Source organism: Spinacia oleracea, chromosome 2 (assembly GCF_020520425.1).
Source record: "Spinacia oleracea cultivar Varoflay chromosome 2, BTI_SOV_V1, whole genome shotgun sequence".
NCBI lineage: Eukaryota > Viridiplantae > Streptophyta > Magnoliopsida > Caryophyllales > Amaranthaceae > Spinacia > Spinacia oleracea.
Window position 1 is genome coordinate 41528243 of NC_079488.1, and position 72089 is coordinate 41600331.

The 72089-nt window shown below is 35.7% G+C and overlaps 5 protein-coding genes across 6 annotated transcripts; 3 read left to right on the forward strand and 2 right to left on the reverse strand.

Annotated features, from left to right (window-relative positions):
* The first annotated feature begins 2223 nt into the window (after positions 1–2223).
* LOC130467375 (uncharacterized) lies at positions 2224–5289 on the forward strand. Its single transcript, XM_056835876.1, has 4 exons — positions 2224–3439; positions 3764–3833; positions 4026–4882; positions 4958–5289. The coding sequence occupies exons 1-4, from the start codon at positions 2224–2226 to the stop codon at positions 5287–5289; spliced, it is 2475 nt and encodes an 824-aa protein (XP_056691854.1).
* A 6856-nt stretch (positions 5290–12145) lies between these two features.
* On the forward strand, positions 12146–21919 carry LOC110779486 (uncharacterized). Of its 2 annotated transcripts, none has more exons than XM_021984000.2 (15): positions 12146–12379; positions 13816–13895; positions 14086–14203; positions 14322–14500; positions 16462–16544; positions 16626–16810; positions 17571–17632; positions 17778–17886; positions 17963–18082; positions 18222–18341; positions 18434–18554; positions 18645–18801; positions 20549–20621; positions 20909–21036; positions 21419–21919. In XM_021984000.2, exons 1-15 carry the CDS (start codon positions 12301–12303, stop codon positions 21539–21541), a joined length of 1737 nt encoding a protein of 578 aa, XP_021839692.1. In that variant the 5' UTR covers positions 12146–12300; the 3' UTR covers positions 21542–21919. The 2 variants fall into 2 exon arrangements, with proteins under 2 accessions (XP_021839692.1, XP_056692716.1); XM_056836738.1 differs by having other exon boundaries at positions 12346–12379; positions 14123–14203.
* Positions 21920–23664: 1745 nt separating this feature from the next.
* On the forward strand, positions 23665–28530 carry LOC130466897 (uncharacterized). Its single transcript, XM_056835464.1, has 6 exons — positions 23665–23839; positions 23922–23956; positions 24045–24092; positions 24392–24472; positions 27924–28040; positions 28341–28530. Exons 2-6 carry the CDS (start codon positions 23922–23924, stop codon positions 28501–28503), a joined length of 444 nt encoding a protein of 147 aa, XP_056691442.1. The 5' UTR covers positions 23665–23839; the 3' UTR covers positions 28504–28530.
* Positions 28531–35716: 7186 nt separating this feature from the next.
* Positions 35717–43864, reverse strand: LOC130467833 (protein FAR1-RELATED SEQUENCE 5-like). Its single transcript, XM_056836739.1, has 7 exons — positions 43469–43864; positions 43193–43246; positions 42516–42670; positions 39272–39359; positions 38817–38884; positions 37538–38420; positions 35717–37312 (listed from the first exon to the last, which is right to left on the reverse strand). Exons 5-7 carry the CDS (start codon positions 38863–38865, stop codon positions 35848–35850), a joined length of 2397 nt encoding a protein of 798 aa, XP_056692717.1. The 5' UTR covers positions 38866–38884; positions 39272–39359; positions 42516–42670; positions 43193–43246; positions 43469–43864; the 3' UTR covers positions 35717–35847.
* A 1383-nt stretch (positions 43865–45247) lies between these two features.
* Positions 45248–57308, reverse strand: LOC110800229 (26S proteasome regulatory subunit 4 homolog B). Its single transcript, XM_022005530.2, has 6 exons — positions 56684–57308; positions 55137–55382; positions 48139–48308; positions 47821–48037; positions 47579–47719; positions 45248–45585 (listed from the first exon to the last, which is right to left on the reverse strand). Exons 1-6 carry the CDS (start codon positions 57158–57160, stop codon positions 45502–45504), a joined length of 1335 nt encoding a protein of 444 aa, XP_021861222.1. The 5' UTR covers positions 57161–57308; the 3' UTR covers positions 45248–45501.
* Positions 57309–72089: the final 14781 nt, after the last annotated feature.

A 72089-nucleotide genomic window follows, 5' to 3' on the forward strand; every position in this document is an offset into this window, starting at 1 on the left:
TAGCTGTTCCTTTAATTTCTAAATTCCGCAAAGGAACAACCTAAGTTCACGAAAACAATTCACCCCCCCCCTCTTGTCAAGTGTTCCTACTAGAATATCAGTTGGTATCAGAGCAGGTTCTCACAAAAACACAGGAAACCCTGTCGAGAAAAAGCTCCTGGCAAACATGAACACTTACGAGAAACTCGAAGAAGGTTATTCAACTCAGAGACCTCCAATGTTCAACGGGAAATTCTATACTTATTGGAAGAACAGGATGGAGATCTACATCAAAGCTGAGAACTATCAAGTCTGGAGAGTCATAGAAGTCGGTAACTTCGAGGTAACAAAAACCAATGCTGAAAATGAGGTAGTTCCTAAACCTATTTCTGAATTTACGAAAGAAGATTTTGAGAAATACGAAATCAATGCTATGGCAGTTAAGATTTTGCATTGCGGCCTTGGACCTCATGAACACAATAGAGTCATGGGGTGCAAGACTGCAAAGCAAATCTGGGATCTCCTTCAAATAACTCATGAAGGAACAAATGAGGTCAAACGTTCCAAAATTGACTTACTGATGTCTAAATATGAACGCTTTGAAATGCAACCAAAAGAAACAATTCAAGAAATGTTCACTCGTTTCACTAACATCACAAATGAACTTGTCTCTCTTGGTAGAATTATTCCCTCTGATGAACAGGTTATGAAAATTCTGAGAAGCATGCCTCAAGATGATCGATGGAGGACCAAAGTCACTGCATTGTTCGAAACCAAGGATTTCACAAAATTTAACATTGAGCAGTGGGCAGGATCCCTAATGACCCATGAATTGCATCTGGGAGCAGCTGTTCCCGAGAATTCCAAAAACCGGGGCCTGGCTCTTAAGGCTGAGGATGAAGAGGATTCGGAACCTGATGAAGAAGAAGCTGCCATGCTAGTCAGAAGGATGAGACGATTCTACAGGAACTTCAAACCTGGAAATCAGAAAGGCAGAAATTCTGGAAGAAAAATAAATGGTTCCAAATCTGATCAAGGATGCTTCAAGTGTGGTGATCCTAACCATCTAATCCGGGAATGCCCCCAGTGGGAAAATAAAAAGGGAAAAGGCAAAGGGAAGGAACAGCCTAAGGAAAGATTCAACAGATCTACCTTTTCAAAACCAAACCTCAAGAAGGCGATGATTGCAGCTTGGGGAGAAGTCTCAGACTCGGAGGATGAAGAGGAACAACCAGAGGAGGAAACTGCCAACCTGTGCCTCATGGCAAAGATCGAAGGAACAGGGAAAGATCCTTCAAATGAGGTAACCTCCAAAACTCTTCAAACTCTGTCCAAGAATAGGTTGATTGAATTACTAATAGAAACTCTAGATGATTTTAAGAAGCTTAGTATAATAAAAGAACAAAGTGATAAAGCTTTAGAACTCAGTAAAGGACATATGACCTACCTAACTAATGTCAGATCAGATATACAGGGCAAGTTCTTTGAGTTGCTTGATAGGAACACCTCGCTTAAAGACTCTTATGAAAGAGTAAAAAATGAGAATATTCTTCTTAATGTAGAACTCAGTCAATACAAGTTGTTCAATTTAAGTCTAGACCCTACTAGATCCACTGAAATAAATATGGGTGTGTTTAATGTTGATCTAGAAAGATTAAACAGTGAGCTAATCACTGTGAAAGAACAAAAGGAGAAATTGATAAAGGAACTAGCTCTAGTCAACGCTTGGAAACAATCCCCTAAAATAACACCTAAGTGGATTGAGACTGCCAAATCCAAAAGAACTGAAGGTCTGGGCTTTTACTCTAAAAACAACAGTAAGAAGAAAAACTATGTTGATCTACCCAGTGTAAAGGCTTGTTCCTTTTGCGGCAATGGTGATCACGTTGTAACTGAATGTACCAAGAAAGAGGAACAAGCTCGAAAAAATGAAAACTATGTCAAGAAAATATGGGTTAGAAAGGCTGATCTTGTAGTTGAAAAGGAACTCGAGGAAACCCGAGTTCCTGTAACTAATCATTAGTTTTCTTGCAGGTCCTAGTGAGGGGGAACAACTCGTGGTATCTGGATAGCGGGTGTTCCAAACACATGACAGGAGACAAATCTAAATTTCTCTCACTAGAGGCCTATGATGGAGGAACTGTGACTTTCGGGGATAACAAGAAGGGCGAAATCATTGCCATTGGAAAAGTCGGAAGGTCAAGTTCCCATTCAATTGACAACGTGTTCCTTGTAGAAGGATTGATGCATAGTCTGTTAAGCATCTCACAATTTTGTGATAAAGGAAACTCGGTAAGCTTTACTTCAGAAAATTGTCGAATTATAAACAATGACAGCAAGAAAGTTATTTTGGAAGGAACTCGAAAAGGGAACACATATACTGTGGATCTAAACAAAGTTCCAAGGAACAACTTAACTTGTCTAAGTGTCATTGAAGAAGATCCCCTTTTGTGGCATAAAAGATTCGGACATGCCAGCTTTTCACTACTTGACAAACTAAGATCAAAGGAGCTAGTAAGAGGGCTACCTTCTATCAAGTTCCTTAAAGATAAAGTTTGTGAAGCCTGTGCCAAAGGAAAACATGTCAGAAGCTCTTTTAAGCCTAAAAACATAGTAAGCACAACAAAACCATTGGAACTCATCCATATGGACTTGTGCGGACCTATGAGAATACAAGGCAGAAGTGGGAAAAGATATGTCTTAGTTATAGTTGATGATTACTCACGTTTCACTTGGGTTATTTTTCTAACAAGCAAGGATGAAACCTTTGACGAGTTTGTTGCCTTTGCAAAGAAAATTCAAAGAACCACAGGTTATCAACTCATACATATAAGGTCAGATCATGGAACTGAATTTGAAAATCACAAGTTCACTGAATACTGCAAGGAACAAGGTATGGATCATAACTTCTCTGCTCCTAGGACTCCACAACAAAATGGAGTCGTTGAAAGGAAAAACAGAACCTTGGAAGACATGGCTAGAACCATGTTAATTGCTAGTTCCTTACCTAGGAACTTTTGGGCAGAAGCAGTAAATACAGCTTGTTATATTGTCAATAGAGTCATGATTAGAACCTTATTAAACAAGACTCCCTATGAGCTACTAAAAGGAACAACACCTAATATCTCTTACTTTAGAGCCTTTGGATGTAAATGCTTTGTCCATAACAATGGTAAAAGAAACCTAGGGAAATTCGATGATAGAAGTGATGAGGCTGTGTTCCTAGGATACGCCTCAAATAGTAAAGCTTACAGAGTCTATAATAAGCGGTCAATGAGTGTTGAAGAGAGTGTGCACATTATTTTTGATGAAACTAACAATGTTAATGAAGTTCAAGAGCAGGAGAATTTCGATATTGGTTTAATTCGCCTTACAGATAATGATGAGGAAGATTCTCCAGCTGAACCACATAAGAAAGATCAAGGAATTCCTGTGCAAGGGGAACAAGCAGAAAATCAGGGTGTTCCCATGCAAGAGGAACAAGCAGAAAATCAAGGTGCTCCCATGCAAGAGGAACAAGTAGAAGAAAATCAGGGTGTTCCCATGCAAGAGGAACAAGTAGAGAATCAAGGTGTTCCTATGCAAGAGGAACAAGCAGATAATCAAGGCGTTCAAAGGACGGAAGCAACCTTGGATGTTCCCGTGGCTCAATTTCAACCTAAGCCATGGAAACATCAAAGCTCCCATCCAATGAAACTAATTGTCAGCGACATTAGAAAGGGAATTCAAACAAGGTCTCAACTCAGAAACTTTTGTGCCTTTCATGCGTTCCTTTCCACAATAGAGCCAAGAAATCACACCGAAGCTCTGGAAGATGCTGATTGGATAACAGCCATGCAAGAAGAGCTAAATGAGTTCGAAAGGAACAAGGTGTGGCACCTGGAACCCAAACCTAAGCACCAGAAAGTGATAGGACTGAAATGGGTGTTCCGGAACAAGAAAGATGAACATGCAACAATCATAAGGAACAAGGCAAGGTTAGTGGTCAAAGGCTACAATCAACAGGAAGGTATTGATTTCGAAGAAACTTTTGCTCCTGTTGCTAGATTAGAAGCTATAAGAATCTTGATTGCCTTTGCTGCTTTTATGGGTTTTAAACTGTACCAAATGGACGTCAAATGTGCTTTTTTAAATGGTTTTCTAGAAGAAGATGTCTATGTGGAACAACCTCCTGGTTTCGAAAATCCTGAATTTCCCAACCACATCTATAAGCTTGATAAAGCTCTTTATGGATTGAAGCAAGCGCCTAGATCGTGGTATGATAGATTATCTAAATTCCTTTTGCAAAATGATTTTAAACGAGGCAGAATTGACAAAACTTTATTTCTAAAATCAAAACGAGCAGACTTGTTAGTTGTACAAATTTACGTTGATGATATATTATTTGGTGCAACTAACGAAATTTTATGCAAGGAATTTGCAAATTTAATGAGCAGCGAATTTGAAATGAGTATGATGGGGGAACTAAATTTCTTCCTCGGTTTGCAAATCAAACAAACCAAAGAAGGAATCATGATCCACCAACAGAAATACGTGAAAGAACTCCTCAAAAAGTACGAAATGGAAACTGCCAAAGTGAATCACACACCAATGGGAACAACCACAAGATTAGACGAAGATCCCAGAGGAACAAGTGTGAATCAAACAAGATACAGAGGGATGATTGGATCCCTGCTCTACCTAACTGCAAGTAGACCTGACATCTCATTCAGTGTAGGCTTGTGCGCAAGGTTCCAGTCAAACCCAAAGGAGTCTCACATGACTGCTGTAAAGAGGATTCTCAGATACCTCAAAGGAACAGATGATCTATGTTTGTTCTATCCAAGAAGTGGAACATTCGACTTAAGAGGATATGCTGATGCTGACTATGCTGGTGATCTGGTAAATCGTAAAAGCACATCAGGTATGGTTCAATTCTTAGGTCCCTGCATGGTTTCTTGGGGTTCCAAGAAACAAAACACTGTTGCTTTATCCACAGCTGAAGCTGAGTACGTAGCTGCTGCTGCATGTTGCTCTCAAATCCTTTGGATAAAGCAACAGCTAAGGGATTTTGGTATCATATATGACTGTGTTCCGATTTATTGTGATAATACTAGTGCAATATGTATTTCTAAAGATCCAGTTCACCATTCCAGGGTCAAGCACATACACATTAGACACCACTTTCTTAAGGATAATGTAGAAAAAGGTTTAATTAAGTTGGATTTTTGTCAAACAGAAAATCAAATTGCAGATATCTTGACTAAACCTTTAAGCAGAGAGAAGCACGAGAAAATGAGACTGGAACTGGGAATGATCAAGCTAAGATAAGGAAGCAGGAAGATCCTCTAAAGGTATAAACTTTAATATTAAATGCCTGGCTTTAATAGATATTCATAATTTTACGTGCGAAAGCATAGCTGAAGTTTACCATCGTTAGAGATCAACCTACATAATGAAAGTGCATAATACATGATGAAATGAATGAATCAATAATACGAGATGCAAAATTAAGTTGTTCCACAACTAGATTCACCGTTATGATATTTCCTGTATTCTCTCCTATTTTTCAGTTATCAATTTTTTTTCCTTTTTTTCTCTTTATTTTTTCTTTCGAAATTTTTTTTCCCTTTCTCCGAATTTTTTTTTTTTTTTCGAATTTTTTCTTTTTCCGATTTTTTTTAACCACATACATAAACCTCATAAATTTTCTTAATCCTCAAATTCTTCCTGTTCCCAATATCTAAGAAAACAATGGAAACAATCCCAATGGATCTCAACTACTCATCCCCCACACCAACAAATACACGATTATTCCCACCTCCCGGTAATTCAATAATAATTTATTCTCCACCCATCCATACCCCTTCACAAACAATGGTGAAAACCAGTAACAATACCAATCTGTCAACCAAAAGAAAAGGAAACCCCAATTCTCCAATTCCCATGGAAACCTCTCCTCTCCAAACCCCTGAGAAATCACACTCACCACCAAACAGCAACCCGTTCGGAAACCTAACCACCCATATACCGACGAGGAGTCGGTTAACTCCGGCCACAAACCGGCCGATCTCCTCGCCGGCGACAACCCTCGAACACCCTAACACTAACCCCTTTGCATTGAAATCAACCCACGAAAAACCCAGCCACAATCCTTTCGCGGTGGTCGCACCACGCCCAAAGAAACGGCGAATCTCAAAACCCGCGACCCGCGTCGCTACCTCCGGGTTCGACACCGGGTGTGCCGGAAAACGGTCGGGGATAGGGGAGAAAACCGGTGCTGTGCACGGTGGTTCCAGATCTGAGGGAACCGGTGCTGTGCGTGGACAAACAACAACCACTCGCCGCAAACCACGGACTCTAAACACCGACAAAGCCTTGTTCGAGGACGGCGCTGAGGGAACCACCAGATCTGGTTCGCACGGTTCAGATGAGGATTCCGAATCGGACCTCGGTCGGCGGCAGCAACAGCTTACCCGCGGCGCTGCTGCGACCACTCGGGTTGGGAGGCGGCGTTCAACCTCCGGCTTGGTGGTTGAGGATGATGAGGGCAGTGTCTCGACTCAGGGGGAAGACACCGGCGGTCGGTCGCCGAAAGTGGTGTCCGGTGGCCGAAATCTTAGGGGGAAAATAATTTCAGTAAAGGAAGCAGATTTGGTTGAGGGATTTGCGATTAACAAGGTATGGTGTGACTCACAGTTTACTGATTTAATTAATTTATTAGAGCACCAAGATTGGATGAATTTATTCTGTGTTGTTGCAAAAAATCCTATTTTTCCTATGGCGATGTGTGAATTTAGAAATAATTTTGGGTTTGAGGACGGAGTTTGCAAAAGTGTTGTGAATGGAACAACCATATCTTTTAATGCTGAATACCTTGCAAAATTATTTCTTGCTCCTAATGAAGGATATGACCAGTATGTGAAAGGAAAATCGGATACAATTCAAATTGGGGTGATTACTAATGATATATTTGTTGAATTGATTGGAGGTGATTATAAGATAAGTTCTATTACTCATCAAGACTTGTTCCTTTCCCCAACCCAAAAACTCCTGTTTAATATTGTTAGGAGAGGCATTGTTCCTAGACTACACAAAAGAACCTTAGCCAGTTTGTATGATGCCTCCCTAATGTATTGTCTAGCCCACAAAATTCCAATCAACTTCCCTGCCCTAATGATTAAACACATGACCCACAGTATTGAAACTAACTGTAAGCTGGGTTATGGATCTTTAATGACTGAGGTGTTTAAAAGCTTTTCTGTTGACCTCAGTGAATATGTTGAAGTAAAAGTAAAGTCAGAACAAATTTTACAGCATGATTTGTTATTTTACTTAAAATTGGAGGTTGCGGACGGTAAATTAAACTGGAGAATGTCGGATAGTGATGAGGAAGAAGAAGAGTCAGGGGTAGTTAAAAAGATGAGAAAGGTGGTGAGGCAGGTAAAAGAGAAGAAGGTAGTCAAGGGTGCTTCAAAACCGCCTCCGAGTGTGAGAAAGAGTCCAAGAATTGCTACCAAAGTACCAACTTTAATTCGTCCTCCTGCTTATGTTGAAATTTCTGGTGATGATGAGGATGATGAGGGGGAACAAGGTGAGAAGGATATTATAAAGGAAAAGGAACAGGCATCCAAACCCATGGATGTTGTTCCTACGCCTAATGTAGCACTTGTTCCTCCACCCACAGCCGTTCCTCTTGGTTTTTCTGGTTTTGGTGGTTTTAATTCATTTGTTAGCTCCTCTAGTTCTTTGGGATCACAGAAGGATCCCTCCATTTCGGAACTCAAGGAGCAGGTCAGTCAGCTTAAGGAGGGGATGGCTAGAATGATGGTTGTACAGGAAGGTTCGGATGCCAGGATCAGTGCGTTACAGACACAAGTGGGTGCCTTAGTCTCAGTAATTAAGGAGTTGGGATCCGGTCTGCATCAGCTCAACGCTCAAGTGACTACGAGCTCCTCCACAATTCTTCAGAAGCTTGAAAACTAAACCCTTCACCCTTAAACCTGATCCGCTAACTTGATTGTTACCTTGGTTTTTTATTTGTTTGGAACAATTTTTTTTCTCTATTTTATTTTTTATGTAACCCTCAGTTTGGGTGACATCATCATTATTTTATTTTTAGAACATGTGGAACCTAAAGCTTGCATCTCTAAAACTTGGTTGATTTCTTTTGTTATATATTATGCTTACAATTAATTATGCATGTTGAGACTTGACTTTGAGGCTAACTTAGTTTGCCAAACGTTGATCGTGGGGCGCTATGAATATTATATTATTGCCTTGTATTTTCTCTTTTTGTTAATGCCAACAGGGGGAAAAGAATGCAAACTTTGTTTTAACTTGATCTTACCTATCTCCATGTCCCTCATTACCTCACTTCTCGCTGCTGTAAGTTTTTGTCTTAAGGTTTCAATTTGTTTTTCTTTTTTTTTTTTTTCCGTAAATTTTTTCATTTCCATTTTTTAAAAACTTGTTTAGGATTGCAAATAAGTTCGATTTTTTTTGGTAAAAGTTTGCTTATGTTGTCATCACCAAAAAGGGGGAATATTGTTGATTCTGAGTTTTGATGATGACAACGCAAACTTCCTAATCGTTGTTTAAGTGTGTTTTTGGAATGCTAAGTTAGGGAGTGCCTGAGTAGGACAAACTAAGCATGTGGAACAAACACTAAGCAATGCATGGAATTCCTAAAGAATCGATCAAGTCTGCATATGAAGGTTGTTCCCAAGACAGTTGTTCCCGAGACAGCAGGAACAGCTGTTCCCAAGACAGCGGGAACAGCTGTTCCCAAGACAGCGGGAACAGCTGTTCCTAAGACGGCTGTTCCCACGACGGCTGTTCCCACGACGGCTGTTCCCACGACCGCTGTTCCCACGACGGCTGTTCCTAAGATGGTTGTTCCCAAGACGGCTGTTCCCAAAGACGGTTGCTCCTAAAGCAGGCTGATCCTCAACGACTGATCCTAGGCAAGTTATTAAGGGTGCTCCTCATATAATATGAAGATCATCAAAGTTCCGGAGAAGGAACAATGCATGAAGCATTCAAGTGATGCTTCAAAAGGTGCCAACATAGAAGCTACAACATATGAGTTTATGTTTAGATTTTATGTAAGTATTTTAATAACGTTTATGCATAATATGGAACAAAAGGAACACGTGTGTTTTAATATGTTTGAGAAAATAGTTTTTGTAAATAAAATAAAGTTTTATAAAGGAAAATCTTTTGGAAAATAAATAAAACGATTTTGAGAAAATCAACATTGGATTCTGATTTAGAATTCCTTGTTTTCCAAGAAAAGGTTTCTACCTGTTCCTAAAACTACTCCCACTATTTTCTCTAAAATTGAACGTGTTAAAAGTGGTTTGAAGAAGTCTCCCTGTTTCTCTCAATCAACGTGCACGTTACTGCTCCCAGTAACTGTTAGTGGCCGTTGAGGGGAACATGGGAAACTGACCAAGAAAAGTTCTTCTATAAAAGGAAAAGGTTTTTCATTTCTCAAATTACAACTGACAACGCACAATATTTCTAAAGAGCTTAAGAGTTTTATCAAAAGTCAGTTTACAAAAGAGCGTGTTCCTAGAGTTTCTGTATTATTCATAAGCTTTATTGATTACTAGAAGTTTCAAATACATCGAGTTGTAATTTGGGGTACAAGGGTTGAGTGATCCTAAAGTGACTTAGAGTCAAGTCAGTAAAAGAGTGTGAAAGGAACAAGGCACTGTAATCAAAGGGGATTGCAGTGGGGAACTCGTGTTCAAGTGGAACTCGAGTTATTGAGTGTGTTGTATTCGAGCGATTACAATATATAAAAGAGTTTGAGGTTTTTGCTTCTTGATAAGGATCAAGAAGTTTCCTCAGTTTTCACAATCTTCGTATTAATTTGATAGCTGTTCCTTTAATTTCTAAATTCCGCAAAGGAACAACCTAAGTTCACGAAAACAATTCACCCCCCCCTCTTGTCAAGTGTTCCTACTAGAATATCACTTTCATTTTTCTCAATTACAACCTAAAACTTAATCTTACATTTTAAATTACAACCCTAGGCCAAATTATGGCAAAAACAATTGAAAAGTGATGTCATCATTATATTTTCATCCCCATTATATGATTTTCAAATAAAAAAAGGTCCACTGGATGAAACGTAACCCTTCATTTTCAAGTTCTTCGCCAGCGAAGAGGTCGGATCTGAGGCTTCTGTTTGGTGTCAATTGGGTGCTGCTTACTCATAACTTTTTTGGGTTCATCAAAACTGAGTCCAGCAAATCTAACAAATCAATTTGCAAAACCGGAGTAACCACTAAGAGTCTCCCCTAAAATCACAACAAATACAATCAAATGCAACAAAAACACTCAATTATCAACGAAATCAGGTAAAACTTATCAATCAAACCCACAATCTTCCCCTAAATGATATAAATTTCCTCCATCCCCACACAAAACACCAGTCATTTCATTTCTAAATCCTAACACTTATAAAGCTTCATACTTTGATTACTATTCACCTAATAGTGCATTTACGTGCATGCCCCTCATTTCCTTCTTTGTTTTATTTTGTCTTATTCTTAACAATAGAGCATTTACGGTTTCACCCTTCCATTGCTATACAAAATATATTGTTTTCTTTGGGTATAATTTCCTATATATTGTACCTTCGAACTATCAATTAAACGCATATAGTTTCTATTTCCTATTACATGTAAATCCAACATCTAACTTTAACATATCATTTCTAGCATTTACCATAAATTGTAAGTTTCTAGCTTTTAAGTAACATTTTTACAAAAATAATTTTGTATACCTTGGAGGATCAAAAACGAGTTAATTGACAAAAAGAAAATGGAACTTTATATTTCTTGGAAAGATGGAGTTACTGATGATGGATAATCGAGGGAGGGAGTTGAAAAATGGTAATTTAAAGTTTCTGGTTTTTATTTTTGATTAAAGTTTTTTGTTTTCTCGGAAACCATTTAATTAGAATGAAAATATAATAATGACATCACATCACGATTGTTTTCGCCGGAATCCGACTCGTGGTTGTAATTTAAAGTGTGAAATTAAGTTTGAGGTTGTAATTAAGAAAAAATAAAAGTTTGAGATTGTAACACGCAAAGCATAAAGTTTTTAGGGTTGTATTTGGCAAATTTTTTTTTTTATTTCCTGAAAATAATATTTATTTGTTAAAAAATAATTAAAATAATAACATTTCTAAAAGTCGAGCGATTTCCTTCAATATTGCATAAAGATCAAATAATTCCCAAAATACGTTACTTTTTAAGTTAATTCCCCCATACCGTCCACGTCATCAAGGAAGAAAGAAAAGTATTTTTTTTTCCGGTTGAGCGTTGAACTGCCATCTCAGATGGCGGTTATGTTTTAAAGAAAACCGTCATCTGAGATGGCGGTTTATTGGTATAAACCGCCATCTGAGATGGCGGTTTAACAAAGCATGATAAAAAAAAACAGCCGTCATCACCTACACGGAGGAGCGACGGCGGAAGAACGACGGAAGACAGGGAAGAAGCACAGACACATAAGAGCAGTGAATATATTAATTCAAAAAAAATTAAAAGTAAGGGTTTACCTGAGGAAGAAGAACCGACATGGAGGAACGACGGCGGAAGCTCGATGCAAAGGAAGGGCGGAAGACGGGGAGCCGACGGTGGTTGTGGGCCGCGGAGAGGGAGGAGGCAGGAACGAAGGAGATCGAGGAAGAAACAGAACTTACCTGAGGAAGAAACACCGACACGGAGGAGCAACGGCAGAATAACGGTGGAAGATCGACGCAGAAGAACGACGGAAGACGAAGAGCCAGCCGGTGGTTGCGGCGACGCCGATGGTTGTGGGCCGAGGAGAGGGAGGAGGCAAGAGCGAAGAGAGGAAGACAAAGAGCGAGGGTTTTCTTTTTTTTTTGTTTGATTTTGATATGTTAACAAACCGCTAAATGAGATAGCGGTTAACCCTATAAACCGCTATTTCATTTAGCGATTTTGGGCTGATTATTAAAAAAAAAAAAATAGACCGATTTACCATGCTGACGTGGACGGTATGGTGGGAATTAACTTAAAAAGTAACGTATTTTGGGAATTATTTAATCTTTATGCAATATTGAAGGAAATCGCTCCTAAAAGTCATTATCCATCCCCATCAATAAATAAGTAGATAGAGTAATTAAAATAAAAGATAATTAAAGAAAAAGACAAAAATAGGAATGTATGGCATTTTGGAAAGCCAAAACCAAGAAAAACAACAGAAACAACCCCGTTAATTGGACAACGCCACCCTCCTCAACGCTTCTTCCTTCCTTCCCGTTCTTCCTCCGCCCCTCCCGCCGTCGCCTCTAGAATGGATTCCGCCGTAGAAGACGCCCCTCTCCGCTCCGTCTACCTCGGGGTCGACGTTGGCACTGGCAGCGCTCGCGCAGGTCCTTTCCCTCCTCCTTTTCCCTCTCCTCTCTACGACGTCGTTTCCTTTCATATGCAATTACTTCGTTCGTTGTTTTCGTATTGATTTTGAGTAATTTTATTTCTTTTTTGTGTTATAATTTTCTAATTGACTTTTTGTAATTCAATGTGATCACTGTTTTATTGCAAATTGTAAAATGCCTTTTATTGAAATTTTTTGCAGTTTTTTTTGTTTATTGTATTGCATTTGCTGCTTATTGTCATTACCATTGCGTTTAAATGAACTAGAGGATATAATCAAGTGTAGAGTTGGTGTAAACTATTGGGTGTAATAAAGTTTAGAGTTGGTTTGTTGAAATGCAAGATTATAGGAAAGGAGAATGTCAAATTGTCAATAAAGTGTACACAGTAATATGCTCGAGTATCGATTAGTGATTGCTCGGCCCGTGCTTTAGGCGATTGATTGTGTTTTTTGGTGCCTGTTCTGCTAGTGTTGTGAGTTAGTTTAGGCGGATAACTTAATGAAGAGACATTGCTTTTTTAAAGCCTTAATAGGCTAATTGCAAGCTATACTCTCCTTTGACTAACTTTTTATGTTAGTTTAGTGAGTCGAGGCCAATATAGTATGCGGAATCGTGCAAGTATTGACAAATCTCCACCCAAAATGTCTAAAAATGCCGCTTATAAGCCTACTGGTCAAGGAAAATTATGACACCCCCTATATGAGTGTAAGTAAGTGAAGTTTTATAACACTCTCGAGAAGTGCAAATAATTCAAAGCTGTTTGGTTAGTTATTCATTCCTAGTTAATTAAGCGTTTTTTTCTAGGTGTTTCTGAGGAATGTAGCTCACATAAGATTTCGTTTTGCTTGTTAATGTTTAAGAACTTATGCTTAGCTTCTGGACGTGAAAGTTGAAGAATCATAACGTGTTTGTTTGTTGTATTCGTTAGAAAATTGATGCCAGTTCGTTGTAATTTATTTGGAGAACACTTTACTCTCTCATTCCATGCATTCATATGCCTCGTTAGTCGTTCTCTGTAACAAAGTTTGCTTGTTTTATGGATATATAGAGGGAAAGCTTGCAACACAACACTCTGATATCTAATGGCTTATCTAGATATCCTTGCTGGAAAGTTCAAGTGGAAATTGTTTTTAATTACTTACTTTTTCCATTGATCTAGAAAATGGCATGAGTTAAACGATATTAGCTTGAAAATAAAAGCTGCATGTATGTATCATTAAATTGATGTTATTGATGAGACAGATAGAAAGATCATAAACAGGGATAAGAAAATTCACAATGCTATCCATAATGCGATTAACAGTTTTACATTATTTGTTATACCTATTAGATGCTATAAGGAAGTATAGTAAAGTTTCATTTTTAGTCATCATGTCATTATGTAGTCTGGCTCCATATGCTAGGCTGTTTCTGACAGATTTGCGCGGATACAGGTTTGTTTGATATAGAAGGAAAGCTTCTAGGTTTTGGAAGTTGTCCTGTACAAATCTGGAAGGAAGCTGATTGTATTGAGGTGAGATAGTCATTCAGGAATTTTTAATAAACCAACACCACCATTTTTTCTTCTTTTTTTCATGCATGGCAGGCTGTAACCTGCTGCGTTACAAAGACGTTGGATAAGATACAGAGTACTTTTTTATTATTTTAGGTTTTCTTCCTTCCATTTATTATTTTTTGGGCTTTTTATTTCTGCTTTCAACCAGCAATCTTCAACCGATATCTGGCTTGCTGTCTGTTCAGCCGTGAAATCAGCGTGCTCTCTTGCAAATGTAGATGGAAAAGAAGTAGTGGGTATCGGTTTTGCAGCAACATGTTCCCTTGGTGCGTAAACGTTTTGTTCTTATATTTTGTCAGTTTTTCCTAGAAAATTAAGGACAGGCTCTACTTCTTTCTAGAGTTACTTTCTGATATTATGACTAACGTGGCTTCTTTTCTCCAGTGGCTGTAGATGCTGATGGGTCACCAGTCACAGTGTCCTGGAGTGGTGATTCTAGAAGAAATGTCATAGTTTGGATGGACCACAGAGCTGTAAAGCAAGCTGAACGGATCAATGCTTCCAACTCACCTGTATTGCAATACTGCGGGGGATCTCTTTCTCCTGAGATGGAGCCACCTAAGGTACCTGCTTTTCAATACATTCTTCTTCTGCTGCATAACCCTTTCTTGGGGAACAAATTTTTGGAATGCTTGTGATCCTTAAATCTTTCACTGTAGCTGGTTTTGAGAAGTAACATTTCGTTATCTATGGAAACAGGTAAAATTGTAAATAGCACCCACGTCGTAAACATGCATGGTTCATTCCCACGAGTCCCACCATTCCAATTCTTGTGCAAAAGGTTTCATTTTTCAAAATTAAAAAGAAGAGAGAACTAACTCTCTCTGCATTTATATGGATGAGTAAGAACAACACTATGTTAAGAGTCCTCAAGGTTCAGTTTTGTGTCCAACTGCTGTATGAGAATTGAAAGACAAAAGCAAACAAGCCAGAATTTTAGTTGTCTCATTAGCTATTTCCCTATTTAGAGAGAAACTTTAACCCTCTCCTTGAAGATTTAGTAAGTATTAGAGTAGGCCTCTGGTTCTTTTAGTTGTTAATGTTCTGCTACTTCTAGATCCAGTACAAGCTTCTTTTGCAGCCTTGTAGCAACTTCGTGGCAATAAAAGATGTGTTTCTTATAGCTATACTGCTGTACCATTACGTAGGATAGTAAGAGGTTACTCCCTTCGTCCCGGAATACTCGACCCGGTTTGACCGGCACAGAGTTTAAGGAACTTGAATTGACTTATTTAATTTAATAGGTAGTAGTTGATAGTGGGGTATTATTTTAATGTAGTTAGTGGTAGGTGGGTTAAGAGGTGGGGTTGGGGGAGAGTAGGGGTTGAATTTTTAATTATTTTTTGTATGGAGTTGGGGGTAGGTGGGTTAATAGGGGTGGAGTGAGAAATAATATAATATTGTTAGAATATTTTCATTTTTAGAAACAGGTCAAGTATTAAGGGACGGCCCGATAAGGAAAACATGTCAAGTATTCCGGGACGGAGGGAGTATAAAATAAGCTGACATCTTCAATTCCCCCCTCCCCAGTTTTTAACTGGGGTAAACCACTTGTACAACTGTACAAGTTTAGGATATTTTTTTTCACAACCCACAGAAGTCTGTTGGAATCCCAAGTATATGCTACACAATTAAGGAACAGACAGATTAGTAGGACGATATTCCTTTTTTCTAATACCTAACTGTAGAGTATTTCTGCAGTATTACTGAAAACCTTAGGTAAGTTTGTACTGCTTATTACTACCCCAAAAAATATATATCTGGATTCTGCTTCTTCGTGTCGGTCGTTCATCATATATTTGGATGTATATGTCATCTTTTATCTCTCAGAGTCAATAGAAGTGGGCCAAAGTGTTTGAAATGTTAAAGCAAACTGAAAAATTAAATGCTGGCGAAGGTTGATGAACTTTCAGGCACATACAGTAATTCCTCTGACAGACCCTTGCTCCTTAAGAATCTTTTATCGAGGGAGTGGATCAAGGCAGACGTGTATAGCTGAAGAATAAACTCAATCAACTAGCTTCTACAGCTAATTGAGGGCGCTGGCCTCTGGCTGAGCAATGATCAAGCTGCTGAGGAGATCAAGCTTTAGTTGTAAAGCCATAGCCCTAACAAAAAACCAGAAATCATGTGGTGAAGAAATTTGAGATGCTTGGGAGACCGGAGAGATAGAATAGACAATGTATTCCTAGCATATTAATTTTGTTGAGATCATAATTAGCAATTAGGTTTGCAAGAGGTGGAACTAACGGGAGTTCTGGAGATCAAGTTAAAATTGCATTGAGATAAATAATGTATATCCTTATTCTCTTGTCAAGGTCAGCGCTGAAGAGCATGCCTTGATGGATGTAGCCACTACAAAACATCTGAATTGTTATTGTTATTATCTTCCTAGCCCAATGCAAGCTTTAAAGGCAGATTTTAGCAAAAATAATCAGCTTCTGGAACTGTTTCCTCCTCAGATGCATTTACAGCGGAGTTGTGAATTGTGTGGAACATAATCTATAAGAGTATTTTTCTGCAGCTTTTGTGGGTTAAGGAAAACCTCAAGGAGTCTTGGTCGATGGCTTTTCGGTGGATGGATTTAAGTGACTGGCTGTCCTATAGGTACTTGGTTGCCTTGTTCAGTTGTTCTTGTATTGATTTGTTTTAACTTTTGGTTTGCTCTTAATTTGAATATTTTTCTAGGGCAACTGGTGACGATACGAGGAGCCTATGCACCACTGTTTGCAAGTGGACATATCTGGGTCACGCACACCTAGAGCAATTGGATGAGAAAAATTCTCGTGATATGGAAGCTTGTGGTTGGGATGATGGCTTTTGGGAGGAGATTGGCTTAGGTGATTTGATCGACGGACATCATGCCAAGATTGGTATACTTCATGCTTTTGTTTTTTGTATGCTTAACGCTGATACTTGAGTCTGGTTTATGAATTTTCAACACCGTTTTAGACGAACTTATCAACTGAATATTCTTTACACCTAGATGCCTTATGATGATTTAAATATATGTGAATTAATAAATTTACATTGTCGTTTGATAGATAATTGAAGCAATATGTGTAGCCTATTATTAATCTCCAACGGTTTTTGAGACTGTGTCCAGATTTTTTAGTTTAAAAAATTATCTTCAAAAAATCAGGTGCTATCTAAAAGGCACTGCCTTCTTCCGTGGTGCAATTAATATATTCTCTGTGCCAGAATCTATTTGGCATTCTTGTTTTTGCCTTTTTTTCCCTCTTTAAAGATTGTGGTGTACTTAGTATTCAGGATACTTGCACCTTGCAAACATATTCTAAATGGTCAAAGAAAGGCTAGCTTCCTGTCTGAATATTCCTGTTTGTTCTGTATTGTCAACTGTCAATAACAAAGTTTAGGTGATAGTTTACCGAGTCAATCAAAAACTTCAATTCTCTAGACATTTGCATCATGTTCTTCTTCAGTCATTCACCTATGTTCTAGGCATGTTTGTCATCTCTAAACTTCTATTGATGCATTTGATAACGTAGGTATATGCTTATATGCTGATATGGTTTAACTTTTTTTTATTTATACACACTACTTTTAAGATTTTTGTTCCTTTTTCCTGTTTATAATTCTTTGGTGCCTTTTTCTCTCTAAATTTGCCAACAGGCCGAAGTGTAGCTTTCCCTGGGCATTCTTTGGGCTCTGGTCTAACACCAGCTGCTGCAAAGGCAAGAAATTTTGTACTGAAGAGTTCAAATTGATATTAAGTGGTGCTTCCTTGAGATCCATTCAACATAGTACATAGCTATATCATTTTGGTGGGCTAGGTCTACGTGCATAATGTAGATAAATGTTGTTGCTTCATCATTTCAGGAACTGGGTTTGGAAGCAGGCACTCCAGTAGGAACATCTTTGATTGATGCCCATGCTGGTGGGGTTGGGGTCATGGAAAGCCTGACAGCATCTGAACTGAATTGTGAAGGTATAACTTGCTCTTCTGACAATCATGTTAGCTCATCGACTTCACTTCGTCTGACAGGGGAGTTTCATTTGTTCAGTTGATGAGAAGGAAGGAATCTGCCATCGTATGGTCTTGGTTTGTGGAACATCTACTTGCCATATGGCTGTATCTCGCAGCAAGTTGTTTATTCCAGGGGTCTGGGGGCCATTTTGGTCTGGTACACTTTTCACCATGTTTTCTCAGTTTTTTCCCCTGCTGGCTGCTGTTGTACACTTGTACCCTTCCATTAGTAGGTTTCTTTTATCCTATCCAAAAATTTAAGAGGTGATTCTGCATTTTCTTTTTCACATGTTCAGCAATGGTACCCCAATTCTGGCTTACAGAGGGCGGCCAAAGTGTCACTGGGGCACTCTTGGATCACATAATTGAAAACCATGTAGCTTCTCCTCACCTAGCCAATTGTGCTGCATCTCAGGGTAATGTTTATTATTCTTTTTTGGTTTAATCATCATCATCAGCCTTTTCAAATACATCTTCAATGATTGGCTTGTTTCCTTTAACCTTTCAGGAACTACAGTGTTTGCACTTCTAAACAAGATGTTAGAATCGATGAGTCAGGAGCTAAATGCCCCGTTTCTTTCTGCTCTGTCGAAGGATATTCATGTCCTTCCCGACTTTCATGGGAATAGGTACACCGGACCGCGATTTTCGTGTTGTTGATTTCCAATTTCTGTAGTGCACTTCAGAATATAAACCATTAAATTTGGCAATTGGCTCAGGTCTCCTGTCGCAGATCCTAATGCAAAAGGGGTGGTCAGTGGTCTTACACTTGACACAAGTGAAAAGCAACTTGCTCTTTTTTATCTTGCCACTGTACAAGGTATTGCATATGGTACACGCCACATCATTGAGCAATGCAATGCCAATGGCCACAAAGTAAGTATGCATAATTCGTCATTGTTAAACATTGCAAAATGCAAAATAAGGGGACTTTTCATTACTTTGTCAGACTGCTATCATGAAGCTAAAAACTCACGTTCTTCTTTGAACTTCACATTACTACTCTATAACCCTTTTCTACTCAGGTCAATCTTTTAAGTTGCATTTTTGATAGATCTATAGCTGAATATCTACACCCAGAAGAGCAAAAGCAGTTTGCTACCCGTATTCCACAGTGGTATATTGGGAAGATTTCCTGTAAACAAGTCATGCTGTCAAAACTCTTTCTATACACGAAGTAGTTGTTAAATAAAAGTTGAACACTTAGATAGTTAGATGACGTATAACTTAAATAAATAAATAAAGACTTAGACTTAAACTAATTGATAGATCTATAACACATTTTTTTTATTGTTGGGATGGGCATATTTTTATAAAAGTATACTGTATTTCTTTAGTTGGGTATGTATTTGTTTGACCACCGTAAAGTCGCAACTCTTGGTCTTTGGACATTGGACTTTGGAGTATCAATGCACATAAAATTCCTTTTTTGCCAATTTTCGTCATTCCCAGTTTCCCACAATCGAAGCCTTAGACAACTTTGCAGATATTCATGGAATAATGTGCACATGACTATACCTAGATAAGTTGTTGATTATATAAAGTAGTGAATACGGGAAATTATCAGTGAGGATATATTATTTGAAAGGAGGAATCTTCTTAAGATATGCCAACTGACATAACATGCCATGTTACTTGAGGAGTTTACTAGTCGAGGGCTTGTTGCTTGAGTTCTCAGACTCAGAAAACCTTAGTATAAGGATTAAATAGGTTCCATAGGGACTTCTGTTGGAACCACTTTCTAGTGTGCATACTGCTGTTGACTGTAAATATACCAGATAAATATTGTAAATGTTTTGGTCTTTTCTAAAGGATTTGAAATGAGGTAAATCTTGATTCTTGAACTTTGTGAGATAAAAATAGGTGACAAATAGTAAGTGACTAGTGGATTGAAGTGGTGCATATTTTTTTTTAAAAAATATGTCTAAATTTATGCAAGTAGATTGTACTATTGTAGTGGTGAACTGATTAGTTGGCTATGGTATGACTAGTGACTGTGGACTCTATCAAAAAAATTGAATTTATAGATCTTTAATACTTCTATGTCACCTTCTTTGCTTTCTAATGCTTCTTTAGCAATTGGAATTAACTTCATGGTGTTATATATCTTCACTCGGTTTCACAAAATGATTATATTACTACCTACTACCTATATACGGATATACCTTCCCTAATTTGAGAAGATATTGTATTCAATTTATTGATAGCTTCAACAGAGCTACCCTGTAAGCACGTTTTGTTAGGCGTGCAGCGCATGCTGACAACTTGGGATATAAATGTTACTTTCTTCATGTGTAAGGATCATATAAACATTGTGCCATTGGTATCCTCCTTCTTCCGATCCCAGTATCCTATGAACTATGCACATTACGTTGTTGTTGTGCATTCTCAACCATGCCCTTTTGGGATATTTTGAATCCAGTACCTATTTGTTAGCCCATCATTAATCCAATAGTAAATAACAAATTTGTTGAAGCTTTCTTGTGTAAATTGAAGCACGGTTATTATTTTTCAAAGAAACCATTTGGAAGACTCTGACTTGTGAAGAAAAGCTTTCTTTGGTTTGTTATGATCGTTCCCAGGACGCGCTACGCTCCTAATTCTGACTTTTTCATTGTTACAGATAGACACCCTTCTTGCATGTGGTGGACTAGCAAAGAATCCTTTGTACATACAAGAGCATGCAGATATTACAGGTTTGTTCCTGAGTATCTTTCTTTATCACCCCCCAACCCCCCAATACTTTTTTGCTATAAACTGTTCTGTGCAATTCTGGAATTCCCTACACACCTTTCAAAAGAGGAAGTTAGAAATGAATAGTAATATCTCTAACTTCATCATTTTTATGTGTATTTTCTTTTGCTTAATGTTTTGCCTTGATAATATTAAAGAATGAAGTGTTATTGATAATCTCTACTACTATAAATCAACTCATTGATACACTGGGACCTGGCACTCCATTAATAGTCTGTTTTTTGCACAGGATACCCAGTCATTCTCCCACGGGAAAATGAGTCTGTTCTATTGGGTGCTGCTATTCTTGGTGCTGTTGCAGCGAAGGAATATCCCAGCCTCCATGAGGCAATGAAAGCACTGAATGCAGCGGGCCAGGTAGGAAGTTTTGTATCTTGCTTTGGAAATTTCCAGAGAGATAAGGAGATGATGAAGCTGTTTAAGTTTATAAGTTTATTAAAGTATGTTTCTATCTTGTTAGTTAAGAACATGATTCGTGAACCAAATAATAGTGCCGCAAAATCGTAGAGTGAAGTTGGGATGGTTGGGACTTGGGAGAGGTGTGTGTATATGTGACTGTGTGAGTATGAGGAACTGCTAAAACCATGGCTGCCCAGTGACCACCATTTAAAGGATAAGAATGTAATGTAGTTATATCCATGTACGAAAAGTGATTCATTCTATGTTTGAACATAACATTCCGTACCGTGTATAATTTCTATTCTGCCGATGCTAACCCATGAGTGTACTTCTGTTATAGGTCATTCATCCATCTAAAGATCTCAATGTCAAGAAGTACCACGATGGCAAGTATAAGATTTTCCGCGACCTTTATGAAAAACAAGTCTCATATAGGTCCATCATGGCTGAAGCTTTGGCTTAGGTGACATGGTAGCATCCTTCTGCTATAAGATGAGGTTTCCATAGAGTTTATATGTTTTGTCACTTCATTTCTCTCGTACAAACTTCATGTTTGAGAGGAATCGCTACTTGTTGTAAATTTCATCTTTTTTCTTTCCCCTTTATACCTCTCCCCTTGCTTGTCTATTGGTTGCTTCATTTCTAGAACAACATTTCTTGTACAGTTGTTTGTTTTGTAATTCGTTGTTTATGTCTTGTTGACTTATTGGTTACGGTTTTAACAACGAAACCGGTTTTTGTAAAAGGCGCATTGAGGAGGAGTGCCTGATTTTTGCGTAGCTAGATTTACGAACTCTTGCTTTACGATTTCAAGTATCAAGGAATTGCTGATTAGCTGCTACTTGTCGTCTTATTCTGGATGGCGCTTGGATTGCTAACTTCCATTTATTTCGCATGAAGGTTACATTGTTTTTCCCACTTGAATGAGAATGACGTTATTATACCTCCTCTTTTTTCAAGAATTGTACCTCCTCGTTCCATAATAATTTGCCCCATGCTCCATTACGTGATTTATTATTAAGAGTTAGATGAGTGGAATTGTGAAGGGATAAAAATGGTAGGACTAAAATTACCAAATGTATTTCATCTGAGTAAAGTCATTCCGTGAACATTTTTAGTAATGGAGTAATTTTTTGGGGACATGACAAATGAGGCCAAAAAAACGGGACGCAACTTGTAACATGCATGCATCCAATATGTTTAAAAATATATACTCCCTTTGTCCCTTTGTATTCTTTAGGTTTGGTATCATACACACGATTTAACAAATAATTAATATGAACAAAGATTTATTACTCACTTTGGGGAGTGGGGTAGGGGCAAAGCCATACTTGATAGTAGAGGAGGGCTGGAATAATTCCCAATAATTAAAAAAAGACAATTTAATTACTCTCTCCCTCTGTCCCAGATTAGTTGTTACACTTTCCTTTTTCGTCCGTCCCAGATTGGTTGTTACACTTCTAAATTAGGAATGATCCACAATTATTATATCGTCTCTCTCTTCCCACTAACTTTTTTTTTGTCCCCACACTCTCTCTCATTCAATTAAAAACATACCACACTACTCCTATCACATCTACTTTTTCAGTAAAATAACAATTGATAATCAAACAACCACTTATCACCTAAAACTTTGTGCAAATGTTAGTGTAACAACTAAATGGAACGGAGGGACTAGTACTTATATATATATATATATATATATATATATATATATATATATATATATATATATATATATATATATATATATATATATATATATATATATATAGGCGCGCGTTGCGCGCGGTTTGCTCCGGAATAACTAAATTGATATGTAACTTTATTCTAATGCTCTATATATATTTGTACTAATGATACGTAGAGTGATAAGTTGTACCGACTTTGATTTAATGCTTACTTCACAATATCATAGCTTAGGAATAACTAATTTGATATCAACTTTGTTCTAATGCTCTACATTTATTGTACTAATGATATGTAGAAGGACAAGTTGTACCGGCTTTGATTTAATTCTTACATCACAATATATGCTATGTCGTTTGTCTGCTATGTTATTAATTTTTTTACCTCTCGAAGTCGATGACAGTTTCGTGGATATGCCGAACAACTTCTTGTTGATATGTTTAATCCTATTTCAGATGTCCGGTAATGGGAGAAATTTAATAATAATAAGAATAAAATTTTAATTTTAATGGGTATCATTGAATTAAAAAGTAAAATGAAATTTAGTGTTGAGTTACTGTTCATAAGACTCCCACTTTTTAAGGGTTAAAGATATATATATATAATATATATATATATATATATATATATATATATATATATATATATATATATATATATATATATATATATATATATATTTATATATATATATATATATATATATATATATATATATGTATATATATATATTTTTATATATATATATATGGAAGAGATCCTGTGAAAATAGGTCCCTATGTGAGTATACTACTTTATATGATAATGAATCTAATCCGTAGGATTAGATTCAATCTAATGGCTAGGATTAAATGTGAGCAAACCCATCCACCTTCCCCATTAAAAGCCACGTCTCTATCACTAAACCCCACCCACTTTCTCTCTCTAAAACCTTTCCTCTTCTTTCTCTCTCCCATTCGAGACTCTCTCTGTTCTCCCTCACGATTTTCTCTCTCCTCTCGCGAAAACCGCCATCGCAGCTCCAAAAACGGCCGATCAACGTCCTTCGCCGCCGGTGTATTGCAGATTTAAGGTAAATTCGAGTTCAATAGTTCTACATTTCTTCTCTCCTTCTACAATTTTTTCTAATTTTAACCTAATTTTTTCAATTGAAGATGACTGGAGTACGAAACCAATACGAACGACGAAGGTAAGCGAATTTGTAACCTAATTTCGAACTTCGTTCGTAGTATATATACATTAATTGAAGATAATTTTTGTTAAATTTCGATTTTCAGCAAACACAAACACGACAAACAAGCAACAAATCCAGTCGATACTGAAGAGTAAGAATTCGGTGCTTTAATTGTAGCGAATTTTATTTATTAATTCCGTAATTTTTGTAATTTTTTCGTAATTTTCGGAATTATTTTTGTAATTTTTAGTCTGCGAATTTTTGTATGTTTCTAGCGATGTTGAAATTTTTTATGAATTTTTATTAACATCATCCTATATTATTCTGAAATTTTTTAATGAATTTTCAGTATTTTTTAAAAGAAATTAATTTGTAATTTTTTGAATTATTTTGAGAATTTTAAGATATTTTCAACATTTTTTGATATTTTTGATTTGAAATTTTAAACAGAAGGAATAAGAATGAACGCGCCAAAGAAACGGAGCCAGTTGTCCCGCAATCACTTCTGAACGACATCATGAACAATTTAGAGTAATACTTTATACTCTCAATACTTTAGAACATGAAGGTTAAGAATGTAGAACATCATAGATCATTGTGTAGAACATCATAGAAATTGGATGCTTCTTGTTCTAGTTGAAGATATATCATGTTTGTTTGATGATAATATTGAGTAATACTGTTTTTCTATATAAGTTTTACTTCTTGATTTATATGTTTTCATCTACATAATGTTTCCAAATGCTTTCTAATTGCTCCTATCATCCAATGTTTAGGAATAATGGGGTGGTTTAATTGCCATAGTTTTCCTTTTGATATTGTTGTTTGTTGGAGTTAATTGCTCCAAACTTGACTTATTTATAACATTGTTAATCAGAAAAGCTTGGTGTTGATTCCCCGGTAGTTATAATGATGGATTTGAGGTTTTGTTATGGCGGTGATGATACTGCATTGTTGAAAGACTCAAAATAGAGCGGAGAGGCTGAGCCTAGGGGTATTATTAGGGTCTTAACAATATATTTGGCACTCCATTTGTTAGTTGCAATATTAGAGTCAATTTTCATTAGTTTTATAGAGCCGAATTTGTTGCGAGTGAGCCATTTATACGAAGGCATGTTACTAGTTGTGACTGGCTGTGTATGAAGGACTGAAGGTGCTTCTTTGTTCCTTTGTTCATCAAGGATTGATAGTAATAAGATTGAGATGTTATCCCCGATTGAATAATGTGTAGGATTACTAGGATATCAGTTTTCCAGATTTGAAGAAGAAGCTGCAAATTTGATAAATGAATATAAACTTGGCTATGGTCCTCTACCCACTTTCTTGTGGCCTATTTAGCTATCTCGATTCATGAAAAATAACCTTTGATTTTGAAGTTTTTGTGTTGCTGAGGAGTATTAAGTCATCATATTTTCTATTTTAGTATTGTTTTTGGGAGGTACATTCCTTGTGTTGCTGAATTTTGGCCTTGTTGCAAGGTGTGTGATTAGTATTTTATTTTAAGCTATTCGACGTCTATTTTCTCAACTCGGTCCCCGTCTTTGCCCAATTTTTTTGTCTTTTCCCTTCAAAATGGTTGTTCTATCTCCTATTTTCTTGTCTCTCTTTCAGCTTATTCCTTTTTAATATTCCCTCCATTTCCCTATTCTAACCTTGGTCTCGCATATATTCATAAATTCATCTCTTCTCTCAAAAGGAGTCAAAACCTACTACCTCTCCTCAGTCTTTGTCAAGCTGGTATCAGGCAGTCAGGGACTACTACACTAACCATGATGTTGCTAGTGTCTTACAAAAAATGAATAGGTATATGAGGATGCTATATTTTAGAGAATTTCTGTCAAGGGAAAGGAATTTTCTTGCTAAGCATGGGATAACTGTAGCGGATACAAAATGATAAGTTTGAGGAATGTAAAGTAGTTTTATGTTGAAGTGAATTGGCTGAGAATTTATAAAGAACTTACCATCTCCTCTTTTCCTTTAATATTTTTCTCGTTTTCTTCTCGCCTCTCACCCCTCCCTTCTACAGTTCTACTATGTTCGTAGGTCAATAATAGAGTCCAAGTTCTGTTTTCACTATAGCTGCTGCCTGCTTGTAAAAAAATCCATACATCACCTTGACTACTGCTACATACAATTCATTACTGCCATGTTTACTTTATAGGCAAAACCAAGGTCATTTCAGCTTTTAGTGGTTGGGAAAGAAAAAAATGTTTGCTCTATTTGCTGTTGCTGGACTGAAGTGAAACCTCTAAATATGCAGATAAATCAGGCTCATAAACCTCTAAATATGCCGCCATTAATATTAAGTAGGCTCATAAATCAGTTGCTGATTCTCAAGTTCATTCATTCATGACCATCATATTGACCAACAACAATCACCTAATTTATTGATATTGATCTTTCTTCAAAAGGATAGGAGATATAGCTGGAGGAGAAAGGGGCTGGGGGTAGGGGGTAGGGACAACAGAACACTGGGATCATTGAGAAAGCTCTCTTAATATGCAGCCAATTCGTTCTAATGAGTATTTTAAACGATAGTTAGAACAATGATTATTTTATAATCAATGAGTATGTTAGTTTTAATGAGTCTTTATTTATCTATTAAAATATTTCAATGAGACAAGTTTTACGATATTTGGGAATCAGTTAAGACTGATTGACTATCTGATCATCTGATGGCATTCTTGGCCAAATTCAACTAACGTGGGATCGTGCTTAAGAGCATGAGTTCAATAGCTAAGACAGTTGGTTAACAAGAGACTCCATCATTGCTAACAGGCCCTGTAAAAAGCTCGATATCTCACCTACCAATGCCCCGGTTCTTCTTGGACTAATACATCTTATCCTAATTAACTAGATCTTCCCCTAGATTGTAATGGAATTGGTGGGAAAGGAAAAGAAGATACAGTGTGGAATTTTTTGGAAAGTTGATTACATAAAGTCCTTGCATAACTAACCAACAAGGGATTCTATCCAGTTGTTACCTAGTAAACCAAGAAAAGGAACATTCATCCTGTCTCTTCCCTTCCCTTCTATTTATCCTTTCCAGCCTTTATTAAAATAAAACTACCTTTAAATGACTGTCAAAGTGAGCTTGTGTTTTGATTATAATTGAAAAGATACTGCATCAGATGTAGTTTGGTGATGACAAATGTGTTCTGCATAAAGCCAGTAAGATTGAATTATGTAGTTGTATGGTTTTAACTGTTAATGTGCGAGTGTATCTTCATGACACTTAAGCCCTGTGAGGGGGTAATAAAACATTAGTTGAATTGCATAATTTAAGATACACTGCTTCTTGTTTTTCATCCAATTTCCTAGTTATGAGCATTCTAGGTTAAGAATGTAGAACATCATAGATCATTGTGTAGAACATCATAGATCAATTTGAAAGCTAGCTAGTGTAATCATAATTGCATATGTTCTAAATATGAACGCAAATGTTCTGAATTTGAAAGCTAACTAGTGTAATCATAATAGTTAATACATCACTACAACAAACAATATTCTGAATTGTTCAACGTGTTCGAATTATCTTGATTGGATTAGATTGGATGTAGACATGTGTATGAATCCTTGCTCTTTTGCTGCTTATGATCTCTTCTCCATGGTTTTTTACAAAGTTGTGGTGTTCTGTTGACTCGACTATTCAATGGTAAACATTTATTTCTTTGTTGATGATGTATGTTAATTGGTAACCTTGATAATAGACAAGGTTAAATGCATGTCCAATTGTCTGAAACAATGTTGATTGACAACTATTTGGAAAGAGAGCATATCAGTTTAATGGGGTTAGCAAATAGGATTTACCGCTTTGCTATAGTACCATGGGAGATTGATTTGTGCAGAAGATTGATTTGTGCAGAAGATTCCCAAATCAATTTACAGAACATATAGGGTCACTTATTAGAACATATAAATTCAATTGTTAAAATATTTATACCTATTTAATAAAGAACTAATTTTGTTTCATATGTTGCAGGGATCCCGAACATCACACCAATCAAGAAACTGAAGTTAGAACCAATGAAAAAAGCAATGATAATGGAAACCAAGAACAAGAGTCTGATCTCACTCAAGGACGGAAAGAGACTGTCAGGTTTAAGACAAAACATAATCTCTCAAATAGAAAACTGGTAGATTAATTAGACTTGAAATCAATAACATGTATGTTGAATGTATCTAATTTTTGTCCAAAGATTGGTATTCATGTGACATGACAACAAAATGACAATCCCGTACTAGGTTGAAAGACTTATTAGAACACCTAGCTTAATTGATTAGAACATATGGAACAATTTACAGAACATATAGGTTCACTTATTAGAACATATAAATTCAATTGTTAAAATATTTATACCTATTTAAAAAAGAACTAATTTTGTTTCATATGTTGCAGGGATCCCGAAGATCACACCAATCAAGAAACTGAAGTTAACACCAATGAAAAAAGCAATGATAATGGAAACCAAGAACAAGAGTCTGATCTCACTAAAGGACGGAAAGAGACTGTCAGGTTTAAGACAAAACATAATCTCTCAAATAGAAAACAAGTAGATTAATTAGACTTGAATCAATAACATGTATGTTGAATGTATCTGATTTTTGTCCAAAGATTGGTATTCATGTGTATCAATATGCAATAAGCTGGGACCTACTAAACTTTTCTATGTTTTTTATATATAATTTGTACCATACCCATTCCCAAAATGGTTTTTAAGATTCTAATAATAGTTATAATCTGTGTTCATGTTGCGATGTTCCTATATTGTTGTTTTGTTTTGTAGTTCTATGACTTAAGTAGTTTTCAAGGTTTAATCCAAAATAAATTCTTAACATCACCTCTCACTGTGCTAGAACATATAGCTTAACTGCTTAGAACATTTAGCTTAACTGATTAGAACATATAAGAATAACGTACAGAACATATAGATTCACTTGTTAGAACATATAAATTCAATTGTTAGAACATATAAACATATTTATAACATTAAGTTAATTTGTTTCATGTGTTGCAGGGAAACCGAAACTCAAACCAATGCAGAAACTGAACCTATCATCAATGAAGAAACCAATGCCAATGTAAACAAAGAACAAGAGGAAGTGAATCAGAAGAATGACAAAAGAAGGAAACATATTGCAAAAAGGAAACAAGGGAATGAAATTGTTGTTAGAGATGTCAAGAAGCACAAGTCTGCAGTTGTTGTGCACTCGGGATCAAAAGACTGTGTAGAAGTGGATAACAAATCAAAACCGGTGGAGAAGAAAAAGGCTAGACTTTTGGTCCAAAGAATACCACCAAATTGGTTCATGGCACTTATTCCTAAAATTCCGAGACAACATAGAGCTCCCATTAGGAAAATAAGCTTTGGTGCCTTCCTTGATTTAGATATTGGTGCCCATAAGTCTGCGTTTTCTGCTGAACTTGTAACAAGCTTAGACGCCAACAGAGTTAATTTGGTGATGGATAATAAAGAAGAAATAGATATTCAGTTGAAAGACATACACCTTGTGTACGGGCTTCCAATAGGAGGAAGGAAAATAGTGGAACCGAAGAAGGAAGAAGATGAAGAATGGGTTTCATTTCTGAGAACATGGAGGGGATTCTTTAACATGGAAAGTGGAAGTCCATACCTGTCAAAAGTATTAGATAGGTTGAATGAGTTATGTGAAAAAGACTTGTGTGATGAATTTTTATGGCATTTCGTGGTGTGTGTAGTGAATACCTGTATATGCTCAACATCAAGACCGGAAGTGGCATACAAGTTTCTGTATAGCTGCATGGACTTACAGAAAATTCATGAATTAGACTGGTGCCATTACACTTTTGTAAATATGAAGATAGCTGCTGAAAAATGGAAAGGAGGAAATGCTTATTTCACTGGACCATTGCCTTTGTTACTGGTATGTACACTGCCCATAACATATAGTTTAAAAGTATAGAACAATTATGTTAACTGGTTAGAACACATACTTAAATGTTTAGAACATATTCTTTTTCTGCTTAGAATATATATCTTAAGTTGCAGAACATATTCCTCAATAGGTTAGAACATGTTAAATAATTTGTTAGAACATATTGATTAAGTTGTTAGAACATATTGATAAAGTTGTTAGAACATATAATTTTAATTGGTAGAATATCAATCTACAATGAAACATTTACTTAATTGAAATAGCCTATGAATTTTCTAGTTTAATCTTAAAGTCTTAAACTTGCTTGATTATTACAGATTATGATTAAAAGTTGCCCTTCTTTGTTTTGAAAGTCGATCTGCTTTTAGCAAAGAGTTTTGTCATTGCGTATGTCTTAATTACTTGAAGCAAAATATTTATAAATATTCAAACTCTATACAGATTACATATTTTGATCGGTTGCAAAGGGAGAAGATTGTGCAACCAAGAGAGTTCCCTCTCCTTTCAGTCTGGAACAGTGAGAGGACAGAAGAAAGAATGAAGATTGAAAACAAGAGGGGCCTTGGAAAGGGGGTTGTGCTCAAAAGAATAGCTTATGAAGGATTACCAGAAGAACAAGTTGAAGAACACATATACCAGAAAAATCCTCACTTGCAAGCAGGCTCATCAACTTCATCCTACAACATTATGGTAAGTAACTGGAAACATAGAATTTAAATACTTACCATGCAAGTTAGTACACATGGTTAGAATATTCAGAACATATTACTTAACTAGTTAGAACATATTGTTTGGTGATTCCAACATAATTGTTTTACCATAGAACAAGATAGTCTCTGGTTATGATTCTAGAATGCATTGCCGTCTATGAGATTTTGTATTTTCCATTTTTCTCACCCTTGATTGATGGTAATTGGTAATTTAGAACATATACAGTAACATGTTAGAACATATAGGAGTAATTAATAGAACATTTGGATTAAATACTTAGAACATATTACTTAACTAGTTAGAACATATACAATAACAGGTTAGAACATGTAGGTTTAATTATTAGAACAATTAGATGAAATACTTAGAACAAAGTGTATTGGTTGTTGGAACTTATATTAAATGAATTCAAAAAATAGTTTTAGCACAGTTCCGAACATTGAATACATTCCTTAGAACATATTATAGAATATTTAGAACAAATAGACTTAATTCTTAGAATATATATCTAATTGATGAATCTGTGTTACTTGAATGAAGGGCTTTCTGGACAAATTTGGGGATTTGGCTAAGGCACTGGCTTCAAATATCAACGAGATGTATGTTATGGTAGATAAAGCATCTGACCTTTTCAAAGAAGGCGATACAGCAGAGGAACTGAAAAGGCTGGTCGATAATATTTGGAGCAAGTACACAAATAAGCCAACTGAGCCAATTCTGCCCGAAGCACAAGAAAAAGTCAAGAGTCCTTCAGTTCTTAGCCAGGACAAACAAATGTTTGATGAACCTGGATTCATTGAGGAATTGGACGTGGTAATGGCTAAGGCATGGGAAGATTACCAAGAGAGAATAGGTATGAGTAAGAAATTTGTCAAGCCACGTCCAACAAAAAAGAAAAAGAAGGCAAGAGATGAATCTGATATATTAGGCTTCAAATTGTTGACCCAAAGCCAAACCGATGAAGAAGAAGAGCAACCCCTCCCATTTGCTACAACAACGACACACATCTTTGTTCCAGAATCAGAATCACCAGTGATCCTTAGTGATATTCCATCTTCATCTGCATTAAAGCCAACAGAAGTGATTTCTCTCGACAATGCTGAATCGTTTGAAAATATGGATTTGGATTTGGACTTGGATCTGGCACTTGGAGTTCAAAAATCCTTGGAAAATGCAGCAAACAATGTCAAAAGCCAAGAACCAACAGACACAGAAAATGCAACAAACAAGCCAAGTTCGGGTAAAGATGATGACCCTAAGGAAAGAGCGTCTGATGTTGTTCCAACAGAGGCTACTTTGGGTAACAATGATCAGCAAATGGGAACAGAAACTACTAAAACACCAACTGGTTTAGATATTGATGGAAAGCAAGCTGGTTCGCCAAAATATGAGGAGCCAAAACAGAAAATAGATGAGCAGGAGGGGTAATTACACATAATTTATTGTAATTCCTATTTTGGAAAAACCGTGAAACATTGAAATAATTGTATTTTGGTATTTTGATGGATTAGAACAATTATTATTTTCAGAATTGTTTAAAGATTCGAATGCTTAATGTTTTTTAGAACACAAAGTGTTATGATTTAGAACACCAACTTTGATTTTATTATATATTTGTGTGATAATTTGTACAGGGGAAATGATGAAAGTAGAAAGAGTCAAAGATGCATTGAGAAGCTCCCGCAATATTTAAGATCGCCTTTCATGGTCAAACATGATGCAACGTTCAAGAGAGTAGATGTTGCTAAAAGAAGGATGGCTGATTATGCATTTGCTGAAGGACCAATTGAGTAAGTTATAAATTTTCACTTTCATTATTAAGATTTTATATATTATTTGAATTCAGAAGTTTATCTTTGTGAATTCAGAACTTTATATGTGTGAAGTCAGAACTTTATCTTTGTGAATTCAGAACATTTACCTAGTTGAATTAGAACAATTACTATGTTAAGTCAGAACTTTATCTTTGTGAATTCAGAACATTTACCTAGTTGAATTAGAACAATTACTAAGTTAAGTCAGAACATTCACATTTTGTGCATTCCATAGTTTTTGAATTCAGAACTTTATCTTTGTGAATTCAGAACTTTATCTTTGTGAATTCAGAACATTTACCTAGTTGAATTAGAACAATTACTAAGTTAAGTCAGAACATTCACATTTTGTGCATTCCATAGTTTTTGAATTCAGAACTTTATCTTTGTGAATTCAGAACTTTATCTTTGTGAATTCAGAACATTTACCTAGTTGAATTAGAACAATTACTAAGTTAAGTCAGAACATTCACATTTTGTGCATTCCATAGTTTTTGAATTCAGAACTTTATCTTTGTGAATTCAAAACATTTACCTAGTTGAATTAGAACAATTACTTTCCTGATTCAGAACATCTAAATTTTAATTTTATTTCTCAAAAATTGATATAATATTTGTGTTTTTGTTGAATGAAGTGAGCTTTTGTACAACGATAAGCTAAACAAAACCACAAGAGAAGAAATGAAAAGTCTTGCGGGCGAAAATCATATTCTCAACAATATAGCTGATGCATGGGCATACCTTTTAAATGTTGAAAACAGAAGGCGAGGTGTAGGAACAGAAAGTAGATTTTTCTTCAGCACAGAGCCATATGTAAGTTAATACATATAAAATGATGTCTAAATTAAAATTCGAGTAGCACTTTTTTTTGACAAATATTTAAACATTTTCAGCTCATCTTATGCAAAGATAAGTACTTTCGTTCGAGTATCAAGTTCAGTGAAAGATATCCTGCTTTGTTTAAAAGAATGGATGAAGAACTAGCACATGCTAAAGTAACAAGCTTGCAAAGAGTTCAATTGGTATGATTCTAATTATGTGTGACAGTGTTGACGTAATATTATACTACTTTCACAAACAGCAACATAACTCTAAACATTAAATTTTCAGGTGTTTTTTCCGATAGTTAATGGTGGTCATTACTATCTATTGTGCATTAACTTCATGAATGGCAGTTTGGACGTGATTGACAACCGATGCATTACACCCCCTATGACGTATTTGGGAAAATACAAGAATGAACCAAGAAATATGGTACGCTTTCTATCTAAATCTGTGTTAAAGTGATGACATAGATTTTAACTAACTAATTATTGTCAGAACAAAATTTTCCAAATTCAGAACATATAGAAAGAATATTTAGAACATTGTGCTACAAATTCAGAACATATTCCTAAACTTCAGAAAAAATAATGTTTCTCACTTTGACAATTTCACAGTTGAAAGGCTTCGCAGAATATTATTTTGCAAGACACAATGGAGGAAACAAAAGTTCTGTAACTGATTTCAAAACAAGAAACCTGAATATGAAATGGAAAAGCAACGCCAATTATGATGATTGTGGAGTGTTTTTGCTGAAGCACATGGAAACTTATTATGGAGAGAGTGCAAAGGAATGGAATCCGGGACTGAAAAAGACAACGTAAGTGTTTAAAATTTAAATTTAATGCTAAGCCTCATGAGTTTAGAACATTGGAATACACTCAAAACATATACTTGGTTATACAGAACATGTTCCTTAACTAGTTAGAACATATACTTGTTGATACAGAACATGTTCAACTTGTTAGAACATATACCGTAACAGGTTAGAACATGTAGGATTAATTATTAGAACAATTAGATGAAATGCTTAGAACAAAGTGTATTGATTGTTAGAACTTATATTAAATTAGTTCAGAAAATATTTAGAACATATTATTGAATTTGTTAGAACATATAGGGTTAGTTATTAGAACAATTGGATTAAATGCTTAAAACAAAGTGTATTTAACATCTATTTTTTTGTTCTAACCTTCAAATTGATGTCATTGCAGTTTGAGCAAATGAAGAGATTGAGAGTTGAATATTGTGGAAAGTTATTGGCGCACAAAGAGAATGATGAACATCATACAATGATTTCAAAATCAAGAACATGGGCACTAGAAAACAAAATTTGAGGAAATTGTAATAGCTAGTTGTAGATCAATGCTAGAAACATGTAGCTTACATGTAGCATCAAATTTCGTACTTGTTATAAATAGGTTGTGTTGAAGATGTAGCTTAAATGCTTAGAATTTTTGGCTTTCTTGTTAGAACATATTTCTGAAGTGGTTAGAACATTTATGTGAATTTCTTGTTAGTATTATAAATACTATGAGTATTAGCATAATTAGTTGAAAAATGTGAGAATTAGCATTATCAAAATTTAGTATTATCGATATTTAGTATTGTCAAACTAAATATTCAATGCAATGACTTTGTTTCATAATTTGTTGTTATCCTTGATTTAATTAATGCAAATAGAAACAAGTCTATTGAACAAATAAAATATATTCCAATAATTTGTAATCCTTTCTTGTTGAACGTGATTCGGAACAAATACTATGTTATTTCAAAACGTATGGTAAGTTGACTTAGAGCATTTACATTTTGTGCACTAACTTTTAACTTTTTTAAGAACTAAGAACTTTTTAAATTAAGAACTTTGTCTTTTTGAATTCAGAACATTTACTTAGTTGAATTAGAACAATTACTTTACTTACTCATAACATCGAACTTTTAACTTTATTTCTTAAAATTTGGTTTAGTGTTTGTATTGTAGATGAATGAAGTGAACTTTTGTACAACGATAAGCTAAAATGAGAAGTCATGCGGGCGAAAATAATAATATCAACAATATCGCTGATGCATGGGGATACCTTTTAATTGTTGAAAACAATAGTTAAGCAAAAGGAACATAAAGTATATTTTTCAGAGCCATGAAAAAACTATATAGATATACATTGTTCATGGAAAATATGACAATGTCCAAAAACGTAACACAAAAAAAAAAAACTATAAAAAAATAACACTTCAAAAAGTGAGAGGATCTATGTGGCGATGGTGAATGATGAAATTGTGTATTCTTTGGCGAGAAGCTTTTAATGACAATTCTGAAAAAAAAAAAAAACAAATTGTGTCAAGGGAACTAAATAATGAATAAAAAGCATCATTGAAATTAAAACATTATAATTCTATAGTTTAGAACATTATGTATATTGTGTAGAACATAGTGCACAGTTTCCTGGAACATGCAGTTTTAAGTGTAGTACATGATATAGATTGGTTAGAACAATATGAATATTGTGTAGAACAGAATGCAGAATTCCCTAAAACATATAGTGATAAGTTTAGAACATCATGTATATTAATTAGAACATATGATAATTTATTCAGAACATCAAGGTAATAGAATTTTTTACATCCAAACCATGTTATAAAAACTTATAACTTACAATTTTCTTTCACTTTATGTGGGCAATTCCGGATATCATGGTAACCAAGCTCTCCACAACCTCTACATAACCTTTTCTTCTTTTGGCTTTGCTCAATTGCCTTTTCCTTGTCACCTTTCAATCGTTTGTCACTACCTGTACCTGGAACATGAACCCCCGTGCCTTTGTTCTTTGAAATTTTAGGCGGCTTAACCACAATTTCAGTAGGAAGGGTAGCTCCAATCAGTAGCTCGATGTCTGTTGCTTTGCTAGGAGAACCATTGTTTTCATGATTGTTAGAACTCTTCTTAGCTTCCAAGTTTAACCTTAAACCTTTTAAATTCTTCACAAGATCAATAAGATCTTCTTCATTACCCTGAGCCAAACTCACACATGTGTGAATTTCTGACCATAACTCATTTAATATTCTTTTACAATCAACAAAGTTAACACATGCCTCCAAGATATTTCCTTCTAAATCAAAAATTGGCGTTTTAGTTGCCAAACTAGTCCACCTATTTAGCACATAAGCATCAGGAATATACTCAATCATCTTTGCCTTCCACACCCAAACCATGTGCCTACAAGGAATCCCTAACCTCTCAAACATCTTGCACATACACTTACTATCTAGGTTAGCCGGGTTAAAACTAACATCGAACTTTCTTATTCTACATCCTTCTCTAATGGTAAAGATTTCAAACCCATTTTCTTTCTTGTACTCCTCAAGTCCACAGTGAAAGCAACCAATCTCGAGCTCCTCTTGAAAATCATAAAAGACTGAAACAGTGTAGATTTTAGAAGCATGTTTCTCTAATGCAAAGGAAGTATTACATTCTGGATGCTTGTGTTTAGAATCATTGTCAAATTGACCTTGAGTATGTCTTTGAGCATCCAATGCACTCTCAAATCTCATGTAAAACTCTACTAGAGTGAGATGGGGATTGGTAAACTTTGTATAAAAATTGTTCTCACTCTCTGACCTTGATGTAGTCCTCATGATACCACATAGAAACGAATCTCTAAAGTATGCTGGGATCCACATTTGACGCTTCTCATACAACTGCTTCAACCACTCATGGTCTTGAAGCTTGAACTCAGCAAGAACCTTTCCCCATTTCTCTTCAAATTCTGTTGGCTCAATCTCTTCACTCCAAACACATTTGCAAATTTTATTAAGAAACTCAGTATCTTGCGTAATCTGACGGTCGACTTTCTCAGGAATTTTTTTCATTATATGCCACATACAAAACCTATGCTCAGCGGTCTGAAACACTTTAGGAATAGCTATTTTCATTGCCGGATCTTCATCCGTAATCAAACAAGCTGGCTCATTACCTCCCATTGCCTTGAGGAAAGTTCTAAAAACCCACTCAAAAGACACGATGTCCTCATGGGCTATTAAAGCAGCACCAAAAGTAACACACTTCTTGTGGTGATCAACTCCAGTAAATGGGCCAAATATCATATTATACCTAAAAACAAATTTCAGAACATTCAGTATAATGTTCAGAACATATGAATAGTTATATAGAACATGCTGAATAATATTTAGAACATATGTACAGTTATTAGAACAAGATAACCATGCATTCAGAACTTGATGAGTAATGTTTAAAACATGCAGATTTTAACTTAGAACATCATGAATATTATGTAGAACAAAATTTAGATGAATTCAGAACATGACAAGAAATTACCTATTTGTTTGAAATGTGGTGTCAAAAGAAACCATATCACCAAAGAGTGCATAATTCTTTCTACATATAGGATCTGCCCAAAAAGCTTTACAACGTTGCTCGTCTTCATCCACCTCATAGTCAAAGAAAAATGCACTCCATAACAACTTCTTGTTCTGAAAGTTATTCACAAACATTTGGGCATCCGATCCTTCAATGTAAGCCTTCAAATCTCTATGAATTTTTTTGAAATCTTGCTTGGATGCACCAACGTTATCATACGATCCAACTAACTCCTTCATCAATCTAAAAGTCTTAACCGGACCAATGTTCACCTTCGAATTATCAATAATCATCTTCTTATGAAGAATATTCATTTTCCTACCCGCTTTCTGAAATTTTAGACAACCCTGGGTGTAAAGAGGATGAACATGTGGCTCTCGGAATTCAGTCACCACATAAAAACCTTCATTTTTATACTTCATAACCATCCGAGCCTTGCAACCAACACGAGTAACTAGCCTTCTTCGAGGTATAGGTACTTTATCTTCATTACCTTCCCCTTTTTTAACATTTGGCATGTCTCCAACCTTAACTATTGCTTTTTCTTTGAAACCAGCCTTGTTGCATAAACAATACTGAAAAGCAATAACGTCTAGTGCCTTCCTTTTTGTAGCAGTAGATTTCCTCATCACAAAACCAGCAGCTTTTGAATATGCTTTATAAAATGAAATACCCTCTTCGACACTCATAAATTTCATCCCTACAACAGGTTTTAACTCATCAGAACAACATGGAATCCATTCTCTCGTTCCCCCTGGACTTAATATAGGAATTACTTCAGGAGTAACAGCCACATTTGAATTAGAACAACTTGCATATTGTTCATTATCCACAACAGAATCTAGAAAAAAATAACAAAAAAATCATTCAGAACATGTATAAAGTTTACATAGAACATTGGGTTAAAAGTGGAGAACAATGTAAGAATAATTCAGAACATCAGAAAGAATGTGACAGGAAAATAGAGAACTATAAAAAACTCTAGAAGCAACTATTACTCAAAACAATTTAAACGACTATGCAGAAGATATAATGCAATCATTCACATCATCAAAAACAATTTACAACTTGCAGTTCATTAGAGGTGAACATTATTCACAACATGATCAAAAAAAGAATTAAAAAACAATTCAGAACATGTATAATATGTACATAGAACATTGGATTACAAATGCAGAACATTTATAGCGATTATTCAGAACGTTAACAAATCAGACACAATAATAAGAAAACTCACTTGATTCCGTCAATGATGAGGACGAACTATGATGAAATTCTGATGCCATTGCTCGAAAGAATACTGATCTGTAAATCAAAAACTACATGATTGAATACAAATTTGAACACATAAATTAAAAACACAAATTGAAAGGAACAAATAGATAATAAAAAATCTAAAATATATAACAAATGCAAATCAAAAATCAAAATAAAAAACAAATCAGAATATCAAACACAAAACAAAAACAACTCACCAAATATGAGTGCAATTCGGTAATAAAAAACAACTCACAAATTCAAATTATAAAAGCAGCTCACGAAATTCAGCAAATAAAGAATTCGATAATCAACAATTAATAATTTCAATTCAATACTAATGGAATTGGAATCAATAATCAAAACTAGGTCAGAAATTGGGAAATTATCAAGCAAAATACACAAATCAAAATTGCGAAAATTGATAAAAAATACCTTGAAATAATCAAGTAGATGAATGTATTTGAGAATTGAATTGAATTCTGAAGCGAATTTGGAGATGAATTGGACCGTGATTAAAGTGCTGTAATGGCGGCAGCATAAAAGAATTTACGTGAAAACAGAGAGAGAAAGCAGAGATTAGAGAGAGAAACTAATTACGTGAAAACTGAATTTTATGGGCTGAATATATCTTAAAAGAATTTACCAAATTGCCATTAATAATCCTTCATTTCAGGCTGTTAGATTAGAGATGATTCAAGGGTCAAGATATATTCTCACATAGGATTGTGTTCTCACATAAAGGAGGTGTTCTCACGAGAGCCTTCCTCTCTCTCTCTCTCTATATATATATATATATATATATATATATATATATATATATATATATAGGGGCCGGTTCTCATGAGAACCTCTCTTATAATGAGAACCCCTCTTTTAATGAGAACTCTCGTCTTCAACCCTTGGATTTTGGTCGACGGCCAAGATTAACGCTTATTAAAACTCATTAACTTAAAAAAAAAAAAAAAAACTAACTAAAATCTAAAATCAGAATCTCTCTCATACTCTCTCTCCTCTCGGTTCATGACCCTCCTTCTTCCCTTGAAATCCTTCCCAGATCCCACCTCCCTTCAAATTGTAAACATTCAAATGCTGCAAATTGTAAATATTCAAGTACCAAAGAGCGTTCGGCGTCAACAACGGAAACATCACTTCAAGCGGATTTTTTTTTTTCGCGAGACTCCTTTGATCCACGAAGATGATAACAAGAAACCGGTAATTATTAATTTCTTCTCCTTCCCTCCCTCTTGTTTAGTTAAACTAATACAACATTGTGATTCATGAAATAAGTATGCTTCTCTAATTTATTTATTTTTTAAATTTTTTCTTTCAAATTCTAGGTTTTGGGGTCTTATTTCTAATTGATTACAGATTATTAGAAGTCTCAAGTCTACTTAGTTTTCTCTCAATCAATATGTTCTTTATAGTTTAATTTTAGCTAGATTGGGGAATTTTAGAAATTTGGTTTATTAAGTCAAAAAATATGACAATGGGGTAGATTGTTACTTTGGAAAATATTATCGGTTGTTGGCAATATCAAGTTGGATTACATAACTGACATTCGATCTAGTTGTAAATATGGAAAAGCGGTTCTCATGAGACATCCTATATAGGATTACTCAGAGGCATCCATACATTCGATGAGGCACAAGCCAAAAATATGACAATGGATAATTGCATCTGTACTGCATTATACATTTAAAGAATCATATATTTATGTTTGCAGTGGGTACTAAATTGTTTGCAGTGGATAACTGATACTTCAAATTAGGATAATACTCGGATGTTGCTCTTTAAATTAAATCTCATTCTCACGATATTGTGTGGACTGTGTAGAATATGGAGATCAAGGTTTTTTTCTGAAAATCCTAACTGTTATGTATTCTGATATTCTGAAATTTGTGATGGGTGAAAACTGCAGTCTTGTTCTTGCTTGCTATGTAGTTGGAGTTGTGCTAAAACCTATTAGCTCAAATGGTAGAGCACTATGCATATGATATGCATAGGGGACGTGGGTTCGATTCCCACATAGGCTGTCTTTAAACCTTATAGTATGCGAGCATGCCATTTCAAGGACCATTTCTAAGATGACATTACCTTATTGATTTTAGTTTTATAGATACACAAAACTAGTATTGCTAATTACCTTGTTCAGTTTAGTATACTTGTTTTATTGATACACAAAAATAATACTTCGTAGGAGATATTATCACATCAACTGATAAATTAGTACACCAAAATATTGTGACTTGTTGTGACTCATAAACTGCTATGTTATCTCATCAACTCATGAACTGTTATGTTGTGACTTGTGATATTGAAACTAATACTTCTATGGAGATATTATCTCATCAACTCATAAACTGCTATGTTATCTCATCAACTCATAAACCCATAAAACTAATACTTCGTAGGAGATATTATCTCATCAACTCATAAACTGCTATGTTGTGACTTGTGATATTGAAAAACTGGCAGTAGCTTATATACACCAAAATATTGACAATATATAATGGTGAACAAACACTTACTTTCAAGGATATATCTCTTTATATTAGAATTTTTCTTTTAAAAAACTTTCCTAAATGCAAAGTCTGTAGAGTCAAAGGAGACACAAAAACTAGCGTACGAAAAACAAGAACAAAACAGCAAGTATTTGAGCTAACACAAGTCTGGGCTGCAACTCACAGAGAAAACACAAGTAAAACACAGTCTAAGCTAACACATTCAAATAAGCCTTTTTATACACTGATGCATGCAAACTAAGCTGGCATAGAAAGTACTGAAAACAACTTTGTTTTGCCATTATCTGATGGTTCAGGGTTGTTCACAAGTGTTCAGGCGCTTTTACTTCTCTGTTGAACTATAACCAAGCTAAAATTCAATTAGATTCCACTATTTACACCACTCGGAAAGGGATGACTTTGGAAGTTTAGCGTTCCAACATGTTCTGAACTGGCATATTCAAGGGATGGACAATGAAGATGATTTAAATTTGAGTGGTTTTGCTGCAGTTTCTCGGCAAAGCATTTCAAATGTTACAATCTAAATGCTCTTGCTGTCATCTAACTGTGTTTTTATGCTTTGAGCTGAATGAGTGAAACCCCGTCCCTTTTTCGGCATTTTAGAGTAGCAAGGGTTCGTGTCAGGAAGAACTTGTTGCTGATATTTTCTTTGAGAGTCCATGTCCAGTATTTATCAATTTGGTAGAGTCTACTATGTTATCTCAATGGTTCTTGAAATGGCATACACGCATACTATAACGTTTAAAGACAACCTATGTAGGAATCGAACCCACGTCCCCTATGCATCATTTGCATAGTGCTCTACCACTTGAGCTAATAGGTTATAGCATAGCTCCAACTACAGATTATTAAAAGCAAGCAAGAACAAGACTATAGTGTTCGCCCATCACAAATTATTAGTTTTCAACTCAACTCTTGTATCTTACTAATTTCCAATACCAGGCTCCCAAAATCAAACATGCTGATCATTAAAACCAAAAATAATAAGAGTTTGCTAAAGCAGCCCGTATAAACAAGAGTTTTCTTTAAGCAGATACAACACCAAATCAACAACGCATACACTAAGTATGCTGATTATCATTACCTTACCCAAATAGGACAATTCATATAGTTTGACTTCAAACATTGAATTACCTTATGTAAATTATCATTACCTTACCCAAATAGGACAATTCATTTCTAGCGTTTTGTTCAGTTTCAAGATCGGATTTGATCTTTTTGATTGTAATGAAATTATCATAATCACTTTTCGTCTCATCCGAAAGAGTTCTTTGCAGGGCCTCTTCTACTCCGGTCTTGTTTTCATCAGCTGAAAGCAAAAGCTTTCATCAGGAAAACAGTATATGCAACCCAACAGTGAACTAATAGAAAGGAAAAAATAACAGAATTTTGCAAGTTGATACTCTACAAGTTTTAAATTTGGTGAACTTACCCAACAGTATTGATACTCTACAAGTTTAAAATTTGGTGAACTAATCATTCAGCTCAGATCAGCTGATGGAAAAAATAACAGAATGTTGCACCAGCATTAATTTCTTTTTGAGGGGTGGGAGGCCCGGAGGGATAGAGAGTACTGGAGTGAAAAATAGAAAGGAAAAAGAAATAGCAAAGGTAATTGAAAACCTGGTTTCCTTGGCTTCAGATGAAAGGGGATGGAAACTTGTATTCTGTATCCAATTTGAAAGGGGATGGGCAGTTGCAAAAATTGAACGGGAGTGATCACATATGACAACAAAGAAATGTTATTCTCATTCATCCAAGCACAGTCAACTCAGATGACAGCAAAGAAATGTTCTGATTTTCTAGTCTATTACATAATGAGAAAACTTACCTGTTTTGAAGTACAAATAAGACTAAAGTTTGGGTGAAGCGTCACAGACTCAACCTGTTTCAACTTAATACATCAATTTTTCTCATTTATTTGCCAAAAAAAAATCAAATTTTATAAAATAGCTCAATCTAAAATTAAACAACCATAGAACATATTGAATGAGAGAAAACTCAGTAAACTTGAGAGTTTTAGTACTCCAAAATCAATTATGGAAAAAGACCCCAAAACCTAGAATTTGAAAGAAAAAATTACAAAAATTGAAGTAGAGAAGCATACTTATTTCATGAATCACAAAGCTGGATTAGATAACTAAACTAAGAGGGAAGGAGAAGCAATTCATCATCACCAATTTCTTGTTATCACCGATTCGGATAGGAGGAGTCTCGCGAAAAAAAAAACTTAAATTGGCTTAATAATCATGAAAACTTTCGAAAGTAACTGATATTTCCGTTGTTGAGGTCACACTCCATGGTGTTTGAATAGTTACAATTTGCAGGAAGATGGGAAGGGATTCAAAGGGAAGGAGGAGGGTAATGAATCGAGGAGAGAGACATACGAGATTTTCTGTTTTAGAGTTTTATATTTTTTAACTTTTTAAAAAATTTATGTGTTTTAATAAGCGTTAATCTTGGCCGTCGTCCAAAATCCAAGGGACGAGATATCTCATTATAAGAGGGGTTCTCATGAGAATCGACCCCTATATATATATATGTATGTATATGTATATATATATATATATAGATATATATCAACAAATTTTAGAAACGAAAGATAGACTTCTACTTTTCAGAGAAAAATATAGAATAAGCTATTAATTGTAACTTGTGTAAATTCAGTTATTTTTGTTCTTTAAAGTTGAATTGTTTCTTTTTTCCTTTCAATTTTGGACATATTTGATAATATTTTGAAATTCTCAACACTAGACCACTAGTACTAACTTCACTAGAAACTACAAGTAGGCTATTACAAGTAGGCTAGTATAATAGTTTTCCTTTTTAGTACAAGTATAATCCGTATGTTTTAGCAAATGGGTTTTGGACTGTCAAACTTATACTAGAAAAATACTAATTTCAACTTATAGCCTTATTATTTTATAAGAACAATTGGCTTTTGGGGGGTGGGTTGGGGGTGTGTGTGTGCGCGCGCGCGCATGGCCTACTTTGGCCCCTTCATAGCCTCGCCCTGTGGGGGGTGGGGGGGGGGGGGGAGGAATTCACTACAACTTCGGGTGTTAATGAGACTATCTGGTGATCGTGCACTAGTTTAGATTGCTTTGTGGATATCAACTGGATTAGCAGCTAAAGTGTTAAGGGGTGGTATACAAAATTCAGGATCGAAACCTGGCAACTTTCCTCAATACCCAGGTGAAGGTTGGTGCAGCTGATGCGTCAATGCTGGCAGCATTTAGGGAAGCAAAAGAGGTTTGTGTTGGGACGTTGAGAACTGATGTCCACCATTTTAAAAGGCAGGTTGTAACTTGTAAGCCTGGTGCCTGCCTGAACTAGGCACTTTTCAGGGATGATGGTATTAGGGACCATATGGTGATATAGGCACTGTTATTTGGGCAGCAGTACTAAACTTCTAAGCTTTAGTTGATTTGATGTGTAATACGTAGGGAGTAGTTCTTTTGCTCATATGTTTAGGAAGGCTACCAAATCGGCTAAGTCATGGCTCATCTTCGCCCTTTAGAATACTCTCCAAAGGGTGTGGGTAGGAATACGAAAATACGTCTTGTAGTAATTGAAAAATATTGTAACCTCATTTTTTTTTTCCTAATAATAATTCTTGGACCTTGAATGGTTTTCCTCGAAAGAAAAGAAACCCGTTATTGATCAACCATGACAACACCAACGAATTCCACACACACGCACACAAAAAACCATTAGAAATATATAGAAAGATCTGACGTTTCAGACCCGGTTCATTAAAAAGGTCAACACAACATGATACATTTACTTAAATAGGTCAGGCTGGTTTTCAGCCCACTTATATTTGACCCGACCCAACCCAACACGTTTGTCAGCTGTAAAAACAAATAATAGTCATAGAAAGATCTGACAGTAACTGAACAATTGAATACTCAGAAATCAATACAGTAAAATTTGTACAGTTGAAATGGTGTGGTGATCAACAGATTCAAGAATGTCACATTAATCTAAATAAAAAGGAACACAGTGTTGATCATCTATTAAAAAATACTGAAGGTATTAAGAAAAAAAAAAAAATTAGAAAGGTGGGACAAATATGAAAAAATGATAACAACCAGGTATACCAAAGAGGTTGTGAAATAAATATTTCCGGCAACAATTCTACATGTAAAGCCCTTCTGGAACACCTTCTTTCTTCTTGTACATCACCTTTTCCTTGGCTTTCTTAAAGTCGACATGAGTTACCTGAACCATCAAATATGTACTTATCAGTTATCAGAAACCTAATTGATGAATCTCAGCATAGGAGTATCTACAAGGATATGACTCATTGAAAATAAGGGTTAAGGAAGATAAACTAAAATCACACCTGTGTAATTCAATATGTGGCAGAATATTCTAATACGGAGTAACAACTATGCAAATAGTGTAAAGGAAAATTGATAAAGGCAGTTTCAATTATGGACGTTCCATCTTTAAAAGGTCCCAAGTACGGATTATTACTGGCTGGTCCCAACTAAGGCGGGTGTTGACTTTGCGTGCGCCTTTTTCCAAAATGACCGGTTTACTAAGTTGAAGATAATGACGTGTCAGGTACGTGCCACTTTAAAACAAATCCACCCATTTAATAAAAAGCCCACCCATTGAACCAAAAGCCCACACCCATTAAATAAAAACCCAACCACCTAAAATACTCACCTAGTTATTTGGGTGTTTGGTTTTAAAATAAATAATTTTTTTTTTGTTTACCTCCTTCCTCCCTCAGCAACACCAACTGCAACAACCTTCCACCACCCTACCAACCCCAACTTAGCCGCCAACCCTAACCCTAGTCGTCGACCCCAACCTAGCCGCCAACCCTAACCCAGCCGCTCCTCCTTCGACCTCAACCTGAGCCGCCTCACCACTGACCCCAACCCCAACTATTCACAGCCCTCCCATTGCCCCACCGTAACAACCCAAAAACTTAACCCCCTCCCGTAAGCAAACCCCACCCGTAGCAAGCCCCGCATCAGCGACCAAATAAGCCCACTAAATCAGCGGCGGCGGCGAAGCATGAAGGTGAGAGACGAGGAGGGAGAAGAGGAAAGTGGTGGTCGGGTTTGAGGCGAAGCGTGAAGGTGAGAGACGAGGGGGGAGGATAGGAAAGTGGTGGCCGACGGTGGAGGCAGGGGAGGGTTTGCGGTGAAGCGTGAAGATGAGAGAAGAGGAGGGAGGAGAGGAAAGTGGTGGCCGGCGGTGGAGGCAGGGGAGGGGGGAGGGTTTGGTGGAGAGAGAAAAAAGTTAAGTGAATATTATTTATTTTTACCATAAAATAAAACATTTTGGGTAAAAAAAAGCCATGACTTACACAACCGGTCACCAGTAAAAAGACCCACGCAAAGTCAGCACCCCCCTTAGTTGGGACCAGAGTAATAATCAAGTACTTGAGACCTTTTAAAGATGAACGTCAATAGTTGAGACTGCCTTTATCAATTTTTCCTAGAGTAAACCGTAAAAAACTTATACGCCAAGCCTTATGATGATAATCTTCAACTTAATTAAAATGGTAAAACCTATTCAACAAATGCTACTTGCACCATGCTTGTGAAAGGGTTAAATAATGATAATGAGTACGGAGTAATGGAGTATATAAGTAGTTTTCCAAGGAAATCCAACGAGTATGACAATGTTCATTGTGATGCTTCTACATCTTTAAGTAAGTGGTTTTCTTCTTAAATTCCATTACCATCGAATACCACCGATAGAATTGTTGTAAGTAATGAATAACGGTTTACTCATGGAAATTTACAAAAAGCAGATTAAAAAGAATGTGGGGATAGATGAGCACCAATTTTTGCATTGTCATGGTTACCTTACAAAAAGTATACCAATTCACAACCATTACGGCCGTTTTTTGGTACAATAAACTGCCCTACCAAGACAAGACCCACCTACCAAGACAGGGGGAGGGGAAGGGTAAGATGATCCCATCCCCAAAATACCCCTAGTGGGGATCGGATAGAACCCCCAACCTTTAGGTTGGAAGGTGCAGGCGTGCAGCTTAGCATGATATAACCGCAATTTATTACCACCTACCAAATGGCCAGTTAACGTCCAATCATAAGCTACGACATCTACATTTCAACGAACATTGGGGTACTCCACTAAAAGAACACTATAGAAAGAACTCAATAGCAACCCAGGCAACAAACCAAAAAGCAGAAGAGTTTCCAAGCAGCGTGTATGAAATCATTACCTTCATACGCCTCTCTCTTAAAGCAAGTAATCCGGCTTCTGTGCAGATTGCTTTAATGTCTGCTCCAGAAAACTCATCCTTTGTCATCACGAATTCTTCTAAATTGACATCTTCAGCCAATGTCATCTTTGATGTATGGATCTATATAATAAGCAAACGCCATTTCTTATTACACTGATATTCCAGCTTAGACAGATGAAATCTTAATTACAGATAAACATATTCTCTGTTTAGACAAGTACCGTAAAAATGCGCCTCCTGGTCTTAATATCTGGCAGAGGAAACTCAATCTTTCTATCAATTCTCCCAGGACGAAGCAAAGCTGGGTCAAGACTTTCAATCTTGTTAGTTGCAAGTATGACCTTCACATCTCCTCTAGAATCGAAGCCATCTAATTGGTTCAGCAACTCCAACATAGTCCTCTGAATCTCACGCTCACCACCTGAGTGAGCATCATACCTGCAGAGTTGACAAATTAAAAATACCAAACTAATAATATAAACATTAGCATAAAAGATTACTAATTGATTTCTCATCCTGGATTGAGGAACGACGTGTACCTCTTTGTGCCCACCGCATCAATTTCATCAATGAAGACAATTGATGGTGAAAGCTCATCTGCAACCCTGAATAGTTCTCTCACTAACTTGGGACCATCACCCAAGTATTTCTGAATCAATTCACTTCCAACAACGCGCAAAAAGGTAGCTGAAGTTGAATTTGCTACAGCCTAGATTAGACAACATCCACCATAGTTATTATAGCAGATAAATAAATCATAAGTTACAGAAACGAAGCCATCTGCTATAGTTGTGATGCAACAAAATGCAAGAGCAATAGAGTTTCTCACTATTGTTTCTTTTCCCTGACTACTTATCTATTCAGCTAAAAGATTTTGAAAATAGTTCCTTCTCAAAAGTGTGACACTGACAGCTGAAACTCTAGGTAGCAAAAAATATTGTAGGAACAAAACATCTAGATACCAAAAGTCACATCCATGGCATCCACCAACCAACATAACGTCTTCTGTTCTTTCACGAGGACACAAGGTTTAACCAAAATTTGAGATTAGAGTAAGTGTGAGTAAGTCATGACCAGGTTCTTCATTACCTGTCAGCATCAAGTCCAACTTAGATGAACTCTGCAAACTATTTTGGGTTTTCTGTTAGAACAGGATAACTTCAGTTAAACTTGAACCATTTGTTATTATGCGACAGCTCAAGATAGTGAAGCATCTGGAAGTCTCAGATTTAAGGGATGACAATAAAACCCACTATGTATCTCACCATTCTCACGGTTGAGGGGATCCAAGGAACAAATATAATATGGTTGTGGTTAGAGATACTTTTTCATATTGTATTACATATTTTTCAGAGGAAATTGGAAAGGATAAGAGATTCCAAAATACTAATCCATCATATTTAGGAGAACAGTTTTTTAGTTTTATACACATTAATAATATAAATAAACAAACATTAAAGATATCCTCAAGTCTCATATGTGGCAAGCCACACCATCTTGATGGTGTGACATTATTCACATTGACAATTAAACACAGTAGTTACTCCGGCTATTGAAATTGAAATAAGCCCATAAAACTTTGCAAACATATGGTCGATGATGAAATTAAAATTTTTGTGGCAACAGAGACAACATCATCTTTCAGCACAAATGATGATGGTCTGAAGTTAGAGGAGACAGAGTAAGATGAAGATTTAGGATTTACCATTTTGCATTATACTAATTGAAGATGTTGGTGGTATGGAGGAGAGAGAAAGTAAGAGGAATATATAGTTCATAGAAGATGTGGCGGTAGTTGTGGTCTCCAAAGTGGATTTTTTGAGGAGTTTAGAGAAATGAAGGCATGGATGTTAGGTGTATTGTTGTTAGAGGTAGGAGGAACACAAAACAGAGGGTACCCAATTTGTTAGTTTTTAGTTTTAAGCTGTCTTCATTATATTGTTGGAAATACATGAAGTCATGAAATATTTTTTTCCCTTAACTTAGTAATATTAGTAGTAATTATGCGTAATATTTTAAAATAACACCATTAACATATAAAAAATAACCTTTATTACAATTAGTAGTAATTGTGCCTAATATTTAAAAGTAACACCAGTAACATACAAAAAGTAACCCTATAAAAATATTTAAGTAACATTCTAATATTTTAAGTGAATAAGTAGCTTGTTAAAAAAGTAATTTTTCTAAAACTATAAAAGTAACTAAAATTATAAATAGAAGTAACCAATTACAAACAGAAGTAAGCTTTAGTAACATTAGTAGTAATTGTGCCTATATTGAAAAGTAACACCATTAACGTACAAAAAGTAACCATAGTAAAATATTAGAGTAACATTTTAATGTTCTAAGTGAAGTAGCTTGAATAAAAGGAACTTTTCTAAAACTATAAAAGTAACTGGAATTATTAACAGAATTAACCCTTCGCAATATTAGTAGTGGCTATGGTTATTGTTTAAAAGTATCATTAACATACAAAAAGTATCCCCAGAAAAATATTAAAGTAACATCTAATGTTTTAAGTGAATACGTATCTTTTTTTGAGGGAAGTGTATAAGTAGCTTGATTAAAATTAACTCTTCTAAAAATATAAAGGTAACAAAAATTATAGATAGAAGTAACCTTTAGTAATATTAGTAGTAATTGTATGTATGTTTAAAAGGAACAACATTAACATACAAAAAGTAACCTTAATAAAATATTAATTGAGGATTTTGGGTTGTGTATAAGTAAGGAGATGGAATTAAAATAGGATTTTGGTCCATTAATTCTTAGATGAATTGGAAAATATTGTAGTGCGTAGTATGAAATTAGCATTGGCGGCCATATGAGCAAAATCATATATACACAATGAAATTAGTAACCCTTATTTATCAGATAAACTCAATTTCATATGATAAATAACTCTAAATATTATGTTAACTAACTCTGAATATTATTTTTGTTTTAGGTTCGTTAGGTTTATATATTTAGGGGAGGTACTTTTATAATTTTAGTCAAAGTTTTTTTTTTTATATAGTTTATGCATGTTACTTTTATAGTTTAGGCTTGTTATTTTTATAGTTTTAGGGGATGCCCTGTTATAGTTTAAGCCTATTACTTTTATAGTTTTAAGGGAGGTGCTTTTACAGTTTTCGTCAAGGTACTTCTATAGTTTACATCTGTTACTTTTATAGTTTTAGGGGAGACACTTTTATAGTTTTCGTCAAGGCCGGTATTTCTATAGTATACACCTGTTACTTTTATAGTTTAGATCGGTTACTTTTATAGTTTAGATCGGTTACTTTTATAGTTTTAGGGGGGGTACTTTTATAGTTTAGGCCTGTTAATTTTATAGTTTTAGGGAATGTACTTTAAAGTTTTAGTCAAGGCACTTCTATAGTTTAGACCCGTTACTTTTATATATTTAGGGGAGGTACTTTTATAATTTTAGTCAAGGTATTTTTTCTATAGTTTATACATGTTACTTTTATATACTTTTATAGATCTAGGGGAGGTATTTTTATAGTTTTTAGTCAAGGTATTTTTCTATAGTTTAGGCCTGTTACTTTTATAGTTTAGGTCTGTTACTTTTATAGTTTTAGGTGAGGTACTTTTATATGTAGGTCTATTACTTTTATAGTTTTACGATATGTACTTCTATTGTTTTAGCTTGTTACTTTATTGTTTTAGGGAAGGTACTTTTAGGCTCCGTTCTATTGGACTTATTTTGACTGAACTTATATTATCTGAACTTAACTGAACTTTATCTGAACGTAACTGAACTTAATCTGAACGTAACTGAACTTATTTTGTCTGAAATAAACTTATTTTTGTGTGAAAATGTCTGAAAAAACTTATTTTTGCTGAACTTATATTATCTGAACTTATGTGAACTTAACTGAACTTAATTGAACTTATCTGAACTTAACTGAACTTATCTAACTTATTTTGTTTGAAATAAGTCAAAATAAGTTGAACAGAGCAGAACCTTATAGTTTTAGTGGAGGTGATTTTATAGTTTAAACATGTTACTACCATACTTTTATGCCTATCACTTTAATTTTTAGGTATGTTACTCCGTACTACAGTAGGGATACTGTTTTTTTTTTTTTTAACTTTTAAAAGAGGTAGTACTCATGTTACTCATTTTTTTTATGAATTCTAAATCTATTTATCAGATTAGTAACTCAAATCATAAGTTTTTTTTTTAATGTTGGATAAGTAATAATAAAATTTAAACTTATCACTTTTTCGAAAAAGAGAAGAAATCAAAGGAACAACAAGGAAAAAAAATTAGAAAGAGTAAAAGGTCATTAGTTTAGACCCGTTACTTAGTTTTACGGGAAGTACTTTTATAGTTTAGACCTGCTACTTTTATAGTTTTAGGGGATATACTTTTATAGTTTTAGTCAATGTACTTCTATAGTTTAGACCTGTTACTTTTATAGTTTAGGTCTGTTACTTCGTACAATAATAGGGATACTTTTTTTTTTACTTTTAAAAGAGCTAGTATTCATGTTACTCCTTTTTTGTATATACCGTCTAAATCTATTTATCAGATTAGTAACTCAAATTCATATTAAAAGTATTTTTTTTAATGTGGATAATGAAGTAATAAAATTTAAACTCATCACTTTTTGAAGAAATCAAAGGAATAACAAGGAAAAAAATTAGAAAGAGTAAAAAAGGGCACTAGTAGGAGTCGAACCCACGACATCTCCACACCGACATTAAGGAGCACAACTTCGAACGCTGACCCAAGCATTCACTATACAACAACTCCACACTTTATTTTAAAAAAAATACCATGTCATGTCTGGGAAGCGTCTTGTTAATGTGAACGCGTCACACCGTTCGTTGACGGTGTGGCGCGCCACACGCAAGACCGGCTGTAAGGATATTAGATATACTAGTAGAAAAGATCAAGTCTGAGTAGGTTACAGTAAAAGGCGTTCCATCACGATCCTAGTGGCCTGGTGGGGGAACAAAAATGGCAGAGGATTTTCAGTTGGTGAGGTGAGAAAGCTTCTGTTGCTTTTATTATTAGACAAACGTAGTGGGGGGAGAGAGAGAGAGAGAGGGAGAGAGAGAGAGAGAGAGAGAGAAAGAGAGAGAGAGAGAGAGAGAGAATAGTAGGCCTCTTAAAAGCTAACCCTAGAAATCATTCTTTCTGGGGACCTTATTTGCTCGAAGGACGTAGGTGTTAAAAAGAATAGTGTGGACGTGAATACTTGGCATTGTCACTCTCTGAAAGTGTTATTAGTAAGGCCAATGAAATTGAAAAGATTATAATAGATTTCAGACTACAGTACCACTGCAGAAGGATAAGATAGATCACCCTAAGGCCTAAGCTACATCTGGGATAGTGAAGATAATGAACATAAGAAGGGACTATGGGAGGTAGTGTTAAATTCCAGAGTGTGATAAAGTAGCTTTGCCAATGTCTGTCAGAGCCAGAGTCCTTTGCGCGGAGTAGTCGAAAGTATGCATGACTTCGAAGTGGCATCAAGTGAACTTCTTTGCCTAAGAATTGTACTTCAGCTTCCTTGTAAAAAGCAAGGTTGGTGCCAGAGAAGTCTTAACCAACAGTGCAACCTAATACCATAGTCTCCTCATCTACACTTACTCTACCTAATTACATGCTCTCCTCATTATAATGACTCTCATCAAACACTTACAATATTAGACTTTTCGGAAGGTACTTCTGAAATATGAAATGTAAGAAATTTTTCATTCATCCAATAGAAAGAGTAAGACAGAAAGCGATGGCAAGGAGCCTCTTGAAAGAAACAAAGGAAAACGGAGTTCACCTCTTAAGACTTAAGAGTAATAAGCAAAAATAATTTCCCATAAAAAATTGCAACCATATAATATTCTATTCTAATTTCTAATAATTCTATCAATCCCTACTAAACCCTGAAGGGCAAGGCATACAATCTTCAAAGAAATTTCCTCCATTCTCTCTCCCAAAGGCCAAAGCTAACATAACAAATCACCAAAGAGAATGTGTATCAGTCACAACAACCACCACCATCTCCCCTCCCCCCCCCCCCCCCCCCCAACCGACCAACCCAAAAACATAATAATAATCTCAAACTACATGGTCCGAAGGTAATCAACAAACTATCCCTGGCCGATTCTCTCCTTACCTACCAATACCATCCCTACTCTTGATTTAAGTATTTACAAGGTGGAGGGAAGAACCTAGGATGTAGAGAACATTACGTAAGCAGGGATTTTCCAAAGCAAAATTACTGTAGTGAAAATCTTCGAAAAACATTACAACCAAGATTCAAGCTCCTTTCTGTAGCTCTATAGGTACAATTCCAACCGACAACATAGTTTCTCCCCTCTTCCACCAGTATACATGAACCTTTTTTTTTTTGTACAAAACCAAATAGCTTATAGTTCTATCCAACTCTTTGGTAATACTCTAAAGAATCCTAGGTAAGGGATACGTAAACAAAGGAACAGAAGTAGGGCAGAGAGGACGAAATGGTCCTTCCTTGTTCCTACCACCAAGTACAGTACTTCTCACTAGCTTAGGCCTTGCCAAATAACCATCTTTTGTGGCATAAACCTTTATGAGATGAATGGGGAGAATTATGATTGATCAAGACTCAAGAGCCATCTTGCAACATTACCAAAAACACCATGTTAGTTTTTACTGGAAAAAGATGGAGATTTTGTGCAACAAAGTTCATTTAACAGTTTTATGGGTGCAATGGCTTAAAAAGAGCGCCAAACTTTAGGTAACTGTCCCTAAAGCTTGCTTCCTTGTACTTTATGAGGTTTATATACACGTGTGACTTACAAGCTCTTCATGTAACCTATACCATATTTCTACACTTATAAACATACATATTCATATCAGAAGAGAAAGAAAGGAAAATCTCCCTTATAGAATTGCCAATATCATTCGAGCAAAAAAAATCATCATTTTTCCTCCTAAAGAAAGAAGAATTAGAAGACCACTTCCACCAGATCTCATTTCAATGTCAACAAGACAGAAACCTTACCAATGTGCTACAAAAATAATACAATATTTTACTTTGGATGAGGTGACTTGTTTCACGGGTAATCTTCTGTGAAGGAAGCCATTCCTCCCGAATCCCAGCCAAGCAGAGCCTCAAAGAAAGGGAGAGGATATTGTTACCTGATTTGCTAGCATGAGAATGGGAACGGATTCGCAATTCGCTACCTAATTTGCCAACTAGACCCAAAAATGTACCATTTTCATGTTATAATTCGCTTTTTCAGTTTGCAATTCATGGGGTAATTAGGGAATTAGGTAACACTGGGAGTGAACATAGAATAAAATGCAATGTCAAATTTAGGAGTAGCTTCTTTTGCATTGCATAGTTCTGTGACGGGATTATTTTCAAGGAAAGAAAATGTATAACAGGAGCTTGTAATAGCTTTTAGACAGGAACCTCTACTCCAAGTCTCCAAATGGATAAAACCACACTAGTTGAACAAACAACTTGCTCAAAAACAATTCAAATAAAACAATGAGCAAATATCAAATAAAATGAACCCCAGTCGTAAAACTTACCTTGGCCAGCAAAGTCTTCCCTGTGCCGGGCTCACCATACAGTATAACCCCCTTAGGAGGCTTAATTCCAATGTCTTCATACAATTCAGGATGAGTAAGAGGAAGTTCTACTGCTTCTTTTATTTCCTGGATCTGGGGGTCTAACCCACCAATGTCAGCATACGACTCCAACGGAGCTTTTTCGACTTTCATCACAGATACCATCGGATCCACCTCATCTTGGAGAATTCCAACAACTGAAAGGACCTAAAGCATAGGAAACATGTCAAGGACTCATGATTATGCAAGACACATACCAGAAAGATGAAAAGCCCCTTGCAAAAGCAACCAACTTTAGACAGAATTCCATCAAAACAACATCTACATATGCTACTCCGATTCTCAAAACCCTCTCTTTTTTTGGAAAATGTAAAGGTGTGCTACTCATACTAATACCAATAACATAAAATCTGTCACGTTCTCATCACTGCATGCATCACACGCTAAGAAGGAGTCAAACCATGTTACCTGTTTATCAAATCAAAATCATCATCCCTTAGGACATCAATGTAAATTTCTTAACAAGGACTGTCATAAACTAGAATACTAACCAAACTACACAAGCCCACTATACGCAAGAGTACTTCTTTCAAACAAAAGTTATCAAATCCTAACTCCTAGCCCCAAATACAGAAAACGAAAACTCCCAGACTGACCATCGATTTACACACATATTTAACCCACTTCCCCACAAACTGTTCGCGTAACATAAAAATCTAACCTGGCAAATAAAAGTGGAGCTAAATACCAGTCGATTTATTCAGAAGTCGTAATCATCAATCTTAATACTCGTATACAGAAGATGAAAAATTAACAATAGTTCCTTGGATTTAACTCAAACTACCAACCAAAACATACAAATGCAGCACATGTTTTCCCCAACAACATAGTTTAAACAGCCCTCGAACTCATATCATTAGGGCATTATCCAATCTTAATCCTGATCCCCAAGACCCAAGCTTTTTTAAAACCATTACACACATAACTCGTGAGGAGGCCCCTAAGGCTAACTAACATATGCACACATGGTGTCTTTCGCATAAAAGTATACAACAGTAATCGCCCACCTTCCAAAGTTCCAATGACACTAAAAAAATAGACCCTAAATAACACCAAAAGTTTCCATTTCCCCAAGATGACATTCGATTGCACACCATGTTATTAAGATTGTGCTTTTTCAACTCGAATTTCCCATGTTCAACCCACCACCATACATCCACCTCTTAAGCTCATACCCATTAGGTCATATCCAATCCCAATCCCAATCCCAATCCCAATCCCGAAGCTTTTCTTTACACTTAATGCAGACATTGTCGCATTCACATACAACATGAACTGCCTCGCCTCTCGATCAAACTAATATAACATAAACCCTAATCTAATACCAAATTAAAAGTCCTAACTTTTCCCATCATAAATTAGATCCACAAGAACACCAACACTGACCAAATTCAGCACAATTCAATCTACAATTCAATAAATTGAGTAAACTAAAAGATAAAAACTACCTTATTGTGCATCAAAATCGAGCAGCCGGGCTCCAATTGATCCTTATCAACGAAAGACATAATCCCCACATAATACTCAGGCCCTACAGAAGAACTAACAATGGCATGATTCTCATCAATCAACTCCTCCAAATTCCCAACACTCATGGGGGACCCACGAATGTCATCAACCTTAGATCGATCTTCCTCAGTTTTTTCTTCCTGGGGTTTCAATCTTTCTTGATTTGCAACAAACTCTTCCTCCATTAACAAGTAATCCTTCACTCTCTCGAGCTTTAGGAGCCGTAACTTGCACTTGGTATGTGGGGTGACGACGGGCACCCGTGCGGCGGCATCTGGGCCGCGTTGCTTGCGCTGCTTGCGGCCGACGCGAGCAGGGGGTGCGGCAGGTTCGAATTTCTTGTCTTTCTTATCGGAGTTTTGGTTTTTGTCGCCGGAGTTTGGTGGGCGGTTCAGACCTGATGGTCCTTGACCCATGGTTGCTGGGTTTTGAGGTTTTGGGAGAGTTTACAGTGAGAGAGGAGAGAGAAAGCGGGGGAGAAGAAAGAGTTTATAGAGCAACCCTGTTGGAGAAGAAAAGAATAGAGAGTAGTGAAGAGGGGTTGGTTTCTTGGTGAAGAGTCTAACTTTGTTGTCCTTGTAAGATTTGGGATGTAAATAAATGAGTACTTCAATTTGGAAACAACTCGTCTCCTATCAGATCGTCGTACATGATTACGCTTAATAATCACTTAGTAAGTACGTAAGAGTTTATAAGATGGTCGTACATAGTTACATTTAATAATTAATATAAATTTTTAGTAAAGACGGTCTAACAGTTAGACCACTTTTATACACTGAAACCAATTAGTTATGCACTTTAACTAATTAGCTAACCACTGAAACCAATTAGTTAAGTCTGAAATTCAATTAGTTAAGCAACGAAACCAATTAGTTATGCAACCTAACCAATTAGTTAAGCACTGAACCAATTAATTAAACAATGAAACTGATTAGTTAAGCAATGAGATCAATTAGTTGAGATTTTATGAGCTTTAGTTAATAATAAGTTTGTTCAAAAATAATAACTACTCGACTCAAAAATTTAACTATTTGTCTTTATACCTTAACTATTTTGTTATTCAATTAGTTATGATTTTATTACTTAGTTATATTTTACACTAGTTTAGTTAGTACCAAAAAAGTGATATAACCGTTAGACGGTGTTACACAAAAGTTTCTGAATAATCAATTAGTAAGCAGGAGTTGGATATTTGTACATGGTACATTGATTTGAAAACACATTGATAACGAAAACACTCTTAATAGTTTGAACTAAAACTTTTTTTTATTACTTTGATAATGGAGGAATAAAAGAAAAAGTTAGTTAACATTTTTGCATGTAATTTATTATTACAATTAAGGAAACTCAAAATAAGTGTATGAAATTGTTAATATTTCTTGTAAAAATTTAGAAGAATAAAAAGGTACTCCGTATGAAACTTGAGCAAATACTAATTGTGAATTTGAAAACGGTAATGTTATACACTTTTTAATTTTGAGATTTAAAAGTACTTTAAAAGCTCATGTCCCTAAATCATAAGGTCGAAGCCCATCAAACAATAGAAGCTCATAAGCCACAAAGCTCAAACATCATGAATTCATATAAACACTTCGACGTCAAAGAAGCAGTTGACAGATTAGAGTTCAATGATAAAGAGTGGTTGACTATCTTGTCATGAATCAAAGAAGTCATGGTACACAACAGGTGTCTTCTTCATTGGACTAAACTCGTTCACCTAAACGGTTTATCAAGAGACGTTTATCTATTATAGAAATTAAATATAATAAAGTCACAAGAATCATAATCATCAACATCTAACATAGAATTGCTTCCTTAACTCTACCCTAATTAATTTCCTATCACTAGTATAGTCTTCGGGCTTGGCAATATAGGTTACTTTAATTGTAGATTTAGTTTCACGAATGTTTTAAGGATTACAAGGAAACTACATTGTTCAACTCCAAGTATATCCTCATGAAGGTACTTTCTTTCCTAAATTACTTTCGTCTAACTTGTTTATCTTTTTTTTTTGACATCGGCTAAAACTTACAAGAAACGAAATAAAAATAAAAACAAATCTAATATGGCTCCAAATTAAGGATGTTGCGCCACACGAATTCCCAGTTGAGTTGCTGCTTACGCTAAGTTATGAGTCTATTGAACTTGATCTCGATCAACCTTGTAAATGACACATATGCTGCAATTCTTACCTTTATCGCGAATGCTCGAAATCGTTCATATATTCCTGTTGATAGGTCGGGGTCCCGAAATTCTGTAGGTTTGTAACTAAAGTAGCAGAATATGTAAAAATGCAAATTGAGTAAGTAGAAAGTGAAATAGCCCAATCCATTCCTTTTATACAGGCCTTTGCTTCTGCATGCGGGTCGAGCCTGCCATACCCCAATAATTGCATTCCTTTTCTCCATTCAGTATAACTGTAGTTGATGACAAAAACCAGCCTATTCCAACTGGATGACTATTTTTCTGTCATGATGCATCAACTTGTAGTTGATAAGTCATTGAACCCTCATTACTTTGACCAATGCCAATCTTGAGAAATCCCGAAGGATAAGTAGGACAATGTTGTTGCGGTGACGGTAAATCCATGCTTGATATTTGAGTATCGGTAAAATCCCGGTATTGAGTCATTACGTCTTCTACCTGAGCTAAAACTGCATGTATTATGGGATTCTGTCCCCGGAACACCCTATGATTTCTAGAGATCCATAATGCCCAAAGAGTACTGAGAAAATACGGAAGTTTGTCCCCTTGTCGACTATCCGAGCTTATAAAAAGATGGATATAGTAGAGAATCCATTCCTGGAGGGAAAGATTCTCTTTGAAAGTAGAGTGGATTCTTAGCAATCCACACATCCAAACTTGTCTTGTTATCGAACACCAGAGAAACACAAGTTGGTCACCCTCTTCCTAATCCCGACAAATTAGGCACCCCACATTGATTTATATTCCTCTAGAAAGTAAATTTACTTTTACAGCAAAACTTCAAAGCATAATTTTCCAAATAAAATTTTTTCACTTGGGAGGAATGTTCAAAGCCTAAAGTTGTTTGTAGAAAGCTTGATTCGATTGCAGAAAGTCCACATTTTTATCTTCCTTGTAGATATGCATAACCAGCTGCTTTAACAGTGTAATTACCTGATTTATGTCTTGGCCAAATAAGGTAAGCATCTTCTCAATTTCCATGTAACTATGTTGATAAAATAATACGAGCATCAGTGCTTTCAAAATTCTCCCATACCTTGACCACATCCTATTGAAAAGTTTGTTGATTTATAAAAGTAGATACTTTCCAATTTTGAGCATCTCTCAAACAAACATGGGATGAGAAAACAGTAACTCAACCATTCATCCATTTGTCTCTACCTGCGAAAACCTTACATCCAGACCCAATTTTTCATGCGCAACCCTGAAAAGATTGTTTTCTGCCTCCCGAATACCAAGAAATCCCCAGGAGGTCCAAACCTTTATTTTAGTCGTTCTTCCTAGCGATAGAGCAAAATTATCTTTTGCATGATAAATCTTTAAAGGAGGAGTTGCGGATTTCGATGCAACCTCCATGTCTATTTCATCAAAAAACCTGAATTATAACTAGATATACGTCGAATTCCAAAGCCTCCCATACCTTTAGGCAAGTGGAAAATTTCTTTTCAATTCGCACCCAGTGCATTCTTGTCAAACCTTGATTGACCCAAAAGAAAGTAGCGATCATGGAATCTAATTTGTTTGCAATCCCTAATGGTTTTCTAAGCATTTAAGCACATGAGCTACCGTTGAAACCACCACCGGGTTGATCAAAATAAGCTTTTGTTTTCTTGTATGGTCTTCGTTTCCTTTTCAAACATGGGGAAAGCTCAATCATAATCGGGCCATGGTCCGACAGAAAAATAGGGAAGTTCCATACCCTAGTTTCCGGAAAAGAAGAACGCCATTCATCGTTACAGTAAGCCCTATCTAACTGTTCAAAAATAACATCCTCACTCTCCCTGTTATTCTTCCACGTGAACGAGACCCCCTGGAAGGGAATGTCCATCAGGTTACATTCCATTCTCCATGAAGCAAAAGTTGAGGTACCTCTAAAAGCATTGCTCCCCCCCCCCCCCCCAATTTTTGGGAAGGATATTCGACTTGGTTGAAATCGCCAATAAGCAAGTGCTTACCCTTGTAAGAATGAATATTGTGGTGTAACCGATTCCACACTACTTGTCTAAATTCTAAATAAGGCGAACAGTAGACAAACAAGACGAAATAAGATCCATTAACACTATCCTCCACTTTACAGAAAATAAAATTAGTGTTAATCGACTCGGATCAACATAACAAGAGACCCCCTGAAGCATTAGTCCCCGCATCTACCCCATACCAACTTTTAAACCCTAACTTAAAAACTGACGCTTCCAACATTGAGGTTGGACACTTTGATTCAGAAGAAAAACAACATCTACTGAAAGCGATCTAATAATACTACTAATAAACGAAATTGTAGGGTTTACATCAGACTTAATACCCCTACCATTCCAACTCCACACTTTCATTGATCTACCCGTGGCTTGTTCTGGACAGCCACGAACCCTTTGCAGCAGAAACACGAACCCCTTTTTGTCCCTTCTTCTATCTTCTTGTCACCCTTCTTCTGGGTGCACTTCCTCTCCGAAATCTCTTCAGCATCATCATCTGACAGACCTAGCTTCTTACTCCAGAACCCCCTATAAATGGTGGTTTTCTTTTGTTTTCCTTCCTATCCTCTTCGAGCAGACCAAAAGGTTCAAGAGGTAGCTCCTTTTCCTCTATCTCCACAACCAGGTTCAAGTCCCAAGTCACCCTCTTTTTTCCACAGCTTGCCTCCCCGGTTTCCACAGAACCACCACTTGCTAATTTCTCAGCAAGTAAGCCCACTGGTTTCCACTCACGAGCACGTCTTCCCTCACTCTTCTTCCGTGCTACCGCCCTCTTAACATACTTCCTTTTCTTGATTTCCCTTCCCCCAGGTGCAGTCGTCGTTTCCACCCCCTCAAACTAGGATATAGAGTCAGAATCCGAGCTTATCGGAGCAACATTTAGATCCCTCAACTAAAGGAAATAATGCCCTTGGTCCAAGTATGCATTCAATGCTAAGTCTAATAAATGCGGTTCAGTATTAATTAATTTTGCAAGTTAATAATTCAGTGAGATCAAGTGAGCTGTATGTCTAGCTAGAGGCCGCTTCATTTCGAGCGGAATTGATAATATTAATCCACAGCTTACTCTTAACTGAACCCGTAGGGTCACACAAATAGTACGTGAGCGAATCAAGTATTTAAGTGAATTAAATACTCTATTTATGAATATTCGGAAACGACGGATCTCGGTTCCAGTGGGAGCTGAAATCGTCAAAAGGCAAAATATGAATACTCCGGAAATGATGATATTGCCGGAAACAGAAATATGGATCATAACGGAAATATAAATATTATCCAAGTCGTAGATGTTGCCGGAAACGGAAACATGGTACGTATCGGAAAATATTATCGGAAATAGAAATATTGCCGGATTGGAAATATTACCGGAAACGGAAATATTACCGGAATCGGAAATATTGTCGGAATCGGAAATACATTCCGGAATCAGAAATATTAAATATTTGTTCGAATCGGAAATAAATTCCGGAATCGGAAATATTAAATATTGTTCGAATCGGAAATGAATTCAGGAATCGGAAAACGAATCGGAAGCGCGACGTACGAAACGATCGTCGGACGAGCTTGCTAGACGCAAGGCCCAGCACGAAGCCAGGCCCAGCGCCAGCAAAGCCCGCGCGCGCAAGCGAGCAGCGAGCAGGCCCATCGCGCAAGCGAGTAAGGCAGGCCCAACAGCAGCGCCCAGCGATGGGCCACGTGCTGCCAGCGCCCAGCCTTGGGCTGAGCCGAGCACCAACGCCCTTATGGGCTGCGTGGCTGCGAAGCTTCGTACGACCAAGTCCTCGGTCGTTTAGGATTGCTTGCTTAATATCGTTTTCCTAATTCTACTTGAATTGAATGTTTTTGTTAAATCTGAAACACTTAGGTGTTTGATTAAACATGAAATTCCAATGATTTAATTCAACTAGAATCCTAATGGATTTAGTAATTGGAATCCTAGTAGAATTCTAATTCCGTTATTTCCACCCTATAAATACGTGGTTCATAATCACAATTTACATATAACAATTCAAAAAGTATTCACATAGATTAAGTTCAAGTAAGAAATTTAATAGTTTGCCTAAATCAATAATTAAGCCTTCCGAATAAACATAATACCTTAGAGAATATCCTAGTTAGTTGAATCTAAGGCGGAGCTGAACGTGCTGTGGACTATCTATGGAGGGGCGACATTTGGAGTCCTAAAACTTGTTCTTGTTCGGTTCGGGAGCAGCTAGGGATGGCACGCATCATATTGTATGTATCCTAATTATGCTAATTGACTATGTGGCAATTAATTCTGATTCATGGCTTTATGGTTTTTCCGCATGAAATATATTGTCTATATTTTTCATAACCTAACAGTGGTATAACGAGCCTCTAATTAATTCCATAATCAATTATAGTTAACATGGATAAATTTTATAAATTTGCAATGAATTAAAGGGGTGATTAATTTCGTGTATGTAAATAATTGCAAATTCGTGCGATTATTAATTATATGTTCGCAGGATTTTTCGGCAGTTTTGTCAATAATGGTCGGAATCTTATAATTTTATTGTGAATTTCGTATGTAAACGTTTTAAAATTTTGACAAGAATCAAATATTTGTCGCCGAACCCAGAATTCCCAAATTCGAAGCCTAACTATGACTTTTCGGAGGTTTTAATTTTTCGAACGCAAAATTTGTAATTTTTATGATGTTAAATTAAATATTTGCGAATCTTGTATGTAAATCTTGAATCTATGATTGACCTACGGTATATGTTTAACAATTTTAAAGCCTAATCTTGTTAATTATACAACCTAATTTGTAATTGTAATTAATTTGTTGAAATTCGAATAATTTAGAATTTGTTTTGATTTTCATAATTAATTAGCAATTTAATTAGGATCCTATGATTAAAAACCACCATAAAATTTGTTAAAATTTAAAAGTTTTAAAATTTTATGACCTAAATTTGAATCCATAAATATAAATATAATCGGAAATTAATTTGAATAATAAATTTTCAATTTCTCGCCTAAATTTATGAAATTAATATAGTTTATTAATTTGTCGATAAATTTAATTATAAAAGTTTCGATTTTTATGTAAGTCGTTCACAAATCTTGCACGCACGAAGCAATGGAAGCTAAGTGTTACCCTTAAGTGGTGTTGGAATGGTGCGAGCATGCGACGACGAGCAAGGGAGCTCGTCGCCCATGCGGTACTATGTAGCGAGCAAGACACGAGCACGCGCGCAGGGCTCTGCTCCTGTGCGGTGTGTGCTGTGTGCATGTGAGCGAGAGGCGAGACGATGGCAACGAGCAACACAGGCCAGGCCACGGCAGCGAGCGCTAGTTCGCTCCAGCGAGCGCTGGCCCGTCCCAGCGAGCGTTGCTTGCTGCGTGGTGTGTGAGGCTTGCTCGACGCTTGTGCTACGACCATCGACAGTAGCAGACCATGGGTGTTGCACTCGTGCACGCGGCCCATGGGCGCTGCTACTACGAGGCTTTGACGAGGCATGGGCGCAGGCCTATTCTTAGCCCGTTAGTCCGTTTTAATTTTTCGGTTGAAAACGATTTTAATTAAATTTAAATTCGTAATTTAATTTTTTCTCGGAATTTAATTTTGATTAATTTAATTATTATAAATTTATTTATACTAATTATTTTACTAAAATTAAAACCTTGATAAAATTTAAATTAATTAATTTTAATCAACTGAAAATAAAATTAAAAGGATTTAAATATTATTTTATATGAGCTTTAAATTTTAATTAAATTTGTAAGTTTCCGGTTGGACTAGGAAATACAATTTTATGTTTAAAATTTGTAAAGCATGTAAATTTCTTTGTTTTAGTGGGAGCTTTTAGTCATTAAGCTCTTGATTAGGTCTACATTCCTTTAAAACAACTCGATTAGAACTAATAAGGATTGAATAATTTGTAGATTATTGGAACCCTTGATTAGTTGTTGCAAATGTTTATATGTGATGCATAATATGTTCTACTAACTTGCTATGTGGGCCTTTCATTGATAAATGAATGGGTGAATGGTATATTGTAAATGTACTGTTTTGCAGGTTATGGAAAGTGACTAGTATGGCCCAAATAGGATAGAAAATATGGTCTGCGTACCATTAATTTGAATGTAAAATTGGTCTAATGCACCAAAGTTTTTATTTTAAATATGGTATGCGTACCATCAAATAGTTGTAATTAGTTTAATTATAGCTGATCCTATTTGAAGAAAATGGCGCCTCCCACGGTGAAATTCAAGACGGAGTTTCCAATCCATTTTCAAGACGGAGTTTGAAGTTGAAGCTTCAAGATGAAGTCGGGCCATACTAGATCACATTTATATCTTATGCATGCTTTAAGTTATTTATTGTTTTAAATATGTCTTAATTATGCATGAGATTGTGGCTTGATTATGTTGCATGATTAAGGATTTTAGTTCACTTAAAATCTAACCAACATAGTAAAATCCTTAAGTTCCAAACTTTTTTTTTAAAAAAGAGTTAAAAGGTGCCATGCCAAAGTAACACTTACTTGGATAACCTTTACATCAATCTTAGTAATAGTTTTCTGCCATAGCGAGGTGTTACTTATTGATCCTAAAGGGGTAAGGTACACAAATAATTGTGAGTACATGTTAGTTTTGGTGAAACTCAACGATATAAGTAAGGAGCTAGTCCTTTTATGTCGTGGAAAATGAGATAGGTTTACCTAATAAGTTCTTAGACGTACCTATCAACCAAGAGTAGTTCCTAGACTATTAGCAAAGGATTTGCTTACCTAAAATATTTTAGAATTGAGTCTAAATACATAATGTGCTTAATTCTTCAATGATTTAAGGATCTTGGATTCATTTTATTCACACCTGCCGGAACAATAAAATCGAATAAAATGCCAATAACTTGTTTAAATTGCATGATTCCATTAATTTTCAAGTTATTAATCATGATAAATGTTTAGACTTTGCATGCTTCAATTAATGTATGTCTTAATTATTGTTTATAATTAAATATTTTGTACTGCAGTAATTCCTTTTAGAAAGGTAACAGTAAATTTCCTCGATTGGTAGTGAATCCAGGAACGATTCACAGAAATGAGAGAAAATGAGCAATTTAAAAAGTACGTTTCTTATAGCGGATTTATGGTTGTTTTCGGGTATCAAAGTCGAATAGCAAACCGATTGGTGCTTGTGAATTCAAAATACAATGTAGTTTTGAGATCATAAATCAATGAGTTTAAACGCTCAGCTTTACCAATGGTTAATAACCTAATATCTTTGACCATTTAATTCTCGAATGAGTCTAGTCCCTAGACATTCGAATAGATCGATGCTTAGAGAACTTTAGAAGCTTCTGGTAAGATCATCTAGTTGAAACAGAATATTCGACATAAATAAAATGGTAAGAACTTTGTTGGAGTGACATTGGACATGTCTAACAAAGTATAAAAGTCAACACTAAAGAATTCAATTATTAAGACTATAAGAACAGGTACAAGAAATAGGAAAACAAGGAACAAGTGAAAGGAATTTACGATTCCGTTTCTACCTATAAGTTCATGTTTAAAGATAAGTGACCTAGCAATCAAACTTCCTTGGTATCATATACCGCTTGAGGTTCTTACTTCGGTAATGACTCAAACAATGGAAGCTAGGCTACACTAATGACCTACAAGTGGGAAATGAAGCATGGCATTGCTACATTAGTTGTAGGGGCATCTAGTCTTTTTTAAGTCCTTTTCAAGGTTGGAACTTAATGGCTATTTTGTTCCATAATCAGCATACCTAAATTTATGTTTTCAAACACATAAAGACTCACATTCAAGAAAAACAAAAACATGTTTGTTTGTTTATTTGAATGAAATGGTCATTTACGGGTTGAGTCAATATGCTTGATTAAAACAAACAACTCTTTAACAATAAAGAACTTTACTAGGTTCAAATCAATCTCTTGATTTGAGTACTACAAATCTTTGGCATTGTTACTTAGACCATATCAACAAGTTAACGTTCTAAAGCTCTATTTTGATGGACTTTTGAAAGTTGATTGATTTCTAGATCATTCAAGACAAGCTAGTCTTACTTGTTGAAAGTAACAAAAGATATGAACTATTGTTAGAACACCTAGACAATAGAGTTCAAAGCTAAAGAAAGATATTATGACTTAATTATTTCACATGGTTTTGAGTGAATATGGATTTATTTACTGAATGTGATATAAGTTTGAATCTGTTTGGCTAGTTCAAAGATTCAGATGTATAAAATCCACTTGGCATGAAATCATAAAGATCTAGGTTAGATCATGATTACTTGAGACCAAAAATGATCATCAATGATTGTGTGCTGTAATTTCACGATCTAGCTCCATAAGATATGGTATATATACGTTGGAATGATCGAAGTCAATTAGTACTTGATTCGATCAATGATGAATCATAAATATTTTTCCTATAATTTCTATAAACAAAATGCTCAACTACCACCAAACTAAACCAAATTCGTCAAAGCTACTGAAAAGTAATTTCAGAATACCATTTCAAGAGCTTAGTGTTTGTTATTAAACAAACTAAGGCCCAAGTTAGATATACGTTTCATTGTGATTTATTCAAATGAGACACAAGGGTATTGTTTCTACCACGAATTTTTGAGAACATAATGTTTGTTTGCTCGAAATAATGTCCTTTTGAAGATTCGTTTTCAAAATGACAAGTGGGAGAAAATAGACCTCGAAAGGTCTTCGAGGCGAACAACAAACATAAATGGACATTCCGGAGGCTTTTCGAAGTTCTTCAGAAAATCTAAACACTTATTTCTTAAGGACTTTAGAAGCGGCTTTAAAGAATAGACATCTCTTAGAAGACTTTACAAGTTTTTCAAGGAGAAAAGAATATTCAAAGGACTTTCAAGTGTCTGTTGATATTCTATTGTTTGATGTTATGTACCCAAGTAGGCATAGAGTTCAAGTCGTTGAAACTATAAGATTCTTCTATTAGATGGTGAAGAATTATAGAGTTCAGGTCACTGAAACTATGAGATTCTTCTATTAGATAGTGAAGAAACCTACAAATTGCAGTCAAACTATTATCATGTAAATTAATGAGTTTGTGACTTGTAAGAAAGCTATGACGAAACCCAGATTCCCTAAGATGGTTAGAGGCCATATATAAACTCAAATGTTTTAGATGGTTAAAGGCAATAAAACATAACCAATGTTTTGATAAAAAAAATTGAAATTTTGTTGATTTGCAAGAATGGTTTACACCTGTTAGTTGCAAATTGGTTTTAAGGATAAAAACCATTAAACATGGAATTGTGTTCACACACAAAGCTAGATTAGTTGCTAAAGGTTACAAGGTTAACGGCGTGGATTGTGTTGAAGCCTCATGCAAAATTATAATGCTCAAGTCTATAAATCAAGCAATGATTGCATATTGGTACATATGGAAATTGGATGACAAAACGTATTCCTCAATCAAATGTTAGAAGAAACTATGTACATGGCATGTCATAGTATTTGTGGATCCAAATAAATACTTGAAACGGAAAGCTAGCTTATGAAATCTAAGTACAGATTTAAGCAAGCAATTGGGAATTGGAACTGTATTTTAGTGTAAGCTAATAAGTATTTTAGTTTCATAAAATATACATGATTCTTATAGATATATAAGAAGTTTAGTGGGAGTAAAAACTTGAATTGGTCCTATGTGTATCACACATATCACTCTATTGTGAAATAACATTCAAATGTTAATGACTTAGATTTGAAATTATTCATCAATGATGGACCAAGGCAAAACTTAGTACATATTGGGTATTAAGATCTATTAATAAAGATCTTATGATATTGTTTTAGATTAAGTAATGGCATTTACTAAATCAAACACGAAAGACTCCATTGGAGATATTCGACCCATATGAATAAATCTAAGTAATGAATGTTTGAACTATGTAAGCATTTACTAAGTTAAACATCAAAAGATCTAAATGAGATTCTTCACCTATATTATATATTAAAGAATTTAGCTGGATTCAATGTCTACTGGAACTGAATGAGCTAAAGTTACATGAATATAATTCAATTGAGAATAATTTTACAAAAGAATTTATCATGTATAATATAATATGAGTATCGCCAAAAACGTATCGTATGGCTTTAGGCATGACGAACATATACCAATCTCTATTGGTCCAAGTAAAGATCAACTAGATTGAGATCAAGAAAAACTTATGGTACTTGAAAAGGTACATAGGAATAGTTCTTGATTCAAGGAAATAAAGATATGATAAATATTGATGCTACACGCATAAACACTGGCAAAGGATCAAGAAAGATCCATTTGAAGTTAACCATTGGCATGAACGAGCTATACACATCGTGGTTTGAAATGGCAACATGGTTTTTTTGGGAAATTAAAATATTAATTTCTATGTTCTAAGATACAGACGGAAAGTCATCCACATATCTGTGAACTACTTGGATAAGGAAAATCCAAACAAAGCATCACTAGCAACCTATACAGTTGAAGTAAAAGTAATTATTGCCTAAGAAGCAATGAAACAGAGTTGTTTATGTTAAAGAGTTCTTCACTGGACTTGGGTGAATCACATGTCTGCTGACTTGATGGTTCTTCATTAAGAAATGCGTAGAAACACTAATGAAGCAAGAAAAGACTAGATCACATGATAAACATGGCCAAAAGATCTTATCATCCTATCTCGAAAGGCATTCGATGGAAAGGATATTAAGATTGGAAAAGCATGATAACTAAACCTATGCAACAAGTGAGAATCAACACTCACATTGTGGCACTGGAAATCAAGCATTTGTTTTGAATTCCATTAAATCGTTTTATAAATAGGTTAGAGGCCCATGGTTGTAAAACATTGAGGTTGAACATTTATCATATATGAAATGTATTTTTCATATTCCATTTAATCTAGGTTTAGTATTAAATGATGAGTCCTTTCAATTTGACAATATATTCAAGATAGACTGTCAGGACCAGTCTTGTGACTAAGAAATGTCTATCAAGTGAACTTAAATGTCAAAAGTTGAAAAAGGTCCCTAGTCGGAGTTTTCTATAAAGATGGACACATATAAAACACTAGACGACTAGAATGCAAGATGACTAGTAGTTCTGTTTCTTGAACTATGTGGACATGGCAATGTCGCAATCACTTGCATAGATACTTACTTTGAGAAGACTAGTATCGGACATACCTATGAAACTTTACTGTAAGCAATGAAAATCTGTCATAAGTAAATTTCATTACATTATTAGACACTAATCCTCAATACCTGAGTGATTTGAGGTTACTTGTTTGAGAACTGGTTACTTTGACGTTGTCAAGCGTCGCACCGTAAAAGGAGACTATAACGGCAACGCTCAGGTAATCACCTATCAAACGAAGTCTAACCTCAAGATCACAAGATTGGGATTGTCCTCCCATAAATCGGGATGAGATGCTGAAAGTTGTACAAGGCCACTCGGAGAGCTAGAAACTGAAAAATGCATGGCCGTGCTCAGATGAATCATAGGCTATGATTATCTCTTTATTTGATCAGTTGAACTCTGAAACCGAGAAATACCTCAAGACATAATAAGGATGACTACTCTTACCTTATGTTCATGAGCAAGCATCAAGCGACAAAGGAATTAGGAAATGCACACTTGTCCCTAAGGACAAGTGGGAGACTGGAGGAAATAATGCCCTTGGTCCAAGTATGCATTCAATGCTAACTCTAATAAATGCGGTTCAGTATTAATTAATTATGCAAGTTAATAATTCAGTGAGATCAAGTGAGCTGTATGCCTAGCTCGAGGCCGCTTCAGTTCGAGTGGAATTAATAATATTAATCCACAGCTTACTCTTGACTGAACCCGTAGGGTCACACAAGTAGTACGTGAATGGATCAAGTTTTAAGTGAATTAAATACTCTATTTATGAATATTCTGAAACGACGGATCACGGTTCCAGTAGGAGCTGAAATCGTCAAAAGGCAAAATATGAATACTTCGGAAATGATGATATTGCCGGAAACGGAAACATGGATCATAACGGAAATATAAATATTATCCCAAGTCGTAGATGTTGCCGAAAACGGAAACATGGTACGTATCATAAAATATTATCGGAAATAGAAATATTGCCGGAATCGGAAATATTGCCGAAAACAAAAATATTACCGGAATCGGAAATATTGTCGGAATCGGAGATGAATTCCGAAATCGGAAATATCAAATATTTGTTCGAATCGGAAATAAATTCCGGAATCGGAAATATTAAATATTGTTCGAATCGAAAATGAATTCCGGAATCGGAAATGAATTCCGGAATCGGAAGCGCAACGTGTGAAACGATCGTCGGACGAGCTTGCTAGACGCAAGGCCCATCACGAAGCCTGGCCCAACGCCCAGCGAAGCCCTCGCGCGCAAGCGAGCAGCGAGCAGCGAGCAGGCCCAGCGCACAAGCGAGTGAGGCAGGCCCAGCAGCAGCGCCCAACGATGGGCCGTGTGCTGCCAGCGCCCAGCCTTGGGCCGAGCCGAGCACCAGCGCCCTTATGGGTTGCGTGGCTGCGAAGCTTCGTACGACCAAGTCCTTGGTCGTTTAGGATTGCTTGCTTAATATCGTTTTCCTAATTCTACTCGAATTGAATGTTTTTGTTAAATCTGAAACACTTAGGTGTTTGATTAAACATGAAATTCCAATGATTTAATTCAACTAGACTCCTAATGGATTTAGTTATTGGAATCCTAGTAGAATTCTAATTCCGTTATTTCCACCATATAAATATGTGGTTCATAATCACAGTTTACATACAACAATTCAATAAGTATTCATATAGATTAAGTTCAAGTAAGAATTTAACAATTTGCCTAAATCAATAATTAAGCTTTCCGAATAAACATAATTCCTTAGAGAATATCCTAGTTCGTTGAATCTAAGGCGGATCCGAATGTGTTCTGGACTATCTACGGAGGGGCGACATTTGGAGTCCTAAAACTTATTCTTGTTCGGTTCTGGAGCAGCTAGGGAAGGCACGCATCATATTGTATGTATCCTAATTATGCTAATTGACTATGTGGCAATTAATTTGGATTCCTGGCTTTATGGTTTTTCCGCATGAAATATATTGTTTATATTTGTCATAACCTAACATCAACCGAAACATTTCAATATCAAATTC

What these genes read in the sequence shown, in the direction of transcription:
- LOC130467375 (XM_056835876.1), top strand. Translation starts at nt 2,224, where the DNA reads ATGCATAGTCTGTTAAGCATCTCACAATTTTGTGATAAAGGAAACTCG. An exon ending in ATGCAAGAAGAGCTAAATGA is followed by an intron (nt 3,834 to 4,025) that starts GTTCGAAAGGAA and finishes TCCTGTTGCTAG; the next exon opens with ATTAGAAGCTATAAGAATCT. An exon ending in AAATCGTAAAAGCACATCAG is followed by an intron (nt 4,883 to 4,957) that starts GTATGGTTCAAT and finishes CTTTATCCACAG; the next exon opens with CTGAAGCTGAGTACGTAGCT.
- LOC110779486 (XM_021984000.2), top strand. Translation starts at nt 12,301, where the DNA reads ATGGATTCCGCCGTAGAAGACGCCCCTCTCCGCTCCGTCTACCTCGGG. An exon ending in CAATTGTGCTGCATCTCAGG is followed by an intron (nt 18,342 to 18,433) that starts GTAATGTTTATT and finishes TTAACCTTTCAG; the next exon opens with GAACTACAGTGTTTGCACTT. An exon ending in AGAGCATGCAGATATTACAG is followed by an intron (nt 20,622 to 20,908) that starts GTTTGTTCCTGA and finishes TTTTTTGCACAG; the next exon opens with GATACCCAGTCATTCTCCCA.
- LOC130466897 (XM_056835464.1), top strand. Translation starts at nt 23,922, where the DNA reads ATGACTGGAGTACGAAACCAATACGAACGACGAAG. An exon ending in GACATCATGAACAATTTAGA is followed by an intron (nt 24,473 to 27,923) that starts GTAATACTTTAT and finishes CATATGTTGCAG; the next exon opens with GGATCCCGAACATCACACCA. An exon ending in GGACGGAAAGAGACTGTCAG is followed by an intron (nt 28,041 to 28,340) that starts GTTTAAGACAAA and finishes CATATGTTGCAG; the next exon opens with GGATCCCGAAGATCACACCA.
- LOC130467833 (XM_056836739.1), bottom strand. Translation starts at nt 38,865, where the DNA reads ATGGCATCAGAATTTCATCATAGTTCGTCCTCATCATTGACGGAATCA. An exon ending in CTCATCATTGACGGAATCAA is followed by an intron (nt 38,421 to 38,816) that starts GTGAGTTTTCTT and finishes ATTTTTTTCTAG; the next exon opens with ATTCTGTTGTGGATAATGAA. An exon ending in ACCACATTTCAAACAAATAG is followed by an intron (nt 37,313 to 37,537) that starts GTAATTTCTTGT and finishes ATTTGTTTTTAG; the next exon opens with GTATAATATGATATTTGGCC.
- LOC110800229 (XM_022005530.2), bottom strand. Translation starts at nt 57,160, where the DNA reads ATGGGTCAAGGACCATCAGGTCTGAACCGCCCACCAAACTCCGGCGAC. An exon ending in CGATTTTGATGCACAATAAG is followed by an intron (nt 55,383 to 56,683) that starts GTAGTTTTTATC and finishes CCTATGCTTTAG; the next exon opens with GTCCTTTCAGTTGTTGGAAT. An exon ending in CCAGGAGGCGCATTTTTACG is followed by an intron (nt 47,720 to 47,820) that starts GTACTTGTCTAA and finishes CTTATTATATAG; the next exon opens with ATCCATACATCAAAGATGAC.